This window comes from Artibeus jamaicensis, unplaced genomic scaffold (genome assembly GCF_021234435.1).
Source record: "Artibeus jamaicensis isolate MK-2021 breed Jamaican fruit bat unplaced genomic scaffold, CSHL_Jam_final contig_1015, whole genome shotgun sequence".
NCBI classification, from domain to species: Eukaryota; Metazoa; Chordata; class Mammalia; order Chiroptera; family Phyllostomidae; genus Artibeus; species Artibeus jamaicensis.
Window position 1 is genome coordinate 15011550 of NW_026521194.1, and position 67784 is coordinate 15079333.

The window sequence follows — 67784 nt, forward strand, 5'->3', positions numbered from 1 at the left end:
CCAATGTAATTCAAATATATCCAACATTTAAATCATTCCTGCAGGAACTCAACACAAGCAATAATTACATCATCCAAAGACTTAAAACACTCTCTTAAAACCAATTAAACTCATTCAAGTCAATTATTCAAACAATTCCTGTCAAAACACAATTCAAACCTTCACATGAATTTTCTCCAGAAATTAGCTCACTGGAAACATAAAGTGTCCCAGTCCGGAGCCTCACGGCCCTCAAGGGGGTTTTCCAGCTTTGCCCCCACAACCTTCTTTATCTTATAAATGCAGAATCCAGAGTTTTAAGGGGCTTCTCTGAGACAAGAGACTTCCTTCCCTCTTCCCTTCTTTTCTTTCTTTCAATCTTATGGTAGTATGGGGAAAAGCAAGTATGACTGGTTTATGACTCTGTCTCCCCATTTTATGGTGCTTGGCTTAAACTAGATTTCCATATCTTTTATTGCCTCTTACCTAATATTTACTTACTTGCTCCTATAATCTCCAAATTGGAAATGTCAAAGTGCTAGCAGATACATGTGCCAGGGAAGGGAAGTTTCTCTCCTACTCACAAAACTGGGGCAGCTCTACCTCTGGGTCCCTCCACTGCCATTAAAGAGAGGAAAGAACTCGTTCCTGAAACATATCAGGAGCAAAAGCAGTGCCAACACACACCCACCTACATTGCACGGCGCCAGAAGTTCGGCCTGTCCTCTGGAGAGTTCTGTAGTCAGAAATTCAAAATGAAGTCAGCAGCAGTGGAGTGCCTCACTCCACAAGTTCAAGTAACCCTGGGAGTTGCTAACAGTGTCAGGGAGAAGGGAGGACCCCTTTCCCTTTAAATCCTGGGATACATAGTCTTCAGTCCTGAAAGGGAAATCACATTAAAGGTTTCCCTCTGCAGAGTTGCTTCCACCGATCCAGGCCTTAGAGAGGAGTTTTCTCATTATCCAGAAAGGTGCAGCGTTGATTAAATAATTTTAAATGTTAAAATAATAAGTGATTTTCTTACTAAGCCCCCCACCGAACAACTTGCAATAATGCTTAACCTATTGTCTCTTTAATCCCCAAATTTGTATGAAAGTAAGAGCAGTATTCACAGAAGGTATGGATCTGCAGTCCTCTAAGACTTCTCTTGGATTTGCTGGAGGAATCTCAGCAAACATACTTGAGAAATTCTTTTTACTTTTCTTTCTGTAGAACATTAAAAATTAACATTTTTGCCATTTTTGGCTATAAAATGCAATTATAAATTTAAAAAGCAAAAGAAGTGCTGAAGTGGTAAAGGGGGTATATGCAGTTTGCAAACACATTTTTTAACCCACAATCCCCAGAGAAAAATATTACTTTCCCAAGAGAAATCTTTCAGTTCCTGTCCAGCAGGTGGGTAGAATTCAAACAGTCCCTGAGAAATCCATCGGTTTGTTTCTGCTCACAGTGCACTTTTAATCTCTGAGGGCAACGGTGCCTATGTTCACAGAATAATCACTACCTAAGCAGGTGCAGCAGGAGTAAACAGAACAAACAGGCAGCAAGCTAATAGGGAGACTGTTGGAAAACCAAAATCTGTCAAGCCCTGGAAAAGAAACTGTGGTCATGAGCAAATTCAGCCTGCAATCAGAAGCAGAGTTTTTGTGGTATCAGATGAATGATAATAATGGACTGAGACATACGTTTTCATCTTTCCTTACTTTTCAGACAAGGATTTTTTCGCTTCAACTATGGCATTGGAAACATGATAATAATAATACTTAGTATTGACAACTGGCTCGTCTCCTCTCTAAACCAAAGAAAGTATACCCTTTCCCCAAATACAGAAGAAAAAATTACACCCGTGATCTAACAAACAGCGTAATTCAATCCTCATTTCTTCTTTTCTTTTTTCCTTCTCTTTCCACCTTGGAGAATAGCCCATTTGTGCAGCTAAAAAGAAAGAATGCAAGCAAGCCAAAGAAAAAGGTTGTACAGCAAATCAGATATTTAATGAAGGAAGGAAAAGGCCATTTCAATGCAGATTTCAATTAGTTTCAAGTCCAAGGGTTTCCCACAGGTCCCCAGCACAGATCTGTGAGTTATACTGAGTGAGGTTCCAATGCCCTTTTTTAAAAAAAGAACTAGGACATATCCCTATGGTCCAGGACACAGGCAGGAAAACTGATTTAGTGGCCTAATTCTATTCTCAAAGTTTGAGACTCTGGTATTGAATTGTTGCCTTCTGGGCATTTTCCTGACATTTCAGTGATGCTAAGCTGTTCTCCACTTGGCTTTTTACAAATTGATATGTATAGCTGGGAGCACAAACATGTGTAAAGGTAAATTTACTATCCAAACACTTGAAGGAGGGAAGGCAAACGGTAGAGAAAAAACTCAAAAGAGAGATCAGACTTAACTTTTAAAAATGGGGGGGGGGGGGCATCGGTGTACTCAGCAACACCAAATTAATCCTAAACATAAAGAGAGCCGTTCAAAAACCCAGGGCCAACAGGTGGCCTGGAGACATTACTGTAATGTCCATCAACTTCCTCAGCTCTCATTTTTTTAATATGCGCAATTGATGCTTTTTTTCTGTCTTATGTCAACCATTTTGCAAATGCAGATTCAGACACCTTTATTCTGGGCTCCACCCCGTGAGACAGCTGCGTAAGCCACTCCATGTGTAAGTTATGGAGCCGCCACAAATTCAGACGGCTCAAATTGTATCTGTTATATATTGGGTTCCATCCATCATTTGTAGCAGCCAGCTATAAGGTGCCAGAGTTCTAATCTGCCTACTGAATATGTAAATGGCTAAGGTCAGAGGGCAGGCCAACCTGGGCCCCAGGAGCACTACACCTAGAGCCACGTGAAAGACAGGTAGAGTGGCGTGCTACTCAGTGGCTCCTTCTGGGAAAGCAACATACAGATTCTTCAAGGAAACGAGGGGGTAGAAAATTAAGAATATCCCTGAGTTAGACTTCATTTCCAGAATTGTAACTAGAGGCAGACATGCTTCAATGTACATTTTCCTATGTGTATAGGGTAGAATTTATTTACAGAGTAAGGGTTTACAGCAAGCAAAAACAGTCCTGGGTCTTGTTTTTGGCTTGGTTCCCAGAAATTGACTCTGTGGAGTCTTGCATGTAAGGGGTTGTTGGAGAGAGATGTGGAGATGTCTGACTGAGCGGACGGAGAAGCTGACCCCCAACGCAGTTGCAACGGAGTCCCTGCCCACCCCACAGGGAGCTCTGGACCTAAGATGTCTTTTCAGAGTGCCCTCACATTGAAGCAAGGATCCTGGGCATTTGGACTCTCAAAATGTCCAGTTATTAAATAATCTTTGAAGACAATGTTACAAAAATAAAAAGACAGACCACAACTTGGAAAAAAAGATTACAAATCTTGTAAAAAAAAAAACTTGTGTTCAGAATAAATAAAGAAATCTCAAAACTATTAAGAAAACAAGCACCCTAATAAAAAGAAGGGTAAAGGATTCAAATAGGCACATCACCAAAAAAATATATGATTTGCAAAGAAGACTATGAAAAGGTGTTCAATCGTGTTGGTAACCAGGGAAATGAGAAGTAAAACCACATTGAGTTACTATACAGATTTTCTGGGGTGGCTAAAATTCAAAGAACTGAACACCCCAAAGTCAACAAAAACGCGAAAGCACTGGAACTGCCATACACTGAGGGGGGGACGGTGCGTTTCTGTAAACAGTTTGTTTCTTTGGTTAAATATACCAGCCATTCCTCTCCTAGGTATTTACCCAAGAGAAAGAAAGTGTTATATGCATACAAAGACTTTTACATGTTACTAGCATCTTTAACTGTTAACAGCCAATAACTGGAAATAATTCAAATGTTCATTAAGAGGTGAACACAGAAGCAAATTGTGATATATCCACAAAATGAAACAAAACTGAACAATATAAAGGACTATTGCAATATGGATAACCTTCAAAATAGTTACACTAAGTGAAAAAAGGCAGAGTACATGCTACATAATTCTATTCATATAAAAATCTAGAAAATGCACTAATTCTAGTTCATCTAGATCACCCCCACTCACCTTGATTTATCTCATTGCTCTGCTTCCTTCCAGACCCAGCTCAGCTATCACCTGCCAGGGAACCTCCCTGACTGCCCCAGATCTGGTTTGGTGCCTCTGCTGAGTTCCCAGAGTGTCCTGTGCATCTCACCCAGCATAATATTTATGTACATTGTAATCATCTACTTCCTTGTTCATCTTCTCACTAGCCTGCAAGATAATTCCATTCAAAAACTACACCTATCCCCGCTGGTGTGGTTCATGGGGTAAGTGCCAGTCTGCAAACCAAAGAGTCCTGAGTTCAATTCCCAGTCAGGGCACATGCCTTGGTTGCAGGCCAGGTTCCCAGGAGGGGGCGCACAAGAGGCAATCACACATTGATGTTTCTCTCTCTCTTTCTCCCTCCCTTCCCCTCTCTAAAAATAAACTCTTTAATAAAAAATAAAAATAAAAATAAAAAACACACCTAGGTTTAAAAACCTAGCACCAAATAGATGCTCCACAAATGTCTACTTGAAACACCTACTGAAACAAAAGGAAATGGGTGAATGACCGAACAAAAGAACCAACAATGAATCAGAGAATATAACGTGGAGGCGTTTTAGAGACCCAGCCTTCGCATACCCAGGCCAAACTTGTGGACAGACAAAACAACATGGAAACAGATAAAATGTGATTTTTTTTTGCAGACAAATATAAAAGGTTTGTCTCCCTCCCATCATCTGGATTAGTTTATTTGAATTCTACTCTTCAATATTCCAAATGAGAGAAATTCAGTTTCCCAAGAGAAAAAGAAGGGTAAGTTAGGAGTTATAATGGAGGGTGGGGTTACAACAGAGACTGAGTGGCCCAGGGGCAGCTCTGGGGGGAAGCGTCACCAAGGGGCAAGAGTGAGGGCACACTGCGGAGGGATGCAGCTTCCTGGGTGGGTGTCAGGGCAGGGCGGGGGGAGTGTAGCTCAGTACATTGGGTCTCCCCCCCAGGCCTGGAGTCACCACTTGCTGGATAATGGCCTCAGAAAAGTGACTGAACTTTGTAAGTCTTAGTTTCTCACCTGTAAAAGAAGGATATTAATAGTGGTGGCTACTCACGGATCACGGGCCATAACTCAGGTAAAGCACCCAGCACAAAATAAAGATCCTGTAAACAGTAGCCGTTGGCAGGAAAGAGCTGTGGCCCAATCCCTGGCCTTTTTGTGGTCCTGCCAACAACGCCCAGTCCCCTGAAAGGTTTATGGATCTTTCCACACCGCGCGACAGCCAACTAACTCCTGGTCCGGTCGGCACGGTTCTGCCTGCCCTCTGGCTTGACGGCGCAGGGCTTTAGTAAAGAACTCTGAATCAGGCCTTATGGTGAAAGGTGTAAAATAGAATTATTCTGCCTGAAGAAAATCAAGTTTAGGTTTTAAAACTTACAAAAGACTTGTTCTACCTAGTTGTTCTCCTTCTTGCTCAAAACAGGTTTAAAATTCTGGGTGAGCGATAGTTAGGTTCGATCCAAGAAAGAACTCCTGGGAGTACGAGGGTGTTAAAAACCTTAGTTGAGCCCTGGCCAGGTGGCTCAGTTGTGGAGCGTCACCCAGGAGGCCAAACCGTTATGGGTTCCACCCTGATCAGGTACCTACCTAGGCTGCAAGTTCAGTCCCCGGGAGGAGCATACAGGAGGCGACTGATCAACGCTTCTGTCTCATCCATGTTTCTCTCTCTGTCTCTCTCTCCCCCCTTCCTTGCACTCTAAGATCAACAAAAGCAAGGATTTAAAAAACAAACAGCAACAACAAAAAAACCCAGTCAACTACCAAAAGTAAATACATATCTTTCTTCCCTCCCTCCTTTCCTTCTTTCCTTCCTTCTTCTTTCTTTTCTTTCCTTTCCTTTCCTTTTCTTTCCTTTTATTTTCTTTCCTTTTCTTTTCTTTTCTTTCTTTCCTTCTTACCAGTAGCCCAGAAAGCACTTTAGGACCTACAATGTCCTGAATATAAATTTGGCGCATGACATATAATTCACATAATTTCACAGTCTACTTGTAACCACTTAGCACCACAGTTTTTGTATCGGAGACCCTCTCCCTCTCTGTCCCTCCCTCCCCTGTCTCTCTTTCTCTGGCACTTCTCAAACTTCACTCTGCAAGAGGATCATAGGAAGAAGTTGTTTCTAAACATGCAGACTCAGGCAGCGCCCTCTGCAGTCCCCGAGACCACTCTCTCTCTCTGACAGTGTTTGGATGCAACGGACCCAGGGAGGCCCCTGCTTCCAGCTCTGACCACCCTCCAACCTTTTTTCATTCATCATCTTTGAAGCCATCTCAGCCATCCTCAGCGTCCAAGACCAGCCAATGCAATTTGTTTTACCATAACTTCTGACTGACGAACAACCATGAGCTCCCCAATTCATCAGAATTGTTCCACCAAAAAAGAGGCTTCTATCAACCACATGGTTAACCTGCATCTGCAGGCCTCATACCCCTGCCTTGGTCTGGGCTCCTATTTCATCTGGAACGTTGGGGTTCTGGAGGGCTGGGCCACTTCTTTCATGAGCTGGCTGACAAGAAGCGCAAGGGCACCCAGCCTCTCTTGAAGATGCAAAACCAGGGCAGTAGAAGAGTTCTCTCCCAGGACATGCTGAATCCATCCCACAGTGAGCAGGATAAAACTCAGGACATGGTGGAAGCCAGCATGATCCTGGAGAAGAACCTGAGCCGGGATCTTCAGGATCTGCAGGCCCTGCATTCTGCCCACACGGACCTCCATCTCTCTGCCTTCCTGGATGCAGAGGTGGAACTATCAAGACGGTGGGCGGCCACCGTCCGCCCTGAGTGGGCAGGGCTGGGAGAGCATCTCTTCATGAGGCTCACCCTCACACACATCAAGGAGCTTTCGGAGCCTGGAGGTCTTTGAGGAGCCCCTCTGAACCCCCCTGGTGTCTGGCTTTTGCCTGACCCTCTCCCTGAAACCAGTAGGCATCCTTTTTAACCACCCTGGAACCCTCCCCCATGCACTGGACCAAGTGCAAATAATAATGCTTTTCTGCAGCAAAACAAAAGTAATTTAATTTAAAAATAATAAACAATAAAAAAATATACATGTAGGTTCAACGCAACCCTACTGAATCACAATCTCTAGCAGGAAAATCTGAGAGTCTGCACTGTGAACAAGCTCCTGGGATGACGCAGCACGTGAGAACTGCTCTAGAACATGACGTTACTCAGGGAAAAGGTGTGCATAACTCTTCGGACTCCAAGTCCTCCCCCTGGGGAGGCAGGAAATTAGCCCGAGAGTTCGATCTTCTCTCTCAGCCAGCTCTGAGGGCAGCTCCGTGCCCAGGCTTTGGGGCTCAGCCCAGATGCTGTGACAATGGCCAAGGAGCCAGCTCCTCCCTGGTGGGTACAGGCCTGGTTCTGGCAGCCCCTTTTCTCTGCACCACAGACACTGGCTGACCAAGTGACATGGCCAGGTCCAGAGCATCTTGGATGGCCGTGGCAGAGTGAACCAGCTGAACTCTGGAAGTTTCCTTCTAGGTCTGTAAGTTGCACTGCTCACTCTGTGTTGCCCTGAAAATAGCAGCTTCTCCCACCACATTCATAAACTCCACTCTACTCACAGAATCACCCACCTCTACATTCAAACTCTTACCTCTTCCTGGAAACAGAAAGGAAGAATGAAATACAAATAACGTGGTTACCAGACAAGTCAGAAAGTTTTGAAGTTTCTCTTCCAAATGGTTGAGAAGTACCTGCTGTGAGGCAATTCAGAAGCTTAAAAGAGGAACTGCCTGAGTCAGAGTGTCTCCATTGATTACTTTCCTCACCAGGGAGCAGGGCTGCCAGAGATGCCAAAGGAACAGGGCAAAGTGGGATGGCATCATAGGAGGACTTGGTAAAACCTCATCTCCTTCCACAGGTGAGTTTTCTATGGGCGAGTGGCGAGGGGTTTGGGGGGGATGGGGTGGAAGCAAAGGTAATCCTCCTGCAATGAAGATTCAGTGTTGCCAGAAGGCTGCTCCAGTAAGGGACGCCTTCCATCCCCACCTCCTTTACTTGTTTGAAGCACACAGAGAGTGAGGCCTGCCTAACTTTAACAATGAAATATCAGTGCATATTTTCAACAATAAAGGTGAAAGCCTTGTTTCCATTGTTGCTCGTAAAGACAGGGAAGAACACTGTTGATCAAGATCCCTTCTCAAATGTCTTTCCGAAAACAGTTTAAAGGTTTGTACGTTTTTACCAACTTTCTGTCCTTACAGTCTTTAATCTCCCATGAAAACCCCAGCACACCTGTGCCTCCCATAACAGTGGCTCTTTCCCAGCAGGTACATTTAGAGAAAGGAATCTGTCAGCCCACTAATAACAGTCCTGTCAAGGAAGGGAGGCGATGCTGCCAGCGCAACAGGAGACACTATCTCTGGAAAATTACAGGAGTGCCTCAGTGTGCACGGTGTGTGTCTGTTTATGTTCTCGTTTCCTCCACTAGCGATAGCTTCTGTCAGTCCGTGAGTTCTGTCCTGTGAGTGAAACAGAAAATTGCTACAGCTTTACCCACTCCCAGCTGGATGTTAAACCAACAGCATAGTGATCTTAAACTCAAGCCTAGGTAACTCCTGCTTTATACCTCTTTGAGCTCAAAGGGAAGCAGAGAATTATTCCCCAAAGATGTGATACTTAAAAATAGTAAAAATTATTTGCCTGATTTTTAGTATGTGTGTGTGTGTTGTGTTTTGTTTTGTTTTTCTATTTAAGGTGTGAGAGATTTTCCTAAAAGGAAAAAAGGAATATGGGGTCTTTTGATGTATCTTTTACCATAGGTCAACGACCCAATTGCCAAGAAAATTCAAGGAAATAGGTAGGAGGAAACAGAGAAGGCATGGTTGCTAGGAGGTCAGAGGCAAGGGAGTAGCACAGAAACTTAAGCCTGTCGCCACTTCGCTAGGAGAAAGACACAGGGCGCTAGAGCTTCCCTGATGCATCAGAGACCACTCACTGTCCACTAAGTCAGCCTCCCCTTCTCTCACTGCAGCTGGGCACGAAACCCTTCAGCAGAAGACTTCATTCACAGCTTCCTAGATGTGGCCGTAGGACCACATGGTCGTCGGTGGGATTATTGTGGGACGTGGTGGATTCCACTCCCTGGTCTGGGGCGGAAGGCGACCACTACGCACTCCTCTCCTCTCCTCACCTTCCCACCAGCTGGGACACAGGTGGGCCTGCCACCAGCGTGGATCTCACAGACGAGGACAACGTGACCCCACGGAAGGAATCTGTGATCCTGAGTGCCCACATGGAGCAAAGCTAACCCGAAGTAAGAGAAAAATGAATTTCTGTTCACTTCAGCCATTATGTTTCTGAGCCTTTTTGTAACTGTAGCTTAGCTTTCACTCTAACTATGGCCCATTGTAACATTTGAAATTAAGGTCTTAGCATGGAAATAAAGAGCCTTCAAATGTTATCTGTTTTCTCTGGTAACACAAATCTCCCTGGATTTCAAGAGGTATTCTGTTTTAAAGGCAATGATGTATTGTTTCCTGAGAATTTACACAAGACAGATTCACAAGTTAAAAGAAAGAACATTATATCTTCCAAAAAATGTTATTCTAAATTTACCAAATTTATTCTAAAATGTCCTTTGAAAAGTCATCAATAGTCAAACTTGTATTAATCACAGATTTGTTCGGCCACCATAGCTATAGGTGAAAACAGTTATGGGATAAATTGTGCCCCCCTGCATTCATACATTGAAGGAAGTCCTAAGTCCCAGTACCTTAGCATGTGGCTATGTTGGGAGACATAGGGTCTTCGAAAGGTAATTAAGGTGAAATGAGGTTATTAAGGCAGACCCTCAGCCAATATGACTAGTACCCTCATAAGAAGAAGGTACTAGAACATATGAGGGGGGGACCCAGAAAAACTCTGAGTTATCTCCTGGAGGGGAAGCCCCTTGTAGTACAGGCTTCCCCTGCTAGGTTAGAATTCTGGGAACCCATCCGTATTAGAGTGCCAGCTGGTGTTGTTGTGAGAGGCTGCTTTCCACTTCAGTTAATTTTTTTGAAGATTCTTTCAGTGCATCTCCCCAGTTCATGATGGGTGATTTATAAGAGCACGGGCCAACACCATGCTGAGTGTGCAGCAGTTTTTGACCAAAACAGCATGACCCCCGTGCCCTATCCTCCCTATTCACCCAATATTGCCCCTACTGACTTTCTTTTTGTTTGTTTATTTCCCTGGATGAAAAAAGGTCCTCAAAGGAAAACATTTTGCCAATGTGGAAGACATGAAAACAAAAAACAGCAGAAGCACTGAAAGGCATCAAAACTGACAAGTTCAAAAACTATTTTGAGCAGTGGAAAAAAGTCTTGATAGGTAGACTGCATCAAATGGAGAGTACTTTCAAGGTGACTGAAGTTTAGACATGTAAGAATAAATACACAATTTTTTTATAAATAAGTTCTGGCTTTGGGGGGTCCCCCCTCATAGACAGACGCACACACACACACACACACACACATAATGCCATGTGAAGACACAAGGGGAAGATAGCTGTGTGCAAGATACAGAGAGCGACTTTAGGAGAAATCCACCTTGTGACAATATTGATCTTCCTGCCTTCAGAACTGTGAAACAAAACATTTCTGCTGTTTAAACTGCACAGACTGTGCCTCTTTGTTGTGGCAGCCTTAAAAGGCTAGTACAGGCACTAAAGATAAAGTGTTTTCCTTTGGAGCCAGAATTCTTTGGGGTGGTTCTCCAACAAAATAAAACAAAACAAAGAAAAGAAATTAGTTTTATATGATTTCCGGTTATTCAAATATTTGGATTTTCCCAACGAACAAATACAGAACTTATACGTACTTTGATTATATCTGAACTTTCCTAACAATGCTAAACCTCTCCCAAATAAGTTTGGATCCATGCTTTATGCTATATTCAAAAATGAACTCCAGACAAATTAAAGACCTAACTGCAACAAGTCAAAAGCTTATAAAATAAAATGTAGCCAGTGAGTGCATAAAGACTTTTTGAACATGAAGCTCAATCTACAAATCACAATGTCAAAATTGTGTGGGTCTAACTTCATCAAAATGAAGAAGTGTGGTTCAATGACAGTGTCTCCTCTGCTCCAGTGGGACATCCTGGTGCTTCAGCTGGAGCCTGGGAAACAACACGATCCTCATTCATAAGTGAAAGGAAAAGTGTACTGCCTGAGCCAGAGGGGAGCTGGCTTATATAGACAAAAATCCCTGCCCCTTGTCTCTGATTGGTCCATGTCCAGGCAAATGAGGACTCGAAATCCTTGAAGTTTGATTGGTCCAAAAAGCACCATCCTGATTGGTCATAATAGAGCCTCTCTGATTGGACAGATCTGTGCAGTTGAATGAATGGGGAAAGTCTCAGTCCTATTGGTTAAAATAGGATTCCAGGAACTTCATTATAAGGGCTGGCTCAGATGGCAGAAACACAGGGCAGAGACTTCAGTGCAGAGATAGGTAATTAATTCAATACAGACTTCTAGTACAGTTTGCATGAGGACTCCTGTGTAGAAATGGCTGCTAAGTTCTGTTTTGTTCTGTTTTTTAATTTGAGCTCAGTTAGCCACCAGGAGAGACCTTCTTAGTGGTCCCTTTTTCCTCAGGGTTCACAACGGCTATCCTAGAAAAAGTTAACAGACTAGAGAAGATATCTACAACATCTAAAAACAGAAGAGATTACTATCTAGACTGTCCTCCTCCCAAAATAATATAAATGAAAACACAACAAAAAACAACTTCTGTAAACAATAAGAAAATAATGTAACACCCAACAGAAAAATAAGCAAAGGGTGTGAACAGGTAAATCTCAGGAAAGGGCCAGATGTCTAACAAGCATATGGAGAAAAGTTCAACTCTACTAACAACAAAAATACTGACAGTTTCAATGTCAATAAAATTCCACATTGTCCATTAGAATTGCAAAAACTGGCATATTGGATGATGTCAAGTGTTGGAGAGAACATAGAAATAACAAACTGTTAGATTTCATTTCAGGGAATGTGAACTTGTCCACTAGTTCCAGAAAGCAATCTGTCAGTACTGGAGAAACTGAGTGTGAGAGAGCCCTGCAACCCAGCAATCAACTTCTAGGTATATGTTTCAGAAATGCTCACATCAGATCCTTCTGAGAACATGTACTGGATATTCCTAATTACGTTATTTGCAGCATGGAAGTTAGAAATAGTGCCCATCCTTGGCGGAAAGGAGAAGCAAAATGAGGTGGAGAAATACTATGAAAATGTTATACAATTATCTAAAATAATAAATTGTCCACAGACCAACACAGATCTAAAACACAGTAAATGAGTATTTATACCACTAGTCCACTTATTAAAAATGCATATCTACACAACCCATGACATGTTTTCCAAAGGATATATTGGGTTGGCCAAATGGTTCATTTTTTCTGTATGACATCTCTTGCAGTGCTTACTTGTCTTTAACTTCATTTGAAACAATTTTGTTAGATTGTGTTGTGACAGCTGTCATACCAGTGTGCATTGAAAAATAACTGACCAACATTGGTGGATTTTTGTGCAGCCATTTTAATATTAAAGATGGAAGAAAGTATGTAACATTTTCAGCTTATTATGCTTTATTATTTCAAGAAAGGTGAAAATATAACTGAAATGCAAAAAAAAAAGAAAGATTTGTGCAGTGTATGGAAAAGGTACTGTGACTGATCGAATGTGTCAAAGTGGTTTGTGAAGTTTCTTAGTACTATTGACATTTTGGCCAAATAATTCTTTGCTGTGGGGCTGTCTTATGCATTGGAAGATGTTTAGCAGCACCCCTGGCCTCTACCCACTAGAAGCCAATAGCAGGAGATAGCCAACATACTCAAAATATCCAAATCAATAAAGTTACTGGTGACAATGAAAAATATATCTTTTGTGTTACAGAAAAAATTAAAAAAACATTCTGGCCAACCCAATACATTAGGCCCTTGAACAACTCTGGGGTTATCAGTACCAACTCCCTACCTGGGTGGCTTCCCACCCACCCTCCCCCTGCACTGTGGAAAATTCCCCTCTAACATTTGACTCTTCAAAAACTTAACTGCGGAATACCAAGAGAATACCTCTCCTAGTATTTCTTCTCTGAAGGTTGGTTCCAGGAACCCCTACATGCACCAAAATTCACAAAAGACCAAGTTCCTTATATAAAGTGGTATAGATCAGTGGTATAGTCATCCCTCCATATCTGCAGATTCCCAACTGTGGAGCAAAAATGCTATTTTCACTCACAGATGGTTGAATCTGCAGATACTAAACCCACTGATATTGAGGGCTGGCTGTATACGTATTTTTAAAAATTCACATAGAAGTGGACTCATGCAGTTCAAACCCCTGTTGTTCAAGGATCAACTGTGTAAATTTAACATAATGTGCTGATTGCCTTGTCGGGGAGAGGAATGGGAGGAAAATAGAGATTAAGAATAAAATAGAAAGTCTTGCATGCGCTGATGATGCTATACTATAAGCCAAGGAGCATAATTAGCTCAATACTGCACCTGAAATTTAAACACACACACACACACACACCCTACCACCCCAAGTTCCTCCTGAATTTCTTTCAGCATATTATTCTAGCAAGCCACATCAGCAGTGGGAGAACTGGAGTAAAACTGTCTAACCTTATTAAATTCTTTTGGTTACACAAGGCCTGTTTGTGTTTCTCCCCTCCCGCCAGGGACATTTGCTATGGCAATTTGTTACTACTGGGGAGATTTGTGCTACTGACATCAGTTGCATAGGGGCCAGGCACACTGCTGAACATAGCACAGTGAACAGGACAGCCTCCCCCAACGAAGAAACTTCCCTTCCACCTGTCAGTAGTGCTGAAGCTGGGAACGCCCATGCTACCTGACTAGGTTATCCAAATTAGGTGTTTGGGAGGCTGCCTGCAAGGTGACCAAATGCTCCTCTCTTCTTTCCCATCTCACCTTTCCATTTAATTTCCTTCCATCTTCCCCTTCCACTCTTCTATCATTTCTGCTCAAGCACAATCTACTGTCTACAATGTCTCACTCCCGCTAGTAGTCATTAATCTAATTCAATATCACACTGATTCTAATTGCTCATAGAAAGACCGTGAATGGGATAAACAGGTAGTAAACCTTTAATAAAGAAAAATAATTGCTAAATGACTTTCACTCCTTTTCCTTTTCTTCTTTTATCAATTGCTCCTGCACATAACCATCTACTGAAATAGGAAGAGTATCCAATTTAAAATTCACTGAGGGCCTCTACTAAATCTTTGTGAACTTGGTGAAAGAGGTTAAGTGTCCTAGGAGGACAACAGTTAGAAAGAACACACTGAGCCAGAGTCGGGGGCAGAAGTAGATCATGGCCACAGAGCGACAAGCTTGTGCCAAGGTAGGGGGCTAGGAAGGACGGAGCCCCAGCAATGGCAGGTTTGGGGCCAGAGTCCTAACAAGAGAGAGGAGAAAGAGAGACTCTTTGTGACTTTTAAACCGACCTCCAAAATTCTCTGAGCAACAGAATGAGCCTGTAATTTTGGAATGATTATATGTTTAAATGAAAATTGTTTAGGTAATGGAGACTATTAAACATTGAAATTGAATGTTTGGATGTCTTGCTCTGTTGGACTTGGTCATTTTTTTTAAAGGGGTTTGGGTATAGTGTTATAGTCCAATGTAGGCTAAGGTTCAGATTAACATTCTTAAAAGCTGTGATTTGTGTCTTCCTGTATTTCTCTGGACATTTTATCAATTAGCATTTGATACCTTGTCCCTAGGGCACTCACATTGCCTCTTGAGTGTCTGGGAGGTATTGGCCTTTCAATAAACCTTGCTTTTTGTCCTCATGTTGCTAATTATGGGGGTGACTTTTTGTTTGTTCTGTTTCATTTTGGTTTTTGTTTTTTAAGTGAAAGAAAAGTTTGAAAAATCTCTGAAGAGACATTATTCAGTCGAAGAGTAGGAATATGAATGTTTATTTCTCAACGTAATCTTTTGCCTTCTCCAGATTTAAAAAAAAAAATTGTAATTCTTATGAATTATCTGGACTTGTGTTAGTTTTTGTAAAAATAAAAAGAATTAAAAGAGAACAAATTTATAAAATATTGGGCACATTTGCACAATATATTAAGATAGGTCCCCAGTCTGGCTACCTAGAAATTAAATCATCCCGTATTATCCTTTAGAAATCACACTCCTGTCTCTTTAAAGAACAAGAGAAGGGGGCGGGCCTCCAGAGTGAGGAGGGTTCTCATTGGTCCGCCTGGGAGGAAGTGAGCGGTGACCGCAGCGTTTCTGTTGTCATCTGGAGGCTGTAGGGTGAGAGGACGAGGCGGGGCTGGTCATCTGGACACTTTGCGGGCAGTTGCTTCAAATCTCGGGAGTGGGGACGGTTCAAAACGGGTCCGCTTCATCGCGGTGGGTTTGGGCCCCTGGCAGCCTTTTCGCGGAGGCGCCACACCCTAGCGGCGGGGCCGACGTGGGCTTGGCGCCCCCTCGCACCGCGGAGACCCGGCCGTGGCCCAGGGGCTGGCGAGAAAGCGTCGCCAGGGCTGCAGTCGCCGCCCACAGAGCCGGGCCGGGGTCCCTGTCTCACCCCCGGTTCTCTCTTCCCCGTGTTCTGCAGGCTCGCTTCCGGCATCATGGCTCAAAGGGCCTTCCCGAATCCTTATGCCGATTATAACAAATCCCTGGCCGAAGGCTACTTTGATCCTGCCGGGAGGGTGAGTTTGGGATACACCTGCCTGAATCCCTTCTTCCGACCCCCAGTTGTTTGGAAAAAGCTCAATTTTGCTCAAAAGAGATGAGCACCCCTTTTTAAAACTACTTAACTCGATGGTAACTATATAAAATATATTTTAAATATATAAAATACATGCTGAAATATAGAATTTGAGCTTTAACATGTAGGCTACAAGGAATCATTGTTCATTGGTCATTGAAATAACCTAATTCATTGATACTTTATAAAAATAGGCGGATGCAGTTTACTACGTAATTTTGCATTTTTGATCTTTTGGTTCCTTTTTAAAGAGAGGTGAAAATCCTGACGGTATTTCACATGTGCCCTGTTCATTGCCTCGTGATTGTACACAAGTATAGGCCGGGTGCTGATGAGAGTAAACGAGTGTGTGGGTAAGACACTTTTGAACTAAAAGTGCTGAGAAGTGTGGGACATAGGCCTGGAATTCTTTGTGCCTCTTCCACGCCCTGCAGGACTTCTCCACAGCTGAGAAACCTAGTAAACTGTTTGCACCTCACAAACTACTGTGCGGAAGAGAAGCTGCTATGATTTACCAGGGGCCCATCTTTTTCATGTCTCTTTGGGGGAAGATAACTGTTAAAAGAGAAAAGAGTTCTTTCTATGAATACTTAGTTGAGAAATCCTTAGACTCAGTGAGATTGGGTAAGTGACCTCTTTAAGTGCACACACATTGTTATGAGGTTATTTTTTTCTAAACTCCTGTGTCATAATGAAAAGCATTTCGCACTTGATGTAATGGCCTTCAATTTTTCATATCTGTCAAGGTAACTTGTTCTGCCTAGCTCTGCAGATCCTGAAGCCAGAGTGTTTTGTCTTGTCTTGTTGGAGGAAGACATGCTGTTTCATGATAACTTGGCAAACAGAACACTTGAGGATGTATCCTAACAACAGAAGCCTTCAGGAAAATGTAGCTCACTATTTAGGCTATTTATAAATTAAATACATTTTCACAAAGTTAACTCTATTTCTAAGGGAGAAAAAAAAGATACTGGTAAATTTATACTCCAGCCCCCAAATAACAGTGATTTATTGCTTAACACATGCTTTTTGAACATATCCCTGAAAGAAACAAGCATACAAGTTCTAAAATTGTTTAACATTAAACACTAAGGATGAGACCATGGAGATCTGTCCTTAGTTTATCAACATACACATTTTAATAAGGAATTGATCTGTTTTCTGTCATTTATTAAAAGGGGGGATGTTTTTTAAGAGACTTCAAATATCACTAGAGTTTGAACAATTTTGTGGTCTGCCACAAGCAATCAATATTCTCAGGCAGATCGCCTTTATTAAGTGCAGTTATCGCACCAAAGAGAAAGTAACTTCCCTTCCTGAGGCTGTCTCATTATTCTTGGTCTCTTAAAGTAAGGCTAAGCAAGACAATAAATTTTCCTTGATCTAGTCATGGAAGATGACATGTTCTCATGTAGATGCACTCTTCTATCTAGTTGAGATTTATAGATCTGTTATATTAAAGTATATTTTATCTTACTAAGTGTATTTCCAAGACTTGAAATCTTAACCTCGTGGCAGAAATTGTTAAATAACAGGAGTAAGTCCTTCAAACAGTGTGGTTTCTTCTTCAGAGTGTGAAATAAGGGATCATAGGGGTGCCGGAGATGCCTCAGAATAAATAATGCACATGTGGTTGATAGTCTCATTTGCCTTATCAGAGATGCTCTTCACAAGTAAAACTTACTGTCTTTTTTTCTTAATCCTCTCCTGAGGGTATGTTTATTGATTAGAGACAGAGAGAGACGTGAGAAACATTGATTGGTTGCCTCCCATACACGCCCCAATTGGGGATCAAACCTGCAGCTGTTAGTGTGCAGGACAATGCTGCAACCCACTAAGCCACTTGGCAAAGGCATAAAATTTAATATCTTTTATTGTTATTAATCTATACTGTCTTCTTACCTTTTTCAATATTAAGATAACCTTTTTTAAAAAATGAGATGATGATGCTAACAGATAGTAGTTAGTTTTTGCAGTCCTTATGTGCCGAAGTAAAGTGTACCCGAGTGAATTCCCCAATATTGTTTTGAAATTTTACTGCTGTGTGAAATTTCCCAAGTCTGGGAATCACAGCAGACATCTTCTGATTTGTGGTTAATTTAATAAAGTGATTTTTATTATAATAAAACATTGGTCCAGTTCATCATTGGTAGTCTATTTTAGTTTTTTAAAAAATTTTATGTAAAACATTGATGTTATGACAAAAATACAGTGGATCCTTGAACAGTGCAAGGGATGGGGGTTGCGGACCTCGCCAGTGGTGAAAAATCCAAGCAGGACCACAGTCGGCTCTCCGCATACTCGATTCCTGAGTTGACCCTTGCACAACCCAGGTCGGAGCTTCGCAGTCAAGTGAAAAACACACATAAATGTGGACCGGCACAGTTCCAACCTGTGTTGCTCAAGGGTCAACTCTGTTTCCTGCCTTGAATAGTAGTACTTTTAAGTTTTGTTACTTTGTTGTTGTTGTTAAGAATAAAATACGGTAAGTCCTAACTGTAACTTTAAGTTAGGACTTTAAGCAAAGTTAGCAAAACAACATATAACAAAATCAGTTTTACCACGGGTTGATTGATATAAACACCAGTTAAAGTCGTATGGCATAATTCTGTTCACAGAAACATCAAACTTCTAAGTCAAGACTGAAAACACTTCTAATGTTAAACCCTGAAGTAAATGTCAGCTATAGACACATTTAAGAAAGATTCATAGAAATAAGTCTGGTCATTCTTCTCCAGCCCACTTAATGGGGGGCAGGGGCAGGGTGATGGGAGCCTGTCCTGCCAGCTCAGGGGCACTCACTCACACACGCACACATCCACACCCCACTGGGGACAATTTAGATGCCAGTATCACTCACATGCACATCTTTGGGGTGTGGGAAGAAACTGGCATCTCCAGAGAAAGCCCACAGACATGGGGAGAATGTGCAAAATCCACAGACAGTGGACCTGGTGGGAATCGTTTTTTTTCTTCATCAACTTATAACAAAACAACATTTAACAATGGTGTTAGTGAGGAGTTGCCGTAATTGTCATATCTCCTAGGCAGAAAAATGTGGCCTTCAGTGGAAATAAACTCTTTTTGACAGCCCATATCTAAGAGGTCAAGTGGCTCTTACATTTTGATGTCTCTTTTCCTCTTCGTATCTGCAGCTGACTCCTGAGTTCTCACAACGTTTGAACAATAAGATTCGAGAGCTTCTGCAGCAAATGGAGAGAGGACTGAAGTCCGCAGACCCTCGTGATGGCACCGCTTACACTGGCTGGGCAGGTACGAAGTGCTGACCAGGCGCTGGCATCAGCACTGGAGAAGGGGGCCACGCATTGCCTTTCTAGAGCAGTCTGACTCAGTACCGTTACATACTTCCTGCATCTGCATGTGAGTATTGCTGTGCTCTCAGCCTAGCCTTGGTGTCTCCTGGATCTTTTACAGTGCTCTGAATTTAGGGCAGAGTAGGCATATTCACGAAATTTATGACTGACAGAGATTTAGATGGCTGCTGTACTCGGGAGGAGAAAAACTGATGTTCCCCATTACATAGTTAATGTAGAGATTAAATTTCAGTGGGAAGAGTTCCACAATAGAGGTGAAATAGAGGTAAAGAGAATTTACCCAAAGGAAATGAAACACATCCAGAAGCGTTTTTCATAAAAATTACCATGTCATCAGGGAACCATACAGAATGGGAAGATATGGACTCCATGAACTGATCTTTTCATATCATCATTGCTGGTGGACTTAACATTCATTGTTTTGCCCATCGTTGAGAGGTTGGAGAAAATTTGGGAAGTAGTAGAACCTAGGTGTCAAAAAGGTAAGCCAGAGAAATCAAAGCAGGAAAGTTGAAGAACTGCACTTCGTTTACCAATGTGCGGAAACGAAGAAACTTTACATAATCTTGAAGAAAGCACAGATAGAGACTCGGTGTTTCCCAACTACTCTGAAAACTAGACAAGTAGGAAAAGGTTTTCAGCTGAGGAATTTGAATTTGATTTGAAGGCAGCGTGCTTGTCCTAAGAATGCAGTTCCTGAGCCTCACAGCAGGGACTCGGGTTCGGGAGGTCTGCAGCGGGCCCACGGTCATCTTTGCACTGGACTTTGAGAGCAGGAATTCCTAACAGCAGTCTCTTAGCAGGCCTCTTCTGGTAATGGCAAGTGAGTCTGTCTGTCCTCATGAGCCCAGGAATGCAGTTGAAATCAGGGAAAGTTACAGTCTCTCAGGGACACTTAAAGTCAGTATTTTATAAAATAAGAGGAATGGATGATCCCATTCTCTTATAGTTTATTTAGCTTTATGATTTTTGCTGATTTTAGCAACTTAACAAATGTTAAGATGAGAATAAAATAAAAGTATTTTGCTTCAAAATGAAGGTTATAACAACGTTTGTCACTTCATTGGGTGACATGTGACAGGTGTTCCTGGCATGCTGTAATTGGTAGATTAATCTCATTAATAAACATGACTGTTTATTTAAAATTATGAGGATTTAAATGAAACAGAACTACAATGCATAGTTATCTTTAGCTTCCCTCTTGATTTTGACTTTGTAATGAGGCACAGACTTATAGATCTTTTCTTAATACATTTCAAATTTCTATTATTTTGTTATTCCTGCCCCGTCCCCAAAAAAAGAAAAGAGAGAGAGAGACTGAAGCAGACATCTAGGTGTAATCTACTTCCGATCACAGAGAGGAGGAGCTGAACCTCTAACTGACCTGTTTGCATAAGCTTGTGTTATTACATAGTCATAAGTTGCCTTGCTTTAGCTAGAAAAGGAGTGGGGGCTGATTCCAAGTTGGAATTAGTAGTTCGACAGTGTCAGGAAAAGCCATCAGTCCTGCCCCTTTATTGCCAGGGCTAGTTGACAAACAAAAAGTTAAATTTCTCTTGGAAATAGAAATTTTCCTCCAAAATAAAATGAAAGTTTCTTTAAAATTTCTTGGCAGTGTGAGGTTTCTGGCATGATCTACTTTGAATTGTCAATATCCTTCAGCTTTTTGTCCTTAAGTATCTGAGATACTCCTCTCTGGCTCCTGGAAGGAGCTTACATGGCAAGTGTCTAAGGCAAATTGGCGTACTAAGCAAGTTCAGGATTTCTTCAGTTGCTGGCTGTTTTGTGATACAGCACAAAATCTTCTAGATAAATTTGCTAGTGGTTTTTGATAAAGGTTCCCTCTGTCTCCTAACTGAGCTCTGTTAAAGAGCCGTCATTCACCATAAATGGACCGTCTTTGCCAGTGTTCTGGTAAGTAGAGTACCCTCCTTTGCTGGTGCTCAGGCAGTCCGAACAGCATACAACTCTGAGACACATAAGATCCTACAGCTGATTTGGCCACAGAAGGTCACAATGTCCATACCTCCCATTATTTTGTATCATACCAAGTATTCACAACTGCAATTTTAATATGAAAAGTACATACACAGATGTCTTCACTCAGTGAAAATACTCAGTGCGCATCAGAGCAGGATTTATGGGATATGAGCAGATTTGTTGCTTTGTGTGTGCCCCATGTTATCTTTCAGAAATTGATACTTTCTATAAAATTTTTATAACACAGGGATTATAGTTCATTAACTTTGTCCTGCTCTAAATTTAGGGTCATATTTTGATAAATATTAATTTATTTTTGCTCTTGTTGCTAACTTGTCCAAAATTGTTGCTTTGGGAAATTCTAATTCATTGTAGAAGCCTCCAAAACTTTCTTTCTTTCTTTAGTGTTGACATTTACTGAGCATTTGTTGTCAGTTTACAATGAAAGTTTTTCAGGTTGTATTATTCATTACATAGTGTGTATGAGAAATCTTCATGAAATTACAGTTAGTTAAAACTTTTAGATTACTGTCCTGGTATTATGTTAAGTTTCATTCCCCTGTACAAACATATCAATACTTAATTCTGATCCAGATAGGATTCAGATTTGGAGTAGAAATAGGTTCCACCACATATACCCAGAAGAATCAAAATTGCAGTGCCTTAAATAAAATGGAAGTTTATTTTTCCCTCATGTCAAAGAAGGCCAGAGAGGCATTCCGGGGTTAATGATAGTGGGCTCAGATGTCAGCTGAAACCCAGTCTCCTTTCTTCCTGCTCCATAATCCCTCAGCCACTGGCTCTCTACCTTCTGGGCAGGTATCTGCTGAAGATCCACCATTCCACAAGCTTTTCAGGCTGCAGGAAGGCAAAAGAAGCAAAGAAGGCATTTCTTTCCTTAAGAAAGACTTCCTGAAAGTGCCGCTCAACATTTTGGTTCTACTTACTTTGCATTGGCTGGAACCCATTCAGTAGCCACACCTGTTAGCCAGGAAGGAGGGTAAATGGACTCTGTTAGCCGGGGTTCTGTCGGTAAGGGAAAGGCGAGGGTGCATTGTGGGATGAGAACTAGCAACTAGCAATCTGCTGTAGTCCTGTATGACAAGAACAATGATGCTTATTTCTATTCCTGTGTTTGCACAGGGATTTGGGCAGTGACCCTCAATTTCTTCACATTTTCGGAATTTTTATCTGTAAAATATTTTGAAATTTGCTAAGCAATATCTTGCCTGCTCTTTTTAGGGAGACTCAGATTTTGATCCAGGACACCTTTATTCGTTTTCTTTTTTTTTTAATTTCAGTAAGTAACAGTCTTTTCATAAAGCCAGCCATAGAAAGGAGGCACTGTGGGAATGCCAAGCATAAATAGTCTTTCTCCAGCCGAGTCTAACAGATCTAGAAAGAGTGCAATTGATTCTTAACTTAGCCGTGTGAAATGTCAGTGTTCTCTCAACTTGATGAAAGTCGCCTGCCTTCTTTTTCCACCTCCTCTCAAACTCTCATGTGCTTGTCATGGAGTCATAAAGTCCTTAATTTGTGGGTGCCATGGACCAGCCCATGTAAAGCCCACACTCATGTGTCTGTTCTGCTTCATGATTCTAAAGAAAGATACAAAACTAGGCTGTCCTACTTTATAACGCTCATTCACACTGTGCCTAGATGTGCCTGAGTTGTTTACTTGATCCTGAAAATGAAGTTTTTTCAATGCTACATATGGACTCACTACTGAAACACTGGGCTCCTATCCATTTTTCTGTCTTTTCAGTGAAATCTGAGGCTAGTAATGACAGGGTACTTACTAGAATTTCTGCCATAGCACCTCTGTATTTTATGAGCTTCAGGAAACACTATGTGTATAATGCTTTATTAGTAAGGGTAATATGTACTGGTTTAAATAGAAATTTTAAAGAAGCAAACATTGCTTTAGGAAGTATTTTACATTCACTTCATAAACTATTTTACAACTGAAATATCTTACCTGGATTTCCTTGGGAGCCTTCCAAAAAAAAAGCCTTAGATGGGCCCAGGCTGGCCACAGCGCACAGTCTCCTCCACAGGTGTGAGCTCAGCAGTGCAGGGCCACTTGGGAGTGAGGTCTGTGGGTCTCCTGTTAGGGGGCAGGGGAGAAGGGGTGGGAAGAATGGGCACACAACTCAGTGTCTGCCCGAGTCTCTGACAGGCCCTGGGTTCGTCTGAATTCCCTTAAGTTCCCCAAGACGGAGCACATCAGGGCCAAACCTGGGTGTAGCCAGCAGATTTTTCTGCAGGGCAGGAGCTTAGTCAGATAGGTACTCCGGGAGTGAGAAGGATGAGGTTAGTGACTCCCCTAGGCTGGTGCTGTAGGGCTAGGAGTGCTAGGACCAGGGAGGATGGCCTCTCTGCCCAGTGTGGGTTAGAGACTCAGTACAGGGTCTGTGGCAGCTGCCCCTTCAGTTCTCCGTATGACTCCAGTTTGCTCAGAGTCATCTTTCCTCCACCAGAGCCCCAGGTAAATAGCTGAAACTAGATTTTGTATGCTGGCTCTTTAAGAGGGCAGGGGTTGGGGGCGGTCTCCCAGCTGGTTTTCACAGTCAGATGTTATGCAGGCTGCTCTTCCTGGCTCTGGTGCTCTGGGTTGGAGAGCCCAGCGGGGGCTGAGACCCCTCACTCGTCAGCAGAGACCTTTGTAGTTGAGATATCCCTCCAGATTCCCCACCGCCCCATGTGAGTGCAGAGGCAGCCCTTTCTGTCTCTCCACCCTTCGTACCAGTCTCTCTGTGGCTTCCTCTGTGGATCCTTGGTTATGAGACTTCTGTTCAGCTAGGCTTCAGTTGCTTATTCAGGATGATGGGTCTATAATTTAGTTGTAATTCCCATGTGGCACTGGGGGGAGGTGAGTGTAGCTTCCACCTACTCTGCAGCCTTCTTACATCCCAGCATCGGGTTTTAATGGGATTCAGGTTTCATTCCCACTGAGCCTACATATTTACACCTGTGGGTTCACAGCGTGCACCTGTATTCCTGATTTTTACCCTTTCTAATTTACAGCAGAGGGTAAAATGCCTTGACTCTAGGAAAAAGGAGGGAAGAATTTTTTTTAAACTTCAAAACTGTCTCATACTCGCAAACGACTCAGTTATTACCTAAATCCCTCTGGTATGTCTCACGCTTCTCCAGGAATGAAGTGGTGTGAAAAATCAATTTTTCAGGCCGTAATTCACAGTTAACAAATGATTACTATACATTAATGTACAAAACAAGAATTCATTACTTAAATAATAAAATACAATGAGTAAATTTTGGTTTCCAAAGGAATGAGGATCACCAGTATGCAGTTTTGTGATTATTTGACTGTCGAAGAGCAAAAATAAAGATTAAAACACAATTCTTGTTAATAAAATGTTACTAGGATTAACATTTGAATGGCAGGAGCCAGAGGGTGTGTGCACGTAAGCCAATAACTAATGTTACTGCCAGCTACTGGTCTAAGCCCTTTGCATTAATTACCGTATTTTTTGGACTATAAGACGCAACCCGCCTCCACTGACCCCCCACTTGGGACGAATAATGGCTGTTAATGCTGCTGTTGAGTTCTGTTTTACATTTACATTGGTGAAATATTGTTATTTATGTTACTAAATATTTTACCACATTTTTTTGCTTCAAACTTTTTTTTTGCCTATTTTCCTCCTCCAAAACCTAGGCGTGTCTTATGGTATGAAAAATATAGGTAACTAAGTCTCAGAAGAACTCCATGACTCCAGAACTCTATTCATACCCTCATTTCACAGATGAGAAAAGTGAAGCAAAGAGAGGCTGGCTGAGTATCTTCACAAAGCTAATAAGTGACAGAGTTAGGATTCAACCCAACCAGCCTGGCTGTGGACTACCAGCTCTTCACTGAGATGCAGAGAGATAGAATGGGAATGGAAATGGGAATGAGTGTGTGTCGTGTGTCCACTTCTACACTAGGGCTTGCACCATAATGCAGGGAAGAGCCCCACGTAAGCTCTCAGGTGGAGTGAGTAACGGCAGCAGCCACAACACGGTGGTGACACTGCAGTGTTTGCAGCTAGAAAAATGAAGTCTCCAGCATTGTTCCGTTGCAAGTGTTCTCTCCCCTCATCCTGAATTAACATATCAGTGTGGTTTCAGGAGAGAGAATTGACTGGGCCAACACAAACGCTTTTCCTTATAATCACTTGTGTTTGAAAAGCTTATTAAGGTTCTTCTTGTGTGAAATATCACCCATGTTCGAAATTAGTCAGTAGCTCTGCAGCTGTTAATAAGGGGTATTTGAAATAAACAGCTTCGGTTCTTTTCACTGAGATCCCTCTTTAAAGAATGAGCGCATTGAGGTGGAGTGCAGCATGATACAGACACACATGTGCCACCAATACGCACTGAGTGGTTTGCGTTTAGCCTTAATCCCTTTCTCGTAGATTTGCAAGAGTTCTTTACAGTATGTGCTCCTTGTTTGGGATGCAGAGTAAGCATTCAGGTTCTCTGGGTAGCCTGTCAAGAACTGTTCTATATGTCTGTGCCCACAGCAGCAGACAGTGCAGAAAAATAGCAGGCAAGGAGGGACCTGAAGGTCATACCTAATGGCCAGCCAGTGCCTTAGAAAATGGAAAGCATAAACCACTGGTGAGGAATTGTTATTATAAAGGATTAAATGAGCAGATAAAGTATCCTTGTGTTAGAAATAAGCATTGAGTAGAAGAGATTGCTTCCCTTGCAGATAACATGGTAGAAAGGTTAAGTACACCCAGGGGATGGCTGATATGACTAGTGGCTTTGAGAGAGCATGAGGGAAAGTGTTAGTCCTCATTTAATTTCATTTTCCCCCACTCTTAACTATGATGATTCCTAAGGGAAATGATGATTAACTCGAACTTTGAGGGAAAAAAATACACACAGGACTCAAGAGGTTTTAGCTCTAAAAGACATGACCCAATCCTCTATAACCAACTCGCAACGTTAATGAGGCTAAGATGGGCATATAGTTCGTCTTTTCAAGTATTAAATAACATTTTAAATGAGAGGGTATGCAGCATAATCCCTAGAGTAATATTAACTTGCGCTCTAACTGTAAGTCATTAAAGTGTTTCAGGATGCTGTTCCTCTGATCTGCCAAATATAGAGCCTTAGAGCTACAGCTTTAGCGTGCATGTCTTTGTTTCTGCTGATTCCAGACTTACATGAAAGGAATCGCTCCGGCCAGGTGTTTTTTCTTTGCAATTTGATCTCCTTATTAAGTAACTCTTTGTCAGAGCCGGCATTTCAATATCTAATGTGAGCCCTAAACAAGTGTCCTTCACCTTCATGAGAAGCACCTTTGCCTCGCAGCTGGAGCTGGTAGGGTAAGCAGAAGGAAGCCAGGGCGTGGATCTACACCGAGTTCATTAGAGCCCTTCCCAGTGACCACTGGATAGGTGAATGCACCAAGAGTGTCACCTGCTTTCTTCTGCCTGTGCTTTATATGGTGTTGATGTCACTGTATGATAGGTAACCTTAAATTGCTAAGACACAGGGCTGAAACAACTATAAGGTTTAGATGCCACCAGTGTGCTTGGGTGAGGCACAGAGAGCAGGATGAGTGGTTACAGGTAGATTAGAATAAATAGCAGGAAGGAAAGAAAGAAAACATATCTAGGCAATTTGATTTTTAAGACAACACCAAAGAGACAGGGGCTGTGTCTTGTCATTTTCTTTTCAGTAACTTCACCACTTAACACAATGCTTGGTCCGTGTTGGTGCTTAATAAATGAATGGATTCGTGGATGGATAGGTGTTGGATAGATGGATGATGGAGGATGTTCTACTATTACTGTTCTAGCTACCACCTATTCAAACTAAAAACAGTACCTTAAAACTAGGTGGTATGGGGAAGGGTAGGAGTTCAACTCGTTTCATATGTTAGTCAATCACATTGCTTCACCTTCAACCTCTGATGTAATAGAGAAATGAACTCAGAAATTAGATAAGGGCATATTATTTAGATTTGGATGTTAAGTGGGCTTCCTCCTTAGCCCCTGATTTGAACTTACTTCCCCAGACTCAGACAGAACACCTGGACAGCCCAAAGTATACCACCTAAGAAATAGGAGAGAGGAGAAGGCAGAGAGCCTGAGGACAGAGAAGACTTCGGAAAGTTCAAGAGTGAGGCCAGATAGCACACTTTTCCAACTTCCCCATCAAAGGAGCCAGTGAGAGAGGAGAGAGGCAGGAAATGGGAAGAGGGAGAGTATGGTCCCTCTATTTTCTGTCCCTTTGGATCAGGCATCAGAGATGAGACAAAGTGACACATTTGAGACTCATCTTGGGCATTTGGGGTTCGGTATCTGTTGAGTAGTTACTATGCGCTGAGGACTATTTTAATGATTAGCATGATTCACAGTAACTATGGAGTAGCTACTATTTCCATTTTACAGATGAAGATGCTTAGGCATAGAAAAGTTTAGTAAATGGGTTAAGATCACACAGCTGCTGAGGGCCAGAGCCAGGCTTCAGTCCCAGACAGTGATTCCTGAGCTTTTGCTCTTAATGGCTGCAGTGCTGAAGGACTTACCACTGGCATGGCCGTGCAGATAAAGGGCTGGGAGTGTTTCCTAGTTTGACAAGTATGAAGCAGTACTGCGGGGCACAGAGGGAAGGAGGAGGAAAGCATGATGTCTTCGTCGTCCTTTTTTTTTTAATCTCCCCTCCTGTTGAACAGTCAACTCGGGGAAAACATTCAGGAGAAAAGAAGACACGTCTTCAGAGTTCCCATTTGCCCTCTTCCACTCCTTTGTTTGGAGCAATATTATTAAGGCTGTGGAGTCCCAACTAGTTTGCTCCCAGATTACCTTTTCCCAAAGTACTAGAGTATTTGGAAAGCCAGCAGCTCACGGTGCCCAGCGTCAGTAAGGCAGCTGGGCGGATGTAGCAGTCAGTGCAGGGTGTACGTGCAGGCTCTGTGGAGAGCGCGGCGCACAGTAACTGCAGCGACTGGGCACGAGAGGCCTGCCCTAAACTCTCATTCTGTTGAAGAAATGGAAAGGCACACATTCAGTCACAAAACTGAGACAGTTACAAAATAACACATTAGAAAGTGTTACCTGGTACAGAAGTACATGATTGTATTAGATGGGGTTAATCAGAGGAGTCTTCACTTATATTTTCATAAATCTGAAAAGAAAAGCGTAGAAATTAAGGGACATATAAAATTTCAGCTAGTCAAGAGTGTATTTGAAACTTAGAACAGCCCGCTGCCCCTCCTTTAGGGAGCTCATGTCTCCATATCACTCAAACTGTTGTGACCCAGTCTTGGGTGTCAGCTGCACACCTCTGGTGACCCCAGTGTAGCACATGGTTGGAACGTGAATTTTCCTACCAGGGTCCGTGGAGAGAGTCCTTAAAAGCCCCTGACCTGTAAGGACACACTTACAGAATTCAGCTACCAGGGCAAAAATTTGTACATCAGTGTAGACTGATTGTAAATAACAAAATAATGTTAAGGAATTAGTCTCTGAAATGCAGAGTATGGAGAAGTGCTTTGAGAGGTTCATACATCTCCACGTACATTTGAGACACAGCAGGTCTTGATTGGTCAAGATGAATAGGACTAATGATTCCTCAGAAATTCAAAGGCTTAGTATTAATTACTTCTCAACAGCTGGCTATATTTATAGTACTACTGGGGTAAGTAGCTGAGTAAGGAAATTGCAAATTTAGAAGTGTCCCCAAGCAGTTCACCCTCCCTTTCTGGAGTAGTAGCTACAGGAGGAAACAGGGTAGAAAAATCTATGTCCATGCAGAAAGCCAGAATGGATTTCTGTTACAGCAGAATTTTATTTGGTCTTCACAGTATATATACTTTTTTTTTCTATCAAGCAGTCAACACTTCCAAAAGAAGAGACTTCTAGAGTGAACTGTAAGGCAGGGCCAGACTTCCTGGATGTCTTATGCAGAATATTACATCTGCTCTTGTGTTCAGAGCAGTGCAGTCCCTAGAACCTTTGGTGGTGATGCAGATGTTGCTTTGCTATTCATTACAGCAGCCACTAGCCATGTGTGGCTGCCAAGCATTTAAAATGTGGCTAGTGTGACTGAGAAACAGAAATTTAAATGTTTACTTTTAACAAACTTCAATATTGGACACCACAGTTCTGAGCAATCAAACAGACTCCAGGAACTGTGAAATCAAGATAATAAACATCTGGATTTTTTGTGGCCTCTCAGACCATAAGAAGATGATAAGCACAGTTTTTTTTGTTTTGTTTTAATCAAATGCAGCTCCCACTTGCATTGGATTAATGAGTTCCAGCTGCTTCTGAAATTGACCCCTTTGGTTAACACATTTTCCACATGTTTGGATGATATTTGTCCAATCTTTCATTCTTGAACTACAGACTCATATGTCCACCTGCTACCTTGACCTCCCTACTTGGATATCTAATGACTATCTCAAACCTGACATGTCTCTCTCTGGTTTGGCTCCTCTATGCCCCCTCCCCACCAGGCCCCATGTTAGACACTTACAGTGCTCACCCATAACTGGTGTCCCTTTCCATCTGTGCTCACGGAAGGGGTAGGACCCCCCCCCACATTGTAGTTAGGTGAAGCTACCTCTTCTGGACCAGGGGCTGCAGGTGGAAGTGGTGTATGTTACTTCCAAGCCAAAGCATGTACTTGCTGGTACAATGCCCTGCTGCACTCTGCATGTAGTCTGTGTCTGGAATCCATTTCCTGGGTAAATAGATAGACTTTCCTTAGAAAGTTTATGTTCAGCGTCATCTTGGAAGACCTAAACTAACACATATGGCCAAATTTATCTTTTAAAAGAAGATAAATGCTTTCGTTGATTATTACTTCTCTTTGTAAATTGACAGATTAGCATCAAATCTGAATTTCTGTGTCTGCTTTTTAATAATTTGAATCCCCAGGGAACCCAGCCTTGTTAACCAAGTCATCCCCTAGGCGGCTTCTCCGCACAGAGTTGCTCAGATAATTCCACTTGCAAGAGTGCTCTCTACACCTGCTCCATTGCAGTCTTTTCACCCGGGAAGCCCCCTTTCATTCTGCACCCCACCCATACCTCCTCCTTGTTGGGGGGATACTCTGCCAGCCTCTGTGCACCTCTCTTCACCAAGTCACCTTCCAAAGGTATGAATAACTAAAGAATTAACATGCTATTTGAAAACTTACTGACTTCATGTATTTGATTCTACAAGACACTCTATTGATTGGTTGTTACTGATGTTACTTTAATTTATCTTAAATTTATCTAGATTTATATAGAGGTGGGATCCCTATTACAACTTTTCTATACTCTGTTGAGAAATGAAGTAAGACTATCCAGAATAGGAATGGTCACTTGTTCCTGCAGGAGATTACTCATTACTTAACAGAATAAAAGATTTTCACATCTACTGACTTTAGGATTAACAGGACAATAATGGATTAGATTCTGCTTTATTCTCAGCATCTCTCTCTTCATATGGATTATTTTCTCTTTTAAAAATGTCAGTATACTTAAGATACATATGAGCAAATCTAACAAGACAGTGAAGTAGTTTTCATAGCATAATGACAGTAGATAGGGAGCAAACCAGCTAAGAAATAGAAGAATATTTAACTTATATCTTATATTAATGAAAATATCAAAATTCATCTAGATTCAAAAAAGGGGAGAAGAGGGGCTTTCATTTCTTAATAAAATAATTCTAAAATCTATAATGATTTATAGCATATTTTTATAGTTAAATGCATTTAAATTTAAACTTCATTTCAGCCATTTCTCGTCTAGAAGAAAAAGTGAAATGGTAGAAAAAGGAAACAAATCTTCATTATTCTACCTGTTGTTTACCAAACGAAAGAGAAGGAAATTTTATCTGCTACTCACGTTTAAGCCCAAGAATACTCTCGATTAACTAGTATGCATTGTGATGAAAAGAAAAAGAAAAACATCATCCTCTGTTGAGCCTCATGACCAGTTTTGATAGTGGTTATCCTAGAAGCCAGTAAAAGTGTTATTTTTCATTGTATTAAATTCCTTTAGAGAATAGGAGGCATGTTTGGGGCTGAGTTCATGAACAAATACGACTGTAGTCTTCCCTCCCAAGCCTGCTCCCTCCCGCCTAGCGGTGTTTTCCATCTCAGTGTCTGACACTGTTGCCCATCTGAAGTCAGCGTGGCATCTCCCTCTCGATCATTCCCCACCAGGTTCCACGGACTTTCCCTTCCAGACAGGCATCTTGCCAGTACGGCCTCACTTCACCTCCATCACAGCTACCCTGCCTCTCACTTGTACTCCTGAAGAAGCATCCTTCCACCTGCTCCTGCATCCTCTGTTCCACACACTTTTTTCCAAACCTTACAGTGAACTTTTCAAAACACAGATCTAATTCTGCTCTGCCAGTGCTTAAACTAGTGCTTCTCAAATAAAACCCCAAATCCTGAACTGGCTTACAGGTCCCTATTGATCTCTACTTTCTCCTTAACTCTCCAACTTCAAAAAAAGCTCTCTGCTTTAAGATTAGGCTTATCAGCAGTGGAGATACATCTAAATTAACAGTGGCTTTGACACAACAGAATTTCTTTCTTTTGTAAATATGCAGTCCAGGACAGCTTCACAGCCCTTCAGGATTTCAGTTTCTTTGATATTGAGGCTTTACTGTCCTATCACAGAGCTGCTACCTCATGGTCTAAGATGGCTACTTCAGCTACACCATCACATCTGCGTTCCAGCCAGGGGGAGAGAAATGGCAAGTTCTCTCCATTCAAGAACATTTTCTGAAGTTACCCTTATTACTCCCACTATGTTTCATTGGACCCACCATGTCTCATACGTCCCATACGTCTCATATGCAGCTGCAAAGATTTATGAGCAGCTCTGTACCTAGCTAAAATCCAGGGCATTATTGTTGAATGAAAAGAGGGATATGTTTGGGGGGACCATTTAGCAGTCTGTATTATAAGAGCTAAATCCTTTTCTCCCAGATCGTGAGTCATTTTAATTCGCTAGAAATATGGAGGTAGATACTAGAGGCAGTGGCTAAAATTATTGCAACTGCTTACCTCTGGGAGGCAGGAATGGAGTGGGGCGCAAGACTGCATATGTATATTAAGCCTTGCAGTATTTAATTTCCAGAAAGAACATATTATTTTGATAAAAATTACACTAGAAAATAGGTTTTTAAAGCCTAGACTGTGCTCGGGGCTGTGAGTATATATATGAGGACTGGATGAGTTTTCCCTGCAGAGCCCTGGAAGTCGTGTCTTTATTTCCCACCAGGTATCTGCCAGCTATCTCTCGGCCTTGGTATTTATGCAAAGGTGATGTTATTACACGCATGAATATTGTCAGAGGTGGGAAGATCATTAAGAATCATGTACAAGACATTTGGCCACAGGCAGGTCCTCTGTTTTTTCCTATTATTAAATTAGGGCACCTGGGGTATAAAATACTGATGAGGCATTAAATATCTTTACTTAGGTATTTTCCTGACCCAGACTAATTGGTAATCAGCTTGTTCAGGAACATTTTTCTAATTGGCAGCAGCACCTCTCACTTGAAACCCTTTTCATCCTGGGGTGTTTTGTGTCAGGAAGTTAGACACCATAGTTGTGACCTCCAGGAGGTTACTTAATCAAGACAAGCAGATGCTGAGGCCCACAGTGAGAAGGAAGGAAATAGAGCCTGAGGTTATGAAGTCCCAGAGGCTGGTGAGGTGATTCTCTGTTGATCAAAGAGAGTAAAACAAAATATCTGAATGAAATACCATGGGGCCTGAGAAATGATCACCTATTTTTGATGAGAAATACATCAAATCTTACAATTGCAAACTTTGATGGGTTCTGCTTGTTAAATATTTAAGCCAAGAGGAATTGTTGATAATGAAAGACAAAGGTCAGCAAAGGAAAGCAATCATTGGGCTTGCATTTAATCCCCTTTTCTCTTCTCAGATCTCAGTCATGCCATTATCTGGTGTTGGTGCTTACATAGCTTAATTAGGAAGTTCAGGCAGCGATGGGAATAGGAGGGCAAAGTGAGAGGGTAACAATTTAAACAGATTGCCTGCAGATGCCTGGTATGGATGAGATGAAGCCTGTTAAGGAACTAATCCTAAAAGAAGCTCTTGACATTGATCATTTGTGAAAAGGAGATTTTTTTTCTTACCCACATATGTAGCTTTGTACACTTAGTCTACAAACCTTAAGCATTGATTGGTACATCTGATCATCAGCTGGTAGAATTACTAACACCAAGCCACTTTGAAAGAGCAGACAGTGTTGTTACCTTCGGCAGGAAATGAAAATTTGGTCCTAATATACATGTGAAATTGAATTGTCCGTACCACAAAGCTTTGGAGATTACCTATGCAAAATGAGAAAACTATCTAAATTTAAAATTGTCCACAGTGCAATGAAAAGTAATTTTGCAGACTGCATTTTTACTGCATTGAAATTTGTGAAGAGATTGGCTCTATTAATTTAGACTTAAACAGAGGCTCTGTATCTTTTAAAAACGGTAAATGAGATGGAAAATGTACTTCAAGGAGAAAAATGAGCTTCTGGAAATGCTGCAGGCAGGCTCCCTGCACCCCCTCTGAGTCTGTCCTGAGGCCAGGCGGCTTTAGGGGGGAGGTCTAGGTACTGCGACAGGTGTTTGGAATAAGGACATGCAGACAACAGCCCAGTTAGGTGCCGCAGGCTTCATGAGTAGGGTAAGGAGCGGAATGAGTAAGGCCCAAAGCAGAAGTCATTGGCAGCTTTTACAGTGTAGTTCCTAAAGAACCCGGGTTCTCTACAGAGAGAGGAAAAAAAATTAAGGGGGAATTGAATTTATTTCCCTGCCTAGAATGATGCTAGAGTAGGGGATTTGATTACTCTACCTGCCTTCTCATGAAAAAAAAAATGAAAATCTATACAAGGAGTTAATTAAATGTTTCATTCTCTAGTCTTTAAGTTTCTTTAGCTCACAAGAACAAACATGTCTTGTTTATTATTAAGTAAATTATTATTTGTTACTTAAGTGTTTATTTGGAACCATAGTTTGTGACTTGTCATTCAACCATCAAAAAGATTACATTAACACAATAGCCAGAGTGCAACAAACATTAAAATAAACTTGGATTTAGAATTCTTAGAGGGTCTTAGACTTCCTGTTATTTAGAATTACTGATGATGAAGAAACTGAGAACCAGTAAAGTGTTTGCCTGTACCCGGTTCTTAGAGTGGCTAGTAAAACAGCTGAGTCCAGAACTGAGGTCATCTGAACTACCAGACAGTTTACACGTTTGTTACGATGTATCAAGTAACACTACTGGGTAGGCGCACACCAAAATAATACAGTAAACTGCCCTTTTCTCATTTTTACAATATTTTCCTCTTGCTTTTCAGGTATTGCTGTGCTTTACTTACATCTCTATGATGTGTTCGGGGACCCCGCCTACCTGCAGATGGCTCAAGGCTACGTAAAGCAAAGTCTGAACTGCTTGTCCAAGCGTTCCATCACCTTCCTCTGCGGAGATGCAGGCCCGCTGGCCGTGGCCGCTGTGGTGCATCACAAGATGAACAATGAGAAGCAGGCAGAGGATTGCATCACCCGGTAATCACGCTTCTCTTTGAGGATTTTTATCTACCTGTTATTATGCATTGATTCTGTGTGTGTTAGCAAAAGAACATTTTAGTGAATTTACTTTCCTCTCAGCAATAAATCTTGGTGCTGTCACTTAATCAATTCTCACATTATTCCTTTGTTGTAGTTAAGGCACAACCATTATAATCCTTATTTTATTGTAAGATATAAATGACACTGACACATTCCCAATCAAACATCAGTTTCAGTAACAAACATGAGATCAAAAGCCTAATTATATGATTACTAATCCAAGGTTCTATCCAAGATCAATACTCTGAAAAAAATGCAGCTCACTTGCTGTGGGGGGTTGAGAGAGGCCTCCTAAGGGTGTACAAACTGATGCAGGCCTTCTTTGTTTAAGAACAAATGATATGCAAAGCTAGCTTTTTGTTTTTAGTATAAATCAGGGCAGCCCACTGGTAGCTTGTGAATTGTGAAAAATTACCAAACTTTTGTATTAATAAATTGCAATTACTGCTTCACTAGGATTTAGCGAACACTCTCTCAGAATTCTGCTGAGAAACCTGGCTGCCACGCGGTTCTGTCTGCACGTTAGGTCCCCACTGAGTGTGCTGACACACCCGCAGTTACGTTGCCACGGCAGACGTTTGTTTTGTTTGTTTAGTGGACTTTACATTTTACAGTTTTCAGTTCCAGCGTAATTGAGAAGAGAGATACATAGATTCCCCTTATACCTTCTGTTCCCACACATGCACAGCCTCACCTTGTCAACACCCCTGACCAGGGTGGTGCACCGGTTACCGTTGATGAACCTACACTGAGACACCACAGTCACCCAACGTCCATAGTTTACATTACAGTTCACTCGTGGTGGTGTACATTCCATGGGTTGGACATATGTATAATAACATGTTTTCATCATGGCAGTATCATTCAGAATAATTTCGCTGTCCTAAAAATCCTTTGTGCTCTGCCTAGTCATCCCCCTTCCCTCCTGCCTAGTCATCCCCCTTCCCTCCTGCCTAGTCATCCCCCTTCCCTCCTGCCTAACTCCTGGCACCCACTGATTTTTCTACTGTCTCCATAATTTTGCATTTCCCAGGATATCATCCCAGGATAATCATGTGGTATCTGTAGTCCTTTCAGATCAGCTTCTTTCACTTAGTAGTGTGTACTACTAAGGTTCCCCTGTGTCTTTTCATGGCTTGATAGCTCATTTCGTTTTAGGGCTGAATAATGTTCCATTGTGTACCAGTTCATACATTCATTTACCTACTGAAGAGCATCTTGGTTGCTTTCAAGTTTCGGCAAATAGAAGCTGCTATAAACATCCATGTGCAGGTTTTTATGTGGGTGTAAGTTTCCAACTCCTTCAGAAATACGAAGAAGTATGATTGCTGAATTATATACTAATACGTTTAGTTTTGTTAAAAAAAAAAAAAAACCTGCCAAACTGTCTTCCAAAGAGGCTATACCATTTTGCACCTCCACCAGCAATGAATGAATGAAAGTTCCTACAGCTCCACATCCTTGCCAGCATCTGGTGTTGCCGGTGATCTGGAATTTGGGCATTCTAATAGGTGGGCAGTGGTAGCTTGTTTTAGTTTGTGTTTCTCTCTAATAGATGATGTGGAGCATCCTTTTATGTACTTATTTGCCATCTGTGTATCTTCTTTAATGAGGTGTCTGTTAAGGTGTTTTTGTCCACTTGAGTCCAGCGACATTTAACGTCCCTGAGTTGACCATGGTTTTTGAGTCCCACTATTTTTTCTCATAAATTACTCTTTGAGTAGTATTATCATTACTGATTTCATTGGTCAAGGATCCTTGGTTAATCGCCTTGTGTGATGTGTGTATCTCAACAACAGGCTTTTGCCCTGAATTTTTTAACTAGATTTTTCCTTCTTCAATTTTGTTATGAAAAATTTCAAACATAAAAAAGTTAAAAGAACAGTGAATGCCTGTATATCTATCACATAGGTTTTACTGTTAACATTTTACTGTACTTGCTTTATCACATATCCATCTATCCATTTCTCTATTCATTATTACCTAATCCTTTTGGGGAGATGCTTTTCAGAGTAAATTGCAAACATCATTTCACTTCCATCTTAATACTTGAATTTGTACATAATTTACTAGAGTACAGCATTTGGTTAGAGTTTTCTTTCTTTGATGTAAACATTATACATATTGAGCTGTTTAAGTTTTAAGTGTAAACTTACCGAGTTTTTATGATTACATATACCAGTGTGATCCAAACCCCTATCAAGATCTAGAATATTTTTCCAAACATTTTTTCTGCCCCATCTTCTGTCTTTTCCTTCTGAAATTTCAGTTTATACATATGTTGGGCCTTTCGATATTGTTCTACTGGTCTCTGAGACTGTTCTTTTTTCCATCTTTTTTGCCTGCTCTCTGTTCTTATGCTGATTAAGTAATGTTGGTGTTTTCTTGGTTCACTTTTTTAAAAGTGCCCTTTTTTGTTTTGTTTTGTCATGTTTTATTTTGTTTTGTATTCTATTCTGTTCTGTTATATCCATTCTGCTGTTAAGCCCATCCAGGGAATTTTTTGTTTTAGAAGTTGCAGTTTTTAGTTCTAGAATTTACATTTGGTTCCTTTTTTCCAATTGTGGTAAAATATATATAATATCAAATTGACTATATTAACCATTTTCAAGTCTACAGTTTAGTGGAATTAAGTACATGCATGATGTTATGCAACCATCACCACCATCTGTCTTCATAGCTCTTTTCATCTTGTAAACCTGCATCTGTACCCACGTGCCCCATCCCAGCCCCTGGCAGCCTCCCTTCTACATTCTGTCTCAATGATTTTTAACTACTCTGAGTATCTCAGTATCTCGTATAAGGGGACTCATTCAATATTTGTCTTTTTGGGACTGGCTTATTTCACTTAGCATGATCATCCATATCACAGAATATGCTGTAACTAGGTCTTTTAAGATACATACAGTTTGTGTTGTATGCAAAGAAGGAATAAGCCATACTCTTGTGGTTTGAGCACATGTATGTGAATTCTCCCTCCTCCCCCAATTTTTTCCCATACTGTAATATTTTCTTACTGCAACTAACTTTTTCCACCGGAAAATGTAACAAAAGAGGGGATGGAGGGGGATCCAAGGAGCCTGTGCTCTACCTGTACTGACGTGTGAATTGTACTAATTCATTCCCTGAATTGACGAATACTTCCGAATACCTTTTTTATACGTGCCCGTGATACATGTGTCCAAGGTAAGAAATTATCTAGTGCAACTTAAAAACAAAAAATGTAGTACTAGTATATTTTAGAGGAAAAAACTATGAACATTCCATCCCGGGACTGGGAAATATTTAATATAAAATCTGTCACAAACCTTGATCAAAATCACAAGTGAAACAAAACTGATTTCTCCCAAGGTTTAATTAACGTATGTATCCCTTTTATAGTAATGAACTTGAATGAAAACAGACAATACAAAATGTTTCATACCCATCTAAATTTGAAATACAGAAGCTACCTTTTTATTCGTTTCACAGAGCCAGTTTAACACCATTAGCCACATGTCTGCTTTATAGGTTCACAAGAAAGGCTCATTGAAGGAATCTTTAAGTATCATAAAATAAGTTGTAGTGGTCCCAGTATTTTATTTATAATGCCAGCCTTTGCATATATGCACAACCAAACAGTAGTAGTTTGCTATATGAAAAATGTCAATAGATGTTAATATTTGTTAACTACAAGTAGTGCATATTTAAACGGATTGGGGAAATTAATTAAACAAAAATAAATATTGTAACTTTACTGTCTGCCCAGGATCTTGAGAGTCTGAAGAGAAACTGCCTACTCTAGGGAGCAGAATTTGCCAAATGTATCACTTAGCACTTTCTCCTCACGACATCTTAGGGCCTATTGTTTTAAGAAATAGTGTTTGGGGAATATTACCATTTAGTAATATTGGTTTATTTTAAAACATCCTTAAGCGTAAGCTACAAGTTTTTTGTAGCTTGGTAATAAAGCTGTTTTTGTTTTTTATATCTTTTTAAAAATTGTATGACATTTTAACTTTTTTTTTTATAGCACGTAGAGTTGTTATTGTTAAAAACATGTAATGTGAGCCCTGGCCTGTGTTATTCAGTGGACCGAGTGCTGGCCTGTGAACCAAAGGGTTTTGCTGGTTCAATTCCCCAGTCAGGGCACATGCCTGGGTTGCAGGCCAGGTCCCCAGTGGGGGGCACACAAGAGGCAACCACACATTGATGTTTCTCTTCCTTTCTTTCTCTCTGCCTTCCACTCTCTCTAAAAAAATAAATAAAATCTTTAAAATGAAAAAGTAAAAATAAAAATATGGAATATGAACTTATGATAGGCATATACATTGTATCCACAGCTTCGATTTTTTATATTTCTGGATTTCATGGCAGAAGAAGGAGAAAAAATATTATTTGTAGTTTCATATCTTCTCCCTTTGAAGGAAAAAATTATGTCTTTTCAATTCAGTTTCAGTAAGCCCAAAGTTAATTGATGTCATTAAGGAAGACAGTCACCAAGATCGTGTCTCATGGAAACATCGTTCCTATATTTTCTAAACTAATGGTCTTTCAGACTCATAATTTTCCCTAAGATAGTAAATGGTTCTTAACATCGGGGGAGGGCTTCCAGAGGTATAGAAACCCCCAAATTGTACTCGCACTTTTCTTGGAGGGGTCTGTGACCCCAAAAGGAGGGGGAGGCGGAGAGAGAGCATGAGAGTGAATGGGAGAGACAGCGAGAGAGCGGCAGGGAAATGTGCCTGTGCGTTCGGATTGCCCTGCAGTCGGCCTGGAGGGTGGGGCGGGGGTTGGGTGGCCCATAGTGCCAGTTCCTCCTGGAGCTGATTTTTGTGTAGGTGTCCGTTTTCCTTCTTCCTTCTGCAGAGAGATAGCTGCCTGTTTGGTGCCCAAATAAGGGATTAACCTGACATACACAGTGCTTTGGGGCCAGTACTCAAAGTGATGAAGAACTTCAGCTTTCTGGTCAGAAAATTATACCCTCCCTCTTGTGTAGTGTGATGAGTAAGAAAAGAACTTCTTTTTTAAAAAAATAAGTCAAACTTCTTTTGATGAAACAAAGCAAAAAACTCCCCAGTGATACCCTGGGCAAGTACTGCTAAGAGTGGAGAAGAACTACCCTGTTTTATATGTCTTTATTCTCCCTTCAGAAGGGTTGTAATTCTTGTGTCCATATTAAAACAAATAAGTGGAGGTGCATTATGTGCTGCTGGCTTTGGAAACACATAAAATAACCATTATGACTTATAAATGCTGTCATTTCCTCTTTTTACCTTAAGAATATGGCATGTAAAACATGAATTTAAAACTCCTACCCTTAACAATCATCAGACCCAACTAATGAGTTTTAATTATTTGAATTTAAATCCAGAAAAAGGTAGAATACATACTTCCTTTTTCACCCTAAACTGTAAAGCATTGTTTTAAGGAGATGCTATGAGCCATACTATATTTTCAAAGATTTGAAAGGTGTTTGCTACCTGTTTTGAACTTCCCAAATGCAAATAAGTTTGGCTGCAAAATAATTGAAATGCCAATTATTGATATATATTGCCACCTAGTGGTAATGCAGGTCATAATGGTGGCAAGTAAAGGAAAGGTGTTTTCTGATAACAGTGGTTCAGACATTTTTATCCACATAAGAACGTCATTGGAGTTAGTGCAGTAATTGTTCAGAGTAACTTCCATAGAGCAGTATCTGGTTAGTAAATTCAGGGTAGTTTCTCTTTGAGTGTTTCTTTTAATCTTTGAAAAAGTAAATCAGAAGTGCTTTTTTATGTCTAAATTTTATACAGTTTGATACATTTACATTAAAACTTGATTTAAAAATTCTCATCAAGACTCTGAAACATTCATTCTATTTACCACAACAGAAGAGTTTATATTTAGTAAACCGATTTTATTTTCTTAAGGTCTCAATGTTATTGACCTTATAAAAATATATAAAAATTAGATTTTTACATAATTAAAAATAAATGTTATAACAATGTTATCTCAGTGTTACTGACCTTATTAAAATATAAAAATTATAAAAAATAATTTGTCATAAATGTTTTTTTAAGTTCTTTAAAACTGTTAGGAGTGTGTATGTGCGTGTGTATGTGTGTGTGTGTGTGCACGCGTGAGTGAGATACTGAAGCAGAAAACGAAATGGCCTGTAACTCCGCCATCCAGATGACCCCTTTGACATTGGGGGGAAAGTCAGGGTATTACAGGAAAATTAAAAACAGTCTCGTGCCACTGTGTTCCTGTACCTACGATGACACTGTTTGTTCCACCGTGAGTTTCATGCCTGTATTTGTAGAAGAAAAAATGGTCATGAGCCACCATTTTCATACCTTACCATTTTGAAGTACAAGCAAAATAGAGACCGACTCTGAGAGAGAGCAGGCCGACAGCTGTGGGGATGGGGAGGAGTGGGGGGGTTGGGAAAACAGGAGAAAGGGCTCACGGCCGCAGACAGCAGTGGGGTGACTGATGGACATAGAGGGGTACGAGGGGACTAAACGGTAATGGAAAAATGTAATAAAAACCATTAAAATAATATAATCTAATTGAATATATGTCACATCTGTGTTTTTCAAATGTACCATTCTTTTAGTATATACCACCACTTAATTCCTTTCAAATTACCATAAGCATGTATGTATTTTTCTTCTCAGGCTAATTCACCTAAATAAGATTGATCCTCATGTTCCAAATGAAATACTCTATGGACGAGTGGGCTACATCTATGCTCTTCTCTTTGTCAATAAGAACTTCGGAGTGGAAAAGATTCCTCAAAGCCATATTCAGCAGGTACCATGCTTTTGTGCTCTTGCAGCCTTTTTAGGCTTCCGCTTACCGTCTCCCTGAACTGTCGGTTTTATTTCTCCGGTGAGCTGTCCTGTGTAGCCGGAAGTTGTATGCTGGCCTCTGAAGGTCAGGCTTGATCAGAGGACGGGTAGCTTCATGCCGAGTGCTGTTGGAGACACTACAGAGAGGGACTCAGTAAGAAGTTCAGCCATTGGCGAGTTTAGTGGCCCTTTCCGAGAAGACAGGCCAGTTGCACCTCACAGGTGCACGTGTCTCCTTTGGTGCCCGAAGCAGTTAGGCTTTCCTTTGGCAAGTGAATTCTTGCAAGTTCTAGTGAGACGAGTTCCACACCTTCTGTATCTTCACCCTTTTCAGACCGAATATAGTCAGTCACAAACACTTCTCTAAGTGCTGAATTAAACTGTGCCCTTCCGTTGCCTAAGGTGATGTCTAATTCACTGTGTCCCCAGTATCCATGAAGAAAGGTCCTTACCTCCCCCGAGAGGGTTTTTACTCTCATTCTCTCATTTTTTGGTTGGGTTTCTCCCTGTAGATTTGTGAAACAGTCCTAACATCTGGAGAGAACCTAGCTAGAAAAAGAAACTTCACAGGGAAGACTCCGCTGATGTATGAATGGTACCAAGAATATTATGTGGGGGCTGCTCACGGCCTGGCGGGAATTTATTACTTCCTGATGCAGGTAAGAGGCGACGATGGTGAGACTGCAGCCTGTGCTCCTGCCCTTGCTGTCCAGGGCAGGAGGCGGGCCCAGCTCCATGTTTTCATTCTGTCGACTCTGCGTTACCCTCCTTGTCATTCCAGGCCTAGACAAGCAAGAGGAGTACTTGGCAGGGCGCATTTCAAGTGTATAAATACAAAAGGCACTGTGCTTTGAAATGACATTGGGTTTGTGGATGACCATACTTGCCTACTAGGTCCACTTGTCCTGACTGAAGTGTTCCGACCCGTACTTCTATATGAAGTGCCTTCTGCTCTGCTCTTCTCTTTCAGCAAGTGCCTTATATTAATAATATTATTTCACATTGTAAGGCACAACCCAGCGAAATAAATTCCAGAAGTAAGAACAAAATCAATTAAAAAAACAAACGAGCACATGCGGCCTGAGGCTCCCACAGAGAGCGAGCTACAGAGCCTTTCCGATGGATTTTGTGCAACTTACCCAAGAAGTAGCTGACTAGGCTGTGCTCAACAGTCCTTCAGATCTAATGCTGTTGGGGAACGTCCTCCAAATCAGAGCGCCTGAGGACGAGTAGAACTTACTGCAGCCAGCAGAATCTGGGAGGGGGGGTCAGAAGAGCACTTGGGAGCCTTGTTTCCGGGGGCTTATATAGCTCTCTTTAAGGAGAAATTGGCACTTGTGAATAAGAATTTATGACAAAAGGAAATTGATTTTTAATGGTACAAAGGTGTCCCCCTCACCTTCCCGAAGTACAGTGTGGCATAAAGAGAAGTGTTTCATTAATATGTTCAACATGAGTGCTTAGACATACGTACCACTCACTGGTTGAGTAGCTGGCTGTAATAATGCAAAGTCAATGTCAGACCTGCCCTCTTCCCGTAACTAAACAGTGACAGTGATGCTGGGAAACTCAAGGTTATTACTGCTTTTAAATGCAAAGTCGCACTGTGAGGGTTAGTGGTTGTGGGAGACTGACCGTTGTATTTCTTCTATACTTCCCAATCAAGAGTTTTACAATTAGGGATTTCAACAGTTTAAGTTTAAATTTCTTTATTTCTGACGTATACCCTGTATTTCCAGAAATAAATACATATTTTCAAAAGTTTTCAGGAAAGGAAAGTGTGCCTTCGGAAATTTTAAGATGAGTTAGAGTCACACATGTCAGTGACTGAACAACAACACAACCTTTCTGGGGTTTTTTTTTATTTTAATTTTATTTTTCTTACTACTTACTTACTTATTTATTTAGAATGGAAGGGAGGGAGAAAGGAAGAGAAACATTGGTTGGTTGCCTCTTACATGCACTTCAACCAGAGGCCAAACTTGCAGCCTAGGCATGTGCCCTGCCTGGAAATCAAACCAGTGACCTTTTACTTTGTGGGACGATGCCCAGCCCAGTGAGCTACACTAGGGCAACCACATGGCCTTTCACTGAAGCAGATCATCAGGAACATCTTACCCTTTTGTCCTCTGTAGTAGGAAATCTGGAAACCCAAGTACTGAGTTTTCAGTTGGCAGATTATTATCTATTTAAAATTAATTGTTAATCATAAAAGTTCATTCCAGGAGGTGCCTATGTATTAACATAAAGCAAAATATGTTTGGCCATGTTGGAACATTCCTGCAAGTGTGAGGAGAATCCACTCACTCTACATTAGCATTTTATATTGAACTTGAACACCATTCTTTGGGTAAAGGGAATTCTACAAGTGCCTAAAGCACTTAGTGCACGTTCAGTATCCGAGAAAGCCTTGTCACAAGTGTGGCCTAATTCCTGCCACCACAGCCTCCTGTCTGTGCGTCACAGCACTGCCCGCCCCTCCCCAAATTCACCCCCAGCGGGGCAACGACAACATTTTGAACTTGTTTAAAGAAGTGAGCAGTGCTTTGAATTAAGAACAGGACCAAAAAGAGAAACTAAAAATTATATCAAAAATGGAGGCTCATATGTTTTATGTCAGTGTCTCTTACAAATCTATCCATTGTTGTATCAGAATCGTCCTGTATAAGTATCAGTTCCAAATCCTCTGCAGAAAGCTTGGTCTAGAATCACATGGCAGTTTGGAATCTAGATTCTCAGTCTCCTAACTTGTTAGCATCCTCTTCCATTGGAAACATCTAAATGCAATAATGACAGTGGTGGTTGGTTTGTCTCTGAATCTCTTTCTGGGCTTTACTGTATGCATAAGGTGTTAAACTTGTCTTAGCACTCACATTCTCAAGAATCGACTTAGGAAAATTATATGTTTGTAGATAACAAATACTGAAAAATAATATGGGCATAAAGCCCAGGGGTTAACCGATAGTGTGGTTCTAGTGTGTTCCAGTAGGTGAAATAATTGCATTGAGTCCAGAACTTCTGAATGGCTTTTGGTCATGTTTTCTTTATGGGTTAAAACTCATTTCTGCAGCTCAGGAAGCTCGTGTGCTCCAGCAGAACCGATAACCCCCTTTCTCCTTGTCAGCCCTGCCTTCAAGTGAGCCACGCAAAGCTGCACGGCCTGGTCAAGCCCAGCGTAGACTACGTCTGCCAGCTGAAGTTCCCGTCTGGCAACTACCCTCCCTGTGTGGGCGACACGCGCGACCTGCTGGTCCACTGGTGCCATGGCTCCCCCGGGGTTATCTACATGCTCCTCCAGGCCTACAAGGTACTGTGCACGTTCTCGTGTTAGAAGTGAATAGGAAAATACGAAATTCTATCATTTGAAATTAGTTTTACGCATAACCCTTAAAAGAGCAATAGATAAATCCCTTATTAGACCTAAGATCACTTCTGCTGACTGGACACAGGATGCATCTGTACCAGAGCAGACATTGCTTCCTGCTCCGAGAGCAGGAGCCTTCCTCACTGACAAGCAGAGCAGCCAAGATCATAGCGTCAGTGGCAGAACTCAGTTAAAAAACAGAAGGAATCCACCGCGCAGATTGCTGGATGGTGTGCACCAGGGGCGCAGCCGCTGTGGAAAATGGTGTGGCAGTCTCTCAGATTCTCAAAAAAATTAAACTTATAATCAACATATGATCCAGCAATTCCACTCTGACACGTGCACCGGTTCGAGGTGCCCATGGCATCAGGGATGAGCTATGAGACAAATTTACACGGACTCCCAACTCCTGTGGAGGAAAAGGGACCGCACAGCTACTCCCTCAAGGGGGGAGCGGCTTGGCTACTCTCTCAAGGGGAGAGCGCGCTGACCTTGCCTAGACAGGCTTTATTGGGTTTAATTTGTGCAGGAATACAGGTACAGCTCATTAATCATTTTTAGGCAGTAAGGATCAATCAGTAGATAGCATACAAAGAACTATTAGGGCTGCTTCTGACTCAGACTCTATTCGCTAAAGGGCTACGAAACTTTGGGAAACAAACTCATTTCCTGCTCGGGCCTTTATCATTTAACTAAGAGCATCTTAGCCAAGCAGGCTTCACAGGATTTGACATATCCTTTCTCAGGCCTAATCACCTGGGGAGCCCGTCCTTTCCAGCACAGGGCTGCACCGCCCTCTGTCATTGTTTCAGGCTTAAGTCAGGCAGAGGAGGCAAGAAAGCCAAGGAATTAGGAGAAATGAGGACTCAGGCTTCGTCAAAGCTGAGGGGCAAGGGTCCATCACCCCCTTTCTCCATAGCCCCCCAAGTCCTCCCCTGGGGCCTCCATGTGATCATGCCTGTCTTAGGTGGTTCCCCCCTTGGGGAATCTTACCCGTCATTGGCTAACTGATCGAGCACTGGGGGCCAGTTATGGAAAAAGGAGCAGAAGCAGCGGTCCTGCCAGGGAGATAAGCTTTGTCTCCATAGTGGCTTCAGGTTCGAAGGTTGCTCTCTCAGCCTTGGCCATGGAAGGGATTAGAGCTCCTGAAACCAGGCAGGGTGGTTTCCAACACTACTCTTAGGTATTTACCCCCCAAAATTAAAATCAAGGCTCCAGACAGACACTGTACACCAGTGTTCCACAGCAGCATTATTCGCAACAGCAAAACAGCAGAAATGCCCCAAGTGCCCATCTACAGATGAATGGACAGAGAAAATGTGCTGTGTACCTGCAGTGGATCAGTATTCAACCACATGAGACGATGAAGTTCTGATCCGTACTGTAGCATGCGTGCTTGAACACTGATAACGTTATAAGTGAAATAAACCGGATTCAGAAGGACAAATACTATATGATTCTACTCAAATGAGGTGATAGTTAATATGAGGTATCTAGAATAGGCAAATTCAAACAGAAAGAAAATCAAAGTTACCTGGAGCTGGGGCAGAGGGGATGGGTACAGATTTAACACTTAATGCGCACAGAGTTTCAGTTTGAAAATAAATAGTACTGATGGTTATACAACAGGTGAATATAATTAATGCCATGGAATTGTGTATTTTAAGTGATTAAAGTGGTAACTTTTATGTATATTTCACCATAATAAAAAAAATGCCAGTATCTCTTCTAAAAAGCATGCTGTAGTAAAAATATAACCAAGATATCTACATCTGTCAGTTCCAAATCTACATATTCCACATCCACAGACTGGCAGCTTATAGTTTAAGTAAGCTTTTAGTATATCAAATTTTACTTTTAGAAACTTGGGAAATCTTTTAAAACTGGCTTGCTCTATTTTTAAGGACACTGAGTTTGCAGTGAGATATCTAAAATGTCTACTCAGAATATTCCTCAAGTCTTCAACCAAGAAATTGGAGTCCACAAAGGATTGTAAAGGCATATCTCTATTTTTCTGACATAGTACAGTCTTTGATAACCAAATCAGTTTTATAATCAATTTTATGAACAGTTTCTTCTGCAATATGGAGAGAAACTTCCTTAGAGTGAAGGGCATCGTTGTTACCCAAGAAGATGGCATGTGTTCTTTGGAAAGTGTCTAACAGCATTTTAAGTAGAATAATGCCACTTCACCTCTAACACACACACACACACAAACACACACACACAACTTCGACCATGCAAACGAGGTCATTCCAGTTATTTAAAAAAAAAAAAAAAAAAGCTAGTGAGATTTTATCATTTGTCCCCACTGGTATGACACATCTCTGTGGCTCTCAATCCCTTACCCTTTCTTGACAAGCCATTTCCCTCTCTTCTCCTCTTCCCCATCTTCCCTCCATTCCTGTCAGGGAGGAATATCCATAGAATTTTCCTTCGTGTCCTTTAACATTACACTGCGTCCCTCGATTCTGCAGGCGTTCAGAGAGGAACAGTATCTCAACGATGCCTACCAGTGTGCTGATGTGATCTGGAAGCACGGGTTGCTGAAGAAGGGGTACGGGCTGTGCCACGGCACTGCAGGCAACGCCTACGCCTTCCTGGCACTGTACAACCTCACTCAGGATACGAAGTACCTGTACAGGGCCTGCAAGGTAGGAACCAGAAAGCACGTGACCTCTCCTGGAGGCTGTAGAAAGGTTCCTAGTTAACTTCATTCATCCATTCATTTGTGAAATGATGTCTATGGGACAGGCTCACACAATTATTGAAGAAAAACCTGCAAAACCATTCAGTGAAATTAGCGCTCTTTTAAAAGGACATAATTCTACTCAACAGCATTTGTGGGAGAAGGAAAAACGGAGGGTGGTTTATCCCTGTGTTTCTTCTGTGCTGACCTTGGAGGCGCGTGGCTCAGAGCTCATTAAGTTCCCTCCGTGTTTCATACTTTCTTTCAGGCTGTTTTTCTGCACTGACCCCTTTTCTCTGCCTTGAAGAGAGTGTTTGACCATTTAGGATAATTCTTAGAGACAACCTCTGTCAACTTTGGGGGGTCTTGGGAAGAAATCACAACAGTAATTTAACTTGGTCTCCATTTCAGTTTGCCGAGTGGTGCTTAGATTACGGAGAACACGGATGCAGAACGCCAGACACCCCCTTCTCCCTCTTCGAAGGTATTTTCCACCCATTACTTACTTGCCTTCAGCATCTGCTTCTCTGCTTGGTAGTTAATGTATTTAAATTGGAGTTTTACCAACAAAGTAAATTTATAATAATTTCTTACACTACTTTCTTATATCCTGATACAACAACTCAGTATTAAAAATCAGTTAACACACGGACCTGATACTAACAGTCATAATGGGGATTGCCATCATGGAGCCAGGCACATGCTAAGCATTTTGCGGGTGCCGTCATAAATCATCTCAGCAGAAACGTCCAGGCCTTATCCTCATGTCACAGATGAGAAGACTGAGACTCAGACCAGTGAGTGGCCCATGGTGCTCACACAGGGTAAATGACAGGCTGCGCCTTGAACTTGTCTGGCTCCACTCTCCTCCTGCCTTCCACCTGGATGAAGTAGCTAAACACCTCAGTAGTGTTCTCCTCTAATAATTAACTGCAAGGAATATAAATATAGATAGATGCCCACTTCATTTAAATCATTGCCGTTAATATTGTACTGTTGATAGTGCAAAATAAAGCCACTCTCTAGGACGGAGTCATTGGTACACTAACTTCAGCCTCCTTCTCTTCCTCCAGGAATGGCTGGAACAATATACTTCCTGGCTGACCTCCTAGTGCCCTCCAAAGCCAGGTTCCCTGCATTTGAACTGTAAGGGGAGGCCTCCCCGCCTGCACTGCATGGCCCTGTCTGCTGTCGGCCCTGAGCCGAGTGCTGTCGTTGCTTTCGAGGAAACGAACTGTGTGCTTCGTTTAGTTGGCTTTTTTGTTGTAATTCGTCTTTAGTTCACTTCCTTTTCTTTATCATTTACTTTTATTTTAACATATGCAAGGAAGTCTTTTAACTTTAACTTCACTTTCTTCCAAAAAGGAAGTTGGGCAATATAGATGATAATTTGAGGGCATATATGTATATACATTTTGCAAGTTAGAGGAAACCTTACTCATTTAAGCTTATGAATATAACCGTCTGTTACTGTTCTAAACATACTTAAAAGAAACTAAACGTAGGTAGACAAAGATGAATGTACAGTATTGTTGGACACTGCCCTCTACCCCCACTCTTCAGTGTTTTTCTCCAATAAGGCAGTTTTATGACTTTGCTTTTCTCTATGGTTGATTATAAAAGGGGACAAAAATATAACTCTATGCTTCCAGGACAAAAATTGCAAGAGTGACAAACTAGTTTAGGGACCTAAACACCACTGTTTAAATTCACAGTGCTTATTTAAACTGGAGATAAACATACTTGGAAATTTGCCTCTTTTTATTGGTAAAGCATCCAGGCTATAGCCAACATTTTCATCAAAAATCTCTAAAATGAAGTGGTTGTTGTGAAGATTCTGATTTGTTGTTTAGTTCTAGGTAAGCTAACAATAAGTTTACTGTTTTTTCTAAAATAAGCTACTATGTTTTTTACCTATTTATTTAAACTTATTTGTTCCGTAGAATTAGGATGAGATCAGGAAGCCAGTGTCCTGGGTGTGACCGTGTTGTAACCGAGGACCTGCGTCCACCCTGTCCAGCTGACCTGAACTCTGACTTCTGTTTTACTCAGTTGGCGATGACTCTGCTTTAATGCTGGCTGTTTGGGGCCAGGCATGTTTTCCTTCCTAGCGCTCTGTCTGGACACTGGCCTTTCACTTGGTAACGCGGCACTCTACTCCTGTTTAACAGGGGGGAGTGTGCTATGCGTATAGCCATTAACTTGAGGGGGAAAAAACACTAAGCATTTGATAGAAATCAGTGATTGTGCTTAGAACACATGGGTCCTGCCTCTTTGCATATGTTAGGCTTAACATTCATCAGTATCTGAGCCCTCAGATTTGGGTATTTATATAGCAGAAGTAGAATCACTGGCGCTTCAAATCTGTACAAATATTTTGAGTCATCAGCTTCTATTCCTCCTCATTCCGTCACTTCCTTTCCCAGGCTGGTTTTGTTTTTCTACACTTTGACTGATTTTAGAACATTTTGCAGCTTAAAAAAAAAAACAGGGTCTAAGGATGTTAAATGTGCCCATTTCACAGCTCCCTCTGTCCTAAGAACATGCTGTTTTATACTAGAACTTTGAACCAGACCCCCACTGAGTGTGCACTGGTCCCTGTGGGTAGCAGCTCCCTGTTACTTTCCATTTAGCACCAAAATAGCTAATATTATTGGAAATTGTCTGAGCCTTTAAAGGCTACAGACCGTAGATCTAAAACAGCAGCCCACTGCTCACGTCCTCGGATTAGCTTGTCCTCTGTGACCGGTGCTAGTCGGGAGCACCTTGTGCCTCAGGTTTCCGCAGTGCTGCTGACAGGCTCTGCCTTTCTCCGGAACGTTGCAGATCAACGGTGTCAGCATTCACAGGAAAGCTAATTTGCCTTTGGCTGGGCGTGCAACTTGAAAGAATAAAGCCCATTTGGTTTAGTTAAGTGTCTTACTGTCCTGTGCAATTAGAGTTACTAACTAAGGGAAACAGAATAAAACACATTTTCTCCTAGCCCAAGACTTGATCACAGTGCTTCTCCAAACGCCTTGATTAATTTAACTCAGGAAAACTTCAAGACAGAGAGAACATTTTGAATCATATTTTTGTTAATACTTAAATTACAGTCTGGCTCCTTTTATCCATTATCAAATTTATCAATACAAACACAATTCAGGTACCATTCTTGGGGGGAGGGTGCTATTTAGGATTTATAAAACGGACAGAATTGAGATGTGCCTCTTTTTTTATGTGTAAGAACAAAGTAAGTTTGATAGTATTTTAAACTTGCACAGGCGCTACGAACTAAGACCAGAAACCTAACACCATGCTAGAAACTGAAAGAAACTTTTACACTAATTTTCTTAGTTTTAAAGGGAAGAGGAATTATTTCTGTTGTATTTCTGTTGTATCATTTCTCCCTGTATATTTTTGTTTTTGGTAAAAAAAAACCTTCCCAAAAGTTGCCTCCCAGAAAACTCAACAGTGTCTCTCATGTCCGTGAAAAGCCTAGAGTCAAACCGTAAGCGCTTGCTGCACAGCGTGCATTTATCCTGCCTGTGTTCCCGTTCCTGCAATGATGGAAGGTTGTGGTAGGTGACTCTTCATCGTGGAAAAAATATTATCATCATCACTATTGTCATCATTTCCATTGGGCTTCGGTCTCATCCAGGTTGTCAGTCTTTAACCCTCAGCATTATTTGTCTCCCTTTTCATCTTTGATGTCAACTCCAGTTATTTGGCATTGGATGACTTCATGGGAGATGGATTGTTAGGTAAAAGTGGATCCAGGGCTGTTTTCTCTCCATATTACCACTTCCCTGTATAACTGAGTGGAGGACAGACTTCCTCTGCTCCTATGTCCTCAGGTTACTTTCTGTCTGATCTTCTGATGCCCTGCCTTGTACTAGCTGATTTTGAAATGCAAAATGTGAAGAGTGGACCTTTATTCATCTGCTCCTTTGGCTGCTAGAACTCATTTGTTGTCCTTGTTACTCATACTGAATTGATTCCCCTTCTGCTTTCCCGGAAAGGTCAGAGCACCCGTTTCTGTATGGCTAAGCTGTAGAGCTGTTGCTCCACTACAGGTATAAAACAAAAATGTCTGGGGTGTTCAGGGAACCCACCCTAATTGTACATTGCCATTTATTGGGAAGGGCTGGGGTCGTATGTATTTCTATGTTCTGTAAAGGATTTAACTTACTGGTTCTCAATAAAATTTTATTAAGACTATATATAACCATGTGTTTTTTTTTTGTTTCTTTGCTTTGGTTTAAATGATGGCTTTTTCCCAATACATGCATTCCCTAGTGTTTGCGTCTGACTTTTTCTTCACTGTTGGTCAGACAAGATTTGCAGTACTTTCTGAAAAAAGAGATGTAATAGAGGAAAATATTTTAATCCATTCACTATAGAATTAGGAGGAATCTACAAGGCTTCAAGCAGAGCAGTGTGTGATTAACACATGAGAATCCACCCTGTGGTTAATAACTAAATGCCTTATTCTAGAAATTGATTTCCCTGCTGACAATTCTGAAATGACTTTGGAATAGAGAGAGAGGTAAAATGTGGCATAATTATAAAATATATAGGCAGAGGTTGGAAAGCAGTTCTGCCGAATCACCTGGCACGACTTGGTATCACTTTCATGACATAGCAATGTAGTGTCATTTAGCACAAGGATCTGCCAAATTATAATCATTGTTTTCACCCCTGAATTAGATTTTGTTGTTGAGTGCATGTGATTAAAATGCCCTTGATACCCCTAGTCTGTTGTCTGAATGACTCATAAAACTAAAAGATAAATTCACATTTGGATGTCACATCTTCGACTGAATGGAGGGATAGATGGTAGCACTGCATCATTAGATGTGGGCAGAGGCCACCCAGAGGCGCCTCTCCATGAGCTGACGTTCCAACTGCCAAGGCCAGCTGGCGCCACTGCCTGCTTACCTCTCCCTGGCTCGTCTTCCTACCAGAAGAACAATGATGACAAGCGCCTTAAGTTGCACCACGGTTGTAATTTTATGAACAAACAAAACCTAAAGAAGTAATTTGTCTCCTGCGACTTAGTGATGGTAGTAGTTTGATTTTTTTCCCCTCACTTTGCATTACAGAAGACCTTTACCTCCTTCCTTCTCCTCATACACCCTGAATAGAATAATAACATTCGTGTCCTTTCTTTTTCCCTGGATAGTTCCCACTGTGGAGCCAGTGTTATGACAAGTCTCATGAATTCTCCACTCCTGTAAGCATTATTTAAACTAAGAAGAGCCTCACAGTCAGTCCCTTGATAATTTGTGCGCTCATTCTGCTTCCCACCCAGACTCACGCTCTCCCCTCTGAAGCCGAGGATCAATACCCAAAGTGCGAGAACCGTGGCTTCTTTACGATGGAGAACACGTGGGCGGGCCCATTATGTAAACTACTGAAACACTGTTTTCCAGAAGCCTGTTCAAGTGCATCCTTGGGGACTTATTTGACAATTTTGTGAGTAATGAGAGAGAGCAGCAAACACAATAAACCAAGAGGTGAAATAATGAGAACAGAGAAATGGATCTTAGCAGCACCACCGCTCATAGTGAACCAGTTTAATTTCACGTTTCTGCATTATGTTAACCTTTCCAACCACATGGCAAATTACAACCCTGGTGACATTAAATCTGCAGCTAATGTTCTATTGCTCTACAGATAAGTATTAGAGGAAGCATTTGTGAGGTCCATAGTCATTATGCAGGGAAAGGCAAAATTCTTAATAAATCCACGTATAAAGTAGTGTCACAGTTGCCTAATTTCTCTGATGGAGTTGGGATATGAAGAAAGGCATTTGTCACTTCCCCCCGCCCACCAAAATGCTGATGTGGCTCACTGTGAAAGGTGACAGTTAACACTAATGTGTCAGGATTCAACATTCAGGGATGAACACACACCCCCTTGCTGGTATGATCCAAACTGCTGGCACTGTCTGTCTGTGTGGCTGAGGACTCACCACGAGTTTGAATCGTGCCGAGAGCAGTGCTTTCAAAACACTGCATCCCCTCAATTCACTGAACATGCGCATGTTCATGTGCAAGGTGCCCAGTGGTTTTGGGGGCACCATGTGCTTGAACAGACTTCCCTGCACCAACGACTCAGTCTGGAGAAGAAGACAAACGAGGAGATGAGCAGTTGCAAGGAAATGTACTCTAACCTTCCTGTTAACCATCCCCTACTCTTTGCTACTGTAACTTAACCAAAGGCAAGTTTCAAGAGTACCCAGGACTTGTGTCCTTCTGTTCTCCCAAACCAGGACCGGTGGTTTGGGGCTGTATTTGGAGATATTGGAGTTAATAGCCCTGCAGGGAGAAGATAGGTAAAAGCCACTCAGCCAGCCCAGAAGTGCTGAGAGTTCTTTCAGTTGGACCACAGTAGAGATGGATGCAGTGGAGGGAAATTTGAGGACAAAACATCACTTGCTCCCCAAATTATTTCCACTCAGTTGACTTCTCAAAAACTCCTACCATTAGCACTATTAATGAGGAAGGGGGGACGGGTTTGCAGGAACAAGTATGAAAGGCACATGGACAAAAACTAGTGGGAGTAGAAATGGGAGGGAGGTGAGGAGCACTGGTGGGGTGGGCTGGGCTGGGAGTGAAAGAGAACTGTCCTTGAACACCAATTAAAATGTTTAAAAAACACAAAAATAAATTCATTTCCTTCAGGAATCCTGTTAAAATGCAAATGTTTTGGAAGAATAGTTCATCAGTCTGCTATTAGTCATTAGCACCTTGACAACTAGTTCATGGCCTACGTAGTAATTTACCTGAAGAACTTCGACCCAAACAATAGGAACTGCTGCAAGAATATCCTAAGTACAGCATCTACCAAATACTAGGAAAAGATAATACCTGCCTCACAAAAGACTTTAAACCCGGAGATCAATGTAAACAAGTCATTTCGATGTTGATGTGGAACCCCACCAGGGCCGGCTTTGGGTGAGTATTGGAAGAAGAAAGAAAGAAGCGTGTGAGAGCTTAAAAAACAAAAACATTGAGGTTAGGGCTTCTCAATCATGTGGGCATCACCTGGGATCTTGTAACACTGACTCAAACGCCAGTGCAGTCGGCCCGAGAGTCTGCCTTTCAAACAAGCTCTGGGACAACATCCATGCTGTTGTCCACAGATCTCACTGTAGGTCTGATGGGACCAGATAACTCAGCACTAGGATCCTGACTCAGGAGAGGAGAAGGATGGAGGGTCGGGAGTTGGCGGATAAGGTTGGAAGGATCGATGGATGTGAATCAAAGAGCAGAGCATGCCAGAGCTGGAGTGACTGGTGTCCTGAGTTCCCATGAGACAGTTCGACATGATATCAAGGGGCGTGGCCTTAAGGTGATGTGTTTTCCCTAGTGGTGATTGTGACAAGTGAAAGAAATGGCCTCAGAAAGAATATGTATTCATAATTTTAATGGGAAAATTACCAAGGATTTAGAAACTTTTCAATCCAAAGAGTCGTATGCTTCTGATAATATGAGAATTGTATGAAATCTGTCTGTACTAAAGAGTTCATCTGAGTCATCTGGAATGATCAAGGCTTATACGAGGAAAATTAGATCCTCTGCCCCTTGTTTGTAATCGATAAGGAGACACTGCATTACTAGCCAGCCAACTTTTTAAAGGATTTTTTAAAACCCAAAAGCAGATCAATCTCACTCTTTTTTCCATATTTTTTCTTAGCATGTTCCAAGTAGTGAATGCACAGACACTAGCAGTGTCGTTTTTCCTAATGGCCATCATCTATTTGCCGTATTTCCTAAAGGAGAATTTCATAAAGTGACGCGGGGCTATGGGGTCTCAGAGGTCATCTACCCAGGAACCACAGTAGTGCCCACAGCAGGGCTGACCCAGGAAGCTTGAAACATCATCGGAAGTCGGAAAAACCCATTAGTTCTCCTAAACTGAGAGGCCGATAAGAGTGTGGTCCTGCCCCTGCTCATCATGTAAGTACTGGGTGCTCCATACGAGGACTCCATCTGCGTTTAGATGGCTCACCTAACCAAAGCATTTTCTGCCTCTTTGAACAGGGAATGCATAGCGTGTGCTATTTTACAGTGTACGTGTTCTCACCTGCCCAGTTGAAAACAGTTTGTTGTATTCACATTTATTAAAATGCATCAAAACACCACCTTGTAGGTCCAGCTTGGACGGTTTTTTGTTCTGTTTTCTTTTTAAAAACCCTGTTTTATCATCTTTTCCACCACTCACATCTGCAAGTTGCCCCTTCACCTGAATTTCCTAATTCAGTTACCTACTATCTAGGTGCTCAAGCCGATAAGGTGAATTAACATTTTCAGTCCATTGGTTCTCAAAGTGCAGTTTCTGAAGTAGCAACATTAATTAGCATGACTTGGAACTTGTTAGAAATGGAAAATCTCGGGCCCACTCAGGATCTACTGAGTCAGAAACTCTGGTGGTGGGAGCTAGCAATCTGCTTTAATGGGCCTCTCAATGGTTCAGAGCACAGTCAAGCTTGAGACCCACTAAATTTAAAAAAGGGAAAAATAATTAATTAAAATAAAAATAGTGAGGTTAACATCATATGTTCTGTAGACAGTTAATTCACAATTTGCTCTTTCCTTATTGTGTTTTAGAATGTGCACGCACACACATCTGGAGGTCCATGAAAAATCCCCAGTACAAAGTAAAACTGTTCATTGCCTAACAGACAGAATGAAACCGCTCAGGTTCATTCCCTCCACAAAGATGTTCTTGGAACAAGGAGCACAGCACTACATCTTGCTGTGGAAAGAATGGATAGAACACTTTCCACAATGATCTGTTTAGATGTATGTCTTCCCCACCAGACCCTCTGCCCCCTGCAGTAAGGAGGAGCCCTGTCCAGGTGCCACCCTGTATGTTCAGTGTCCGATGCACAGAGGTGGCGCAGAAAATGTGTGTAAAACCACCAAACTGAAATGTGGTCCTTCCAGTTGGAGCAATGGACATGGAAACCTTTACTTAGGTTTATTACTTGCTGATCAATGATCTTACATTTAGCTTAGTTCTATTTTCTATTTCATTTAGTACAGCTTTGATTGATTGGCTTAATTAATGGTAACCATCTAGTTAGCAAAACTTGAGCATTACTGAGTTGGTGGTATAAAGAAAAACAGATTTTTGCCCACCAGATGTCAGTAGAGCTCAGTTTAATCATTTCAATCATTAATGAACTTGAAAAATTAATAACGATGATGGGAAGGAAAATACCTGCATCGAGAACAGTATTTCTCTGTTGACATTTGAAGAAATGGTATCTACATCAAAAAATCCACATAAGCATTCAAATGTATTGGAAATGCTAGAAGCAGTAACTTCAAATCAAACATGGTGTTAATGGTCGATTCCTTCCACTTCAAAGTTCAAAGCAATTTAAACTGGATGTCAGGTTATTGTTAACTAGAGCCAAATTCACAGGAGAAGAGGAGAGTGCAAGACTAGATATATAAGATTATTCCAATGTGTGTTATTTATGATGCCAGGGGAGACTATTTTCTGAAGACCAGAACTTTTTTCACTTTATACCAATTATTTAGATCCCTCTTCTTTCTAAAGAGTAATATTAAACCATACTTTTATGCTTTTAGAAAATACAAAAGCCATTCCCTGGTTTTAAAAGGAGAGAGGACAAGATAAAAGGGAACTCAACGCATTATGTTTTTTTTGGTTTTTACTGAAAGAAAATTTACTTAAAATTCACCAAGCCTAAAGTGTTTTGAAAGAGACAAGTTAAGCCATCACACTGGAAAATTCTTGTAATTATCATGAACGTGATTAGGTTTTCCAGTTCCAAATGTCTCTTTCGTTCATACCTAAGAAAATGTAGCTTATTCCAGGAAGCCTGAAAAGGTGTATCTTTGTCTAGAAGAGTGTCCTGCCATCAGGCCTCGTATCTTCTGGGCTCTCTGTCTCCAGGGTCCTGTCCCCCTCCAGGGTCCCTCTGCACTCCAACCACATACCTTCCTTTCAGGGCCACGAGGGCAGAGATGTGAAATTTCACCAGAGGACCTCGGCATGTGGTCGGTGCCTCGACGTCACTCCCACTACCACAGGGAGAGGGCAAAGCTGTGGACTGAGGGTGAATCAAGAGGCCTTCAAGCTTCCTGCCGCACTCCAGCTAGCTCAGGGCCATTTTAATCAAGCAGTTGTTACGGTAGCCATTCCCATGTCTATTTTTATTTCCAGCCCAAAGTAAAGAAAATGGCTCTTACGCTGTTCAGTCCCCTCCAAACCGCCCCCACAAACAACACACCCTCAAACTCAAAGCTCTGTCAGAATCTTCCTGTCCTCCTCCACTCTCTCCTCCTGCGGTCCCACCAAGCCTCTGATGGCCGCACGGGTCCCTGCTGCACCATTCACAATGCATAGGTACTTTTATACAAACCACCTCCCTCCGCAGCAGCCCATGGACTATACTTTTAAATTAGCATATCTTAATGAGGAAAAAGGAAGTTTATATTCTCAGCAATATTAGAGGATTAAAAAGAAAGACAAGCAGCAACTGACTTTATTAATAACTTTGCTGGGAAGTGGCAAGGCAACATCTGGAATACTTACTACCCATTTGGCATGCTATTCATCTCCATGGGTGAAATTCAACATGACAGGCTCTGTCGAAAGGAAATAAGCTTCATCTAGTTAAATTAGAATGATTAGGGTCATTTAGACAGAGGAAGTCTAATTTGAGTGGATCTGGAAATTTTATACAAACTGGAATACCTAAGTATTTAATCTTCCCTGAAGCTCAATTTAAAATTGAAAGAGACTATTGCATAGACGTATAATGAGATGAGACATATCAGAAATTAGTTTAACTGTTACTGCACTGTGAGCATGTAGCCCAAGAAATCAAAGAATCTTTCACTTGCAGTTTGTACACAATAATAGAAGAAAAACACTCTGCTACAACTCATTAACTATTCTGTTATTTTATGAACGTCTTATAGGGAAATCAGAACATCCAAAGTAAACTTAAATTTTTTTCTACTGCTTTTTAAAAATTCTCCTAGTACCCTGGCTGGTGTGGCTCAGTGGCTTGAGTGCTGGCATGGGAACCAAAGGGTCGCCGGTTTGATTCCCAGTCAGGGCACATGCCTGGGTTGTGGGCCAGGTCCCCAGTAGGGGGTGTGCAAGTGGCAACCTCACATTGATGTTTCTCTCCCTCTCTCCCTCCCTCCCTCCCTCCCCCTCTTTCTAGAACTAAATAATTTTTAAAAAATAAAATAAAAATTCTCCTACCAAAATTATGCTGTAAATAGACATCGACAAAATTCAATCCTAACCTTACCTCCTACCATGGGCCAATTAACCTTTCTGGTGTCATGGACACTTTAACAGCTGGGTGAAGGCTATGGATCCCTTATCAGAATAATGCTTTAATATATATAGTAAAGTACATAGGGTTTTTGTTTTATATATGTTAATAACTTTTACATGTAGGATTACAAAAGAAATCAATTACATTGGCATGTAGATATCAAAGTAGTTTTAAATGTGTATAGTACATGTGCTTCTTTATTAGCACACCTAATAACAGAATCTAGTGGTGTATGTGATAAGTGTGGTGATTTTGAAGTAACGATGAAAAGAAATAACTGTTACCATGTGGTGTAAAAATGTGAGTGATCCCGTCTATGACAAATGCTCGAGTAGATCAATTACAACCGTATTTGTTGCCTATATTGGTAGATGAGAGAATGCTTGATGTCAGTCCGAACTTAGTGAAAATTAGTGTGTGATTGTTTTTCACTCGTGTTCACAGACCGCCGAGTCTATTTAACCCCAGACCAGTAAAGAGCTCTGGTTCCACAGTGAGGCAGATGGGGTGATGAGCAGTGTTGGTAGCAAAAGCAAAATGCAGAAGGGAACTGGCTATTTCATCACTAGCTGATGAACAGCACAGGCAGAAATGAGGACTGGATTAGCAATCATCTCGATCACGGCAGAACTGCCAACCCCCTGCTTTGCTTCATGCCATGGTGCCAGGCTTGTGAAAGGACCCCGATTCCAATGACCTGGTTTAAACAATGGATTAGGGTCCCAAAGTCATTTGGCTCATTTCATATCTTAGTTTACAGTCTTACTTAAAATGTCCTTTTTACCTATAATGTAACAGTCATAAATCTTGAGCTGTTCATGTAAACTCTTTATTACTTTCTTTAGCATTTAAAAGCGTACCACCTTCCTTGAAACTGTCATGTTTAATTCAACAACACACTTTCAGTGCCCATTCTGTTCCAATGCCATATGAGGGCTGGGTGCTGGGGAGCCCACACTGAGGAAGACTTTGGCACTGTCCTACCATTAGGGAACTCTTAAACTACTGGGAGAATCAAATGAGTAAACAACTAACTCCAAGCCAAGCTGTCATTCTCCTGGTAAGTATTATCAAGGACTATTGGACTGCAGAAGAGACAGTCCTTCTGGGGCTCTTGGGTTTCTTGTTCAGCAGTGTGGATATTCTCTTGTTGGCCATTGGTTATCTAAACCAGCACCATCCAATCACCTGGGGACTTGCTGGAGGTGCGTCTTCTCAGACCCCATCCCAGCCCGGCTGACTCTGAAATCTTGGGAGTGGACCCTACTGGTGTGTGTTTTTAACAAGCCCTCAGCTAATTCTCATCTACACTAAAGTCTGTAAACAATTTCTGCCAATATTAGGAAACCATATCATTGATGATAGGTTCAGAAAAAAACATCAAAATGTAGAAAAACCTTCCTCTTCTCTACAGTCAGCAAAGTGAAATGCTAAGACTGGATTTGCACATAGAAAGATACTTATGCATCCACCAGGGAGATGGGTTGGAGAAAAGAAAGTCTAGAGGCAGGGAGACCAGTAGGAGGCTGGACAATGTCCTAGGAAAGCCCCGGGAAGGACCAGAACCCAAGAAGTGGCAGAGAGAATGAGCAGAGGGGATGGACTTGAGAGAACTGACAGGTGGGGGCCCGTGGGACCCAGGAGAAGAGAGAAGGAAAATGTCAAGGATGACCTACTCCTTTAGCAGCTGCCTTGAAAGGCTTACTCGGAAGTCCTTAAGCCTACTGAGCCCTTGACAGCGTGACCAGAACTCACACCCTGGCTTCTTTTACAGTCGCGACTTAGAAAAGGAATACACAGGCCCACCTTAGTGATTGGTACCGCATGTATTTGAGTTGTTTCAGGAAGTAACCTATCCGAGAGCCAGGAATTTAGGCACAAAGAGCAGAACACAGTAATCCAAAAGACCTGATGTCAGGCTTCTTGGGGAAGTGACTGATTCCGGATGAGCTAGATGAGTTTGGAACACCTTTTGGTGCCACCAAGTAAAGAAATGCTAGAGAGAGGCTGAGGGAGTGTTGAACTGACACGTGATCTGGCCTGAAGCAGCTCCTAATTAAGCACGAAAATAACTCATAGTAGTGGATTATGGTCCGGGGGCACAGTATCACTTCTCCAGAAAAAAACGTAATCACAGTCTATTCATGAGAAAACATCAAACAACGCATCCTGAGAAACAGTCTTTAAAAAATGCCTGAATGGTGGACTGAAACGGGTAAAATTATAAAAGTAACAGGGAGATTGAGGGGTGTCACAGACAGGAACTGAATGCAGTGTGGGTCCCAGACTGGACCCTAAAACAGAAATAGATGAGTGGTGAAAATTTGGAGGAAACTGATCACATATAAACAAAGTCTGTAATTTCACCAATAATACCATAAGAATGTGAATTTCCTGGTGTCAGTAATTATACACTGGAAGACATAGACGTTAAAGGATGTGGAGAATATGTAGTCACTTTACACACTGTCTTTGCAGACTTTCTGCCAGTCTAAATATATTTCAAAATTTTAAATTTAAATGAAATAAATGATCGTCATCATTTAAATCCTGTTGCTGGACTGAGGAACTATTCCAGGCAGATGAGCAGCAGCAGGTAATGCTTCACTTGGGAGGTCTCATTGCTCCAACCCACCGTCATTTCCTTGATACCGGGGGTTTTATCATCTATATCTTGATTTCCTAAAGAACTTAGAGGCAGCTTTAGCTAGAAGCATCATGAAACTTACATGTCACAGCTGGGCACTCACACGGGCCTTGTTAGGTTGCTAGGGTTGCTGGGAGCTGTAGAATGCTGTCTGGATGCCAAGGGGACGCCCGATTTCAGTTAGAAGAATCTCCATGTATGCAATTCTAGTAAATTGCCTACAGAGAACTCAGGAGCAAGGAATTTAAATCTTTAAGCTTCTAGGTATTTATCAGGATTTCTCTCTTCATTCTAAATAAATACTCACTTTGCACCTGTTAGTATCTGTAATTACCCTTTTGTAAAGAGGGTCCCCTAAATCACATGAGTCACTTCCAACAAAGCTGGAGAAGCTTCTGTACCTAGCACAAGCTCTCAGTAAACATTTCCATTAAATTATTAGAAAAACAATCCCACTTTTGTGAAACAGAATTGATGATATTGATCAGTCACCTAACAGCAGAGTTTGAAAGGGCTAGTGTGGAAGGATTTGTATATAACAATTCTCTGTACCTTTAAAGATTAAAGGTGCTCTTACATTTCCACTTACAGCACATGAGCACTTGAAGATTCTTAGAGGTTTTCAAGCGTTCCCTTCTGCAAATGAGTAAATAGTCTCAAAGAGGTTAAGTTATTCAAGGTCACACGACAGCTAGTGGCAGATTGATGGGATGGAGGGGGAGAGGGGGCACTGGCCTATCAATCTGAGAAAAGTCCGGGTTGTCCGAATCTATACACACCTTAGAACAAAGTCTTCTCTTCCTGGCAACTACTATCCCAGACCCCAGCAGGGGTCTTTTACTTTTTCAGAGTGAAAGATAGCTTTGTCCTGCTTTTGTACCCTCTACAGCAACAGAGTGCAACCTTAAGAGGCAATGAATAAACATTAAGCCAGCCTAGTACAAATTAACTGAACTTGACTCAAAACTCTGAAGTCAAAGCCACCAGGCAGCTGTGTTAAAACAATAAAGCCAAGTAACACAGGGTAGGCGTTGGGGCTGGGCTGGGATTGGGTTAGAAGACTGCTTGCTCCTCAAGGGCGCAGGAATCTCCTCCGATCAGGTATGTGCTCCAGAGAACACTTGAGGCCCACAGACTTCTACAGTGGCTGCAGTCTGTCACCGTGTCACAGTGACTCCAGGCTGAAACCCAATCCACTGTTAGTTCATCCCCCATCAATCTGGAGCTAAACCTAGAAATAGTTCCACTGCTGCTTCGGTGGCATTTGGGAAGGGAGCAAATGTTCTACGCAGTGGCGCCTGTTGGCTCCAATCAGACAAATCAAGGAGTTGAGCATGTTTCCGCCATTTGCTTTAGTTTTATTTTGGTCCCCAAGTCCCTTTGCTCCCATTTTAAGGCCTGGCACTTTCTCACTGGCAAAGCCCGTCCTGCCTCATCACTGAGAGAAGCTTCCTCAAGTAGAAGCGCCACATGCCACGTCCACCCTGAGGGACACCCAGCGTCCAGCACACCCATCCTGCAGCTGTCCCCCAGCATCACAGGGGCCATCTCTTTGTCTTGACACACTTAAAATTGTCTCTCTTTAGAAATAAGTTAATGAAGTCTTCCCCAGAGAGTACACTAGTGATTTTTTTTAGAGGGAATTGGTATTCTTCAAAATCAAGATGTACAGGCTAGGCAAATAGATTCTGGCTTTGTTTATAAAGAAAGCATAGGTTTAGGATTAAAGAATAATACCTAATTTTATCTTCAAAGAGAGCTGCTACTCAAATCACAGATTTTCTTTGCCTACAGAAATATTCAGTTCAATCATCTTACTCTGCTCACATGCTACTCTTTTCGACTTACAAAATTACAATTTTATATGTGTTTCACATAAATACACTCTTATATCTCCAGATAATGGGTTCATCTCACTCTTCTTACTTTCCTGTGTAGAGATGTCTTGGAATTCCTAATAGCAGAAGAAATCTCCAAACTTTAATCACTACAAGCGAAATTGTTCTTGTTTTACTAGAACTCTTCTCCCATAGTTAGAGTTGATTCAGTGCTGACATGAAACAGCTTTTGCAAGTTAATATATTGCTCTCAAAAATATAAAAAAACTAGACACTGTCCTTCCTGCGAGCATGTCCCCACCTTTCTTCCCCCACAAGCGAGCATCTCCTAAACTCCAAAGGTCCCCACAAGACTTACAACCAGGGGAGCAATGGGCGACAGCTCATTCCCTGACCCTGCCCTGGGAGATCCCTTCAGTGAGCCAAGAGCAGCCCTGCCTTGGTTCACTTCTGTCACTGACTTTTCGGGGAGCCAAAGCGCTGCTGCCTACGTTCCCTCCTGTTGCTTCTTCTATGCTAAGCCCTTCCTGTTTCACTGTCCCCAGCTTTAACAAACATACTCTCAAAAATAGATATATGCCTGTAAAGGCAAGGCTGACCGGTACTAGCTTTGCCCTCCCCCTTTTCCCATCTTTCCCAGCTGCCTAACTAGCTGTAAACTGCAAACCAGTGGAACCAACCAGAGAAAAATCTTTGCCAATCTAGTTCTTCAACCCACGTTAAGTCCACCTTTTATTTTATAGATGAGAAGTTTGTACAGGAACGGCATTGATGTGGCCAGCGGAAGACTGTTATGATGGCAGAAAACGTTTGAATCCTGATTCCAATACTTACAAGCTGCATGATTTACGGCAAACCACTGAACATTTCTGGAACTTACAGATTCCCTAAGTGTAAAACGGGGGGGACAGTGACAATGCTCAGCATTTTGCAGGGTGGTTGTGAAGGTTTGGTGACGTAACGTACAGAGAGTATCCAGCATGACGCCTGGCTCCCAGTCTCCTTGTAAGCACTCAATAAATTATGTTTCTTCTTTTTTAAAAAATGTTTTGAAAGCATGGTATTAAAGATGCAGACAGCTAACTTTTTCTCTTATCTGGAAAGAGTGAGGAGAAAGAAGAGTTGGACGGAGCTTACTCTTCTACTTTCTTCCTACTGTCTCTCTGTTTGCTCCTTCCCCACCCCACTTTCTTTTGTCCTTCCTTGGAGTCATGGTGAGAATTTACCAATCCCTGCTGTTAGAGCAGATTCCCAAGCCTCTGAATTCAAAGAGCTTGAGACTAAATATAACACTTGGCAGCAAGTCTTGAATATCAGCTTCCCAAGGAGGCATACGGAATCCTGAGATGTCAAGGGTGTTCTATATAGTGATTCACGTGGCATTAAAAATTCATTGTGCACTCTCTGTAAGTTACACCTCAATCAAAAAGAAAATTAGGAAAATGTTTTCCTTTCTATTTGTTTTAGAGCCTTATCTTCTCATTTTTAAAAATACTACAGAAATGAATTTGTGGTAGAAACTTTAAGTTCTAATTCTCGTTGCCATTTATTACAGAACTAATATTTCTAAATGAATTTGGGGCAAAGATCTCAAAGGTTAATAAAGACTTCACCAGGGTGGGGACAGAGTACAGCCCAGAAAACAGTGTTTCTCAGTCCTTCTATTTAGACTGAAAACATCTGGTAGAGAAAATGGGAACTTTGGAGGTCAATGTAGTGAAAATAAGAATTACATTCAGCTGGTCAACTTCAGGCCACCACCTCCTGTTGCTATGAATCCAAACATAATTACCTTTTTAATTTTTTATTCATTTATTTTTAGAGAGAGGGGAAGGGAGGTAGAAAAAGAGGGAGAGAAACATCAATGCTGGGAGAGGCACATCAATCAGTTGCCTCTTGCACAGCCCCAACTGGGGACCTGGCTCACAACCTAGGCATGTGTCCTGACTGGGAATTGAACCAGAAACATTTCAATTTGCAGAATACTGCCCAGCCCACTGAACCACACCAGTCAGGACACATAGGATTCCTTTTTACTCATAGGATTTACCACAGTGGTAGACACATAGGATGTCTAGAAGCTGGATGACCACGCATCCTTGGAGTATACTCATTTATGCCTATTTCTGTGGCTTCATTATTAACCCTGCCCCTTTTCACTGTCAGTTTTTTTTCCATTTGGAGAATAAATTATATAAGCATTCTATTAAGAACTGGTAGTGTTTCCTGTGCTTCATTTTATCAGTATTCTTCCTGGTATCATTATCAATTGGCAAAGTGACCTAAACCAACTTGAGCTTCCCAATTGGTTGGTTCCTTTAGGTAGATATAAGTGGCCTCTAACAATAGAGTGAGAAACAGATGAGACCTCTATCTTCTTATAATCTGGCTACCAGGTTGGCACATTATCTAGGAATGCAAAACTCAGACAGAATTCTGTCATTCATACAAACATCAAAAGATGAGCAGCCACAAAAGTATTCATACGGGTGTCCAGCCTATTCCAGGAAGCTTCGGGAGGGCCAGCCTGCTGTCTTTTGGACACTGGAATGAGCACCTTGCCCCAAACCACATCCCAGCACAGGCAAAGTGGTGCTCTCACAGCAGGATCAGCCACTTTGAGGTCAGCACAGTCAAGTGAATTCCAGATTAAGTTGTGGGGACCAGGGACAAGTGGGGCCTAGGAACAGAATACCTTCTGAAGGTGTTGAGTTATTGATTTCTCCAAATTTATAAATCCCTTTCTAGAGGTGCCCGTTCTACATTTACATCTTTAACTTCCTTCCAGAGAGTCAATGCATTCTCTCTGTGGAGGGTTCAGGGGGCAGCCTTCAGTGTGGACTCAGAATGAGAGTTTTCAGATGCAGAACCACTGGTGCAAGGAACATCTCTGTGCTTAGAATCCATATTAAAGTAAACTGTCTAGGTGTGAATCACTCTCAAGGTTTTGACGTTTTAGGTAGTTAACATTACATTAAAGTAATAGACTTGGCATAGGTCCTTCACTACAAATTTAAATACTCAGCATGGACTGTTGAAAAGAAATAAAAATCCCTCCAGAGATCAACAGTGACCTCTCGCTCTCCCTTACCACCTGGAGCAAAAGCTCAGGTAAAAGCGTGGACGAAATGGAGTCTTAAGAGACATATACAGGGATCCTGTATTAAGTCATAAAGATTTATTGGAAAGGCATCAGGACAAATATTCTCTTGCAGAACTCAGTTCCACTCTGAACTCTCCCTTGTATGGTGTTTTTTTATGAGTCTCCTCTCTCCCTTGAAGCTGGCTGGTAAGGTAAATGGAGCCCAGAGGTATTTCCCATCCACTTCTGGATGTCAGAGAAGACCTGGGTAGAATTAGATGAGGGAAAACTGAGGTTCAGGTCAGTTTCTTTTGGGGAACTAAATGTGTCTTTCTGGGTTTTTTTTATGTATTTTTCTTACCTCTCTCTAGCAAGTAAAGGTAAGCTTCAAAGTTTCATAAAGACCTTGGCAAAAGGGAGATAGAAGCAGGTCCTCTCCACCTGCACCAAATCTAGCTGGACCTTAAGATAAAAGAGTAAAAATAGTCATCAAAATTCTGATTTGACAAAGTTGGGTAAAAGACCAGGAGGCAGGGATTCAGAGTCAAACCCCTAGAGAGTAAGAAGCTACATGGGTGCCTGGAGCATCCCTCAGGGTTCTAGCAGAGTGGCCAAGTGGTGGTTGTTAAGATCCACATTTGAACTTGTAGCCTAGTGTTGTGATGCACACCCCTGAGACACTCCTGGTCAATGATTAATCTTTCCCGCCATTTAAAATCTGTCTGAGCAACACTTATGACAAAGAAGAGAGAAAAATAAACTGGTGTATATGTTGATGAAGCTTATACTCAAACTCGCCAGGGTAAGTATAAAATGTTATGAATTCTACAATTGTATCACCATTGCATTTCTTAAAATGGTGATGAAATGTGTGAGAGCCTCCAAAAGGTGTTACCCTGAGATCAGGCAGTTAACAGCCTCCACACTGAAGAATACTAAAGAAATAAAGCATGGTATTGTTGAGCAATCTAGATTTCTAGTAGGAAAGTCTCCCAGTTCCAGGTGTTTCATTCCATAAGCATGCCCCCAGCATCATTTCTTGGACCGTTCCCTGCATTCATTTTCTCTGAGCTGCTTAGAAAAAAATATATTGTTCAAATACTCTCAGAAAAGAGAGTTCAGAAATATTCTGCTGGTGTTCATTTTAATACCATAGCTGAAGCTTTGTCCCTTTTGCTTTGAATTTCTCATGCAATCCACAAAATGTGGTTGAGTACCAATTACACAAATGCCAATTTCAGCCCATTTTATTCCCCAACAGTGGGCGATTAGC

At 41.6% G+C, this 67784-nt stretch overlaps 1 protein-coding gene and 1 long non-coding RNA gene across 5 annotated transcripts; both read left to right on the forward strand.

Annotated features, from left to right (window-relative positions):
- The first annotated feature begins 7830 nt into the window (after positions 1 to 7830).
- Positions 7831 to 9392, forward strand: LOC128628506 (uncharacterized). The gene is made up of 3 exons (XR_008392913.1): positions 7831 to 7918; positions 8165 to 8452; positions 9032 to 9392. It is a non-coding gene; the product is annotated as an uncharacterized LOC128628506 (long non-coding RNA).
- Positions 9393 to 15282: 5890 nt separating this feature from the next.
- LANCL1 (LanC like glutathione S-transferase 1) lies at positions 15283 to 51824 on the forward strand. 4 transcript variants are annotated; one of them, XM_037165931.2, is made up of 10 exons: positions 15283 to 15339; positions 15647 to 15743; positions 18958 to 19075; positions 34483 to 34690; positions 41398 to 41533; positions 42084 to 42230; positions 44696 to 44878; positions 47413 to 47589; positions 48036 to 48108; positions 48698 to 51824. In XM_037165931.2, exons 2-10 carry the CDS (start codon positions 15663 to 15665, stop codon positions 48772 to 48774), a joined length of 1200 nt encoding a protein of 399 aa, XP_037021826.1. In that variant the 5' UTR covers positions 15283 to 15339; positions 15647 to 15662; the 3' UTR covers positions 48775 to 51824. The 4 variants fall into 4 exon arrangements, with proteins under 4 accessions (XP_037021826.1, XP_037021825.1, XP_037021824.1 ...); XM_037165929.2 differs by lacking the exon at positions 15283 to 15339 and adding an exon at positions 15352 to 15438; XM_037165932.2 differs by lacking the exon at positions 15283 to 15339 and adding an exon at positions 15374 to 15423.
- Positions 51825 to 67784: the final 15960 nt, after the last annotated feature.

What these genes read in the sequence shown, in the direction of transcription:
- LANCL1 (XM_037165931.2), top strand. Translation starts at nt 15,663, where the DNA reads ATGGCTCAAAGGGCCTTCCCGAATCCTTATGCCGATTATAACAAATCC. An exon ending in CGCTTACACTGGCTGGGCAG is followed by an intron (nt 19,076 to 34,482) that starts GTACGAAGTGCT and finishes CTTGCTTTTCAG; the next exon opens with GTATTGCTGTGCTTTACTTA. An exon ending in ACCTGTACAGGGCCTGCAAG is followed by an intron (nt 47,590 to 48,035) that starts GTAGGAACCAGA and finishes TCTCCATTTCAG; the next exon opens with TTTGCCGAGTGGTGCTTAGA.